A 72,089-nucleotide genomic window follows, 5' to 3' on the forward strand; every position below is an offset into this window, starting at 1 on the left:
TCCCCCATAACCACAGATTTTCAAAGGCATTATTAATGGTTCTTGAAATAGAACCTTTCCATCACCTGAGGGCCCGCCCTCCCCACTCATCACCCTTATGGAGCTGTAACCATAGTTTAAAAAGCTATGAGAAGGCTCTGTAATCTCAACAAGATTAGAAAGCACCATTCCTGGACTCCAAGAAAAATTTCAGATGAAATGTAGTCAATCTGGATTCGAACTGGCACTTAGATTCACTAACTTGAATGTTTTCTCAAATTTGGGATCATGGAGATGTCTGTGTGTTCCCGTGTTTTATATCTGTAGCAGTTTACTCTATGGCTTTAGTGTTCCCTTTAAAATGAAAGTAAAATCATTCTGATGGTATATAGTATCGTACCCATCTACTTTTCTTTATTTATATGTCACAATTACATAAATGTACACACAATCTTCTCTGCCAACAGCATTTGAACAGTGTGCAGAAATCCTGAAAACAGCTTTTCTGCCAGGGTTACCACAATGTCCCATTTATTTTCCACTCAGGCCTGGGAAAGTCTACAAAGGAACACACTAGAAATTTGTGCCAAAACAGCTTAACTTGATTTAAGTCAGCCTCCTTTTCATGATCATTTTTAAAGACTAAATGTCAGTTCCTCCTCAACCTACTAAAGCGAACTACCTTTTTGTGTAGGACCATGGTCTTCAGGTGAAAATAGTCTATGGTAGGCAGTTCATGTTTGAGGTCATTTTTGAAGTAAAATGTCCCTAAAGAGGACTAAATTTACTGCAGAAGAATTGTAGAATTTTCATATGAAGGGAGATTTCAATACACAAGAAACAATATTTTCTTGTTCCACAACGATGAAGTAATTTGCCAAGTTCAAAAATGAAATTATTTAGAAAGAGTTTAGAAATATTTTCTGACCATCCATTGTCAAGGACTTCAGCAAAATTCTCAGGAATAACATTTTTTTTTTCCTACTCATGAAAGCTTAAGTAATTTTAGGAATCTTTGAGGAACTCCTTCAACCTCAAATTTAAACAATTAAGAAGTAACATGTCTATTTTAAATGTAATATCAAATATGTTCCAAACTCATTCACTTGATCAGTTTAGTCTAGAAGTATTCACAGTATTCACTTGAGTTTTTAAATTTGCTTTACTTTCATGGTTTATGTCTTATCACTGTTCTAGTCTCTAACTACTTTTCAAACATTTTTTAATTTACAAAACTAAGGCCAAGTCTATAACAGCAAATTGAAGTTGAAAAGTAAGGCTCTTTGGGGGATAATTTCAAAGGAAAAATATTTTTCTAGTTACTAGCTTTTACATATTATAGATAAATAATCTCTGATTTTCTAAGTTCTCAACTTGATGTTCAAGTTTTGATCCAGACTTCACTAGGGAGACCTGCCCTAAATCCTAGTATAATATGACAAGCTCTGTCTCACTTAAAATTATTTATGCTAACTAAGATTCTCTTGTATTTTCAGTAGATGTGTTTCAAGTCTAATTATAACTGCAATATTTACACAAAGGTATTTTCGTAGGGCCCTGACTTTTTTCAGGAACTTTATTGAAAACAAAACAAAACAAAACAAAACATGCCAACTTAATAAATCACCATAGGTTAAAAACGTAATAACAATACAAAAATGTGAATATGCAAAATCATTCTAAGCATTTCCTAAAAAATTAGATAATGATTACTTTTTAAAATGTTTAAGTTAGATATATCTCAAGATAACTAGCTTCTCTAGTTTATTCCACCTCCTTTTCACTTTTAAATTTATATTCCCTTTATATGCCTTTGAAAAATGAGAATAAAGATGCATGTTTATTTTAACCTTTAAATTATCAACCAAAATTCTATCATTTTGCCTTTACTTCAGTGAATTCTGGCTTCCAAGTGAAAAAGAAAAAATGGTCCCTGAAATTTTCGATTTGGCCTGGCATTTGCAGCTAAGCCTTGCCTTTCTCCTGTTGTACATAAACAGTATCAAAAATACCAACATCCTGTAAGATACACTGTGTCTATAGTGAATAAATACAAAAACGAGACCACTCCTTGGTCTTGTCTGAACACAGAAAAAAGACATGAATAGTTTCAAACCTCAAAAGTGACAAAGTATCCCCCTATCTGTACCACATGAGTGGATACTGCTTCTTCGCCAGTTATACCCTTGCCGTCTCTAGTCTTCCCCGCACTAGATCAAACTTACTAAGATGCTTAACTATAGGATTATACCAACTTTCTGACATTATTCATCCAATTCAAAGCAAAGTCCTGCCTCTAAGAACTCTTCTCCAAGTCACCTAACACAAGCCCAAATACTCTGGTAATGTCTAACACCTTCTTGCTCAGAGGCCCACCATTTCCTTGGTGTATGCTCTTCCTCACTGGAACAAGTCAAAAAACAGCCTATGCAACTCCAGTGGTGTGCCTGGTGGCCTTAGGCTGGAGGACATTAACACAAGCAAGACCTCAGCTCCAGAATATGCTTTAAAACAGCTTCACTTTAGGCAGAAATAACTTTCAGCAGTTACACTGTGTGGAAAAAGTCCAAATCCCGTGTTGGAATCCTTCTAATCAATTCATGATAGTTTAATGAAAAACTTGTATTTCTTATAACTCTTTATGAAAAAGAGAACCAGGACCTCATACTAGCTAGGCCTTTTTACCCTTGTTTAGATCTCTGTGAGAAGTGCCCCACAGATATGTGGGCAAAGATGAGGTGAACCTACATGGACTATTTGAAAGTCCAAAAGAATGCCTCCAACCATCTTCAGGAGAGGAGGGATTGACCTGGTTGTACAAGCATCCATGGTCCTAATGTAGACGTTTGCATAGCAGGGTGGGGCAGGAGGATTTCATTTTTCCTAACTTTGGTACATAGTAAAAATTATTTTCCCCCCTCCCTCCCTCCCTCCTTCCCTCTCTTCCTTTTTTGTTTCTTCCTCCATCTTTTATCTTTATCTCTCTCCCTTCCTCTCTCCTTCTCCAACTTCCTTCCCCTTTCCCCTTTCCTTTATAATATGCCTTTACAGTCCAGGGAATGAATGCTATGAAACACTGTCAATTTTTGTCTTTAAAAATGCCCATTTCTGCATGCTTGTATTCCCAGCTCTCTGGGAGGCTGAGGCAGGAGAATGGCTTGTACCAGGGAGGCAGAGGTTGCAGTGAGCTGAGATCATGCCATTGCACACCAGCCTGGACAATAGAGCAAGACTCCGTCTCAAAAAAAAAAAAAAAAAAAAAAAGCCCATTTTATAAAATCCATATACAAATAACGTACAAAAAGTCAAAAAAATATACAAATGTGATTTGGTAGCAGAGTAGCTGAATGATTTCTCATCATTTAAAAAATGTATGTTGAAAAACTTTCAATTATTTGGTTTTATAACTTCTAATAAAAAAATACTGGTTTACTAAAACTAGCCTCTCCTTTAGGCTCTTCCTTTCTTAAACAAACACACCTCTTTCAATTTACACCTTAGAGTGGTGTAAATTGTTGTAATATGCATATGGAGGTAATAGGATTCAAAGTCAAAGAAAAGTGAAGCTGTTCTGTTTCTTCTTTGCAGCCTGGGCTGCTGCATCTTCTTTAAGAACACCTCACCAATGCACTTTAGATAAGAGTGTTGAGTCCATTAGCAAGGCACAGAGCAGATTCTCCCTGTGTCTTTTCATAGGGCTCAGATTTCATTCTGTGCCAGGAGTTATACATCACTCTCAATGGTGTGTCTCCAGAGCTGATTGAGGAAAGTGCAGAAAAACTACCGTTAACAAGGGAGTAATTACATTCAGCCTAAATTAATTATTGGCTGCTCAGGACTGGTGAGCAAGGGCCACACAGATGGCCTCTGACTCAGTTCCCACCTTTGAGGAAAGAAATATTCCAATATGGTGCACATGACTGCATAAGATAACAAGAGGCATGCTATTTCTGGTCTACTGGTCTTGAAGTTACGATATCTGTTAATATGACATGGGGCTTATTTGCATTAACACTGTAGGTACATTGTATTTTTTAAGGAAAAAAATGAATGATAGTCACTTGGGACGGAGGTCATTTCACGGCAGTCAGCATTAGGACCAGCAAAGTCAAGCCAGGGACCTTTAAAATGCAATTCAGTCGAAAGAACAGGTCATGGTTCAGTGAACAGGTGATGGAAGGTGTTCATGAGGAATTTAGATTAGCAAAAAATACAAACAAACCACAAGAATCAGGGAAGAGAGAAATCAGGACAACCTGGAGAGCAGGAAGCCAAGGTTTTGGCAGGGTGGCAAGGATGACACTGATAGGACCTGGAGACTATGTGCCATGCAGGCAAGGACTATGATTCTCATTTACTCCGTGTCCTCAGAAGCCAGCACAGTTGGCACACACCACATGTCGGTAAACTTTTGTTGAATTAATCAGTCAGTTTCATCTATTAATCATTTATGAAAGATCATGCTCTTGCTAGAGATCTACATAGAATTAGTTCAACTTAATAAATATTTTAGAGTTCCTACTCTGTACTAGGCACTGTGATAGATACTAGAAAATAATATATAAGGCAGGCTCCTGTCCTCAAGGTGTTTGCAATATAGTGTCTGAGGCTGAATGTAAAAAGTAACTATTAGTCATTATGATAACACTAATAATAGAAGTATGGAGATGATAAGCGGCTGAACAAAAAAACTACCTATTGGTGCTGTCAAGGAGGAGCTGCCCAGAAGCTGTTTTAAAGTATATACAGATAGGAGTTGATTGGATGGAAAGTGGGGGAAAAGCACAGTAGGAAAAAGAAACATTATGTATACAGGCAGAGGGACCCAAACAACATAGCAAGCTCATGGAAGAAGCAGTTCAATGTTGCTGGAGAGCAAACAATCTGAAAAAACATCAAGAAAGTAATCTCATTTACAACAGCTACAAATAAAATAAAATACTTAGGATTTAAGTTCTTATCCAAAAACAGTGAAAGATCTCTACAATTAAAACTATAAAATCCATCAACGGATAAATGGATAAAGAAAATGTGGTACTTACAGACAATGGAGTACTATTCAGTCATAAAAAAAGAAAGAGATTCTGTAATTTGCAATAACCTGGATAGAACTGGAGGTCATGATACTAAGTGAAATAAACCAGGCACAGAAAGACAAACATCACATGTTCTCACTTATTTGTGGGATCTAAAAGTCAAAACAATTGAATCTGTGGTGATAGAGAGTAGAAGGGTGGTTATTAGAGACTAGGAAGAATAGTGGGTGGGTGGTGGTGGAGAGGTGGGGGTGGTTAAAATGTATAAAAATATAGGAAGAATGAATAAGACCTTGTATTTGATACTACAACAGGGTTACTATAGTCAATAATAATTTAATTGTACATTTTAAAATACCTTAAAGTATAATGGGGTTGTTTGTCACACAAAGGATAAATGCTTGAGGGAACAGATACGCCATTTTACATGATATGATTATTACACATTTCATGTCTATATCAAAACATCTCATGTACCCCATAAATATATATATCTATACACCCACAAAATTAAAATTAAATATTAAAAAAAGAAAACTGTAAAACAGTGATGAAAGAAATGGAAGCGTACAAAAAAATGAAAAGACATTTCATGTTGATGGATTAGAAAAATCAATATTATTAAAATATTCATGCTACCCACAACAATCTATAGATTCAATGCAAGCCCTGTCAAAATACTAATGACATTCTTTATAGAAATAGAAAAAAATCCTAACATTTATATGGAACCACAAAAGATGCAGAATAGCCAAAACTAGCCTTAGCAAAAGAATTAAATTGGAAGAATCACATTACTTGACTTCAAATTATACTACAGAGTTATAGTAATCAAAATAACAAAATACTGGGTGTAAAGACAGACACATAGACAGTGAAACAGAATAGAGAACCTGGAAACAAGCTCATACATCTACACTGAGCTCCTTTTTGACAAAGGTGCCAAGAATATACACTGGGAAAAATTTCTTTCATAAATGTTACTGGGAAAACTTATATCCATATGCACGAGAATGAAACTAGACTCCTATGTCTGGCCATATACAAAAAACACCAAACAAGTAAAAATTGATTGGAGACATAAATGTAAGACCTCAAACTATGAAACTACTAAAAGAAAACATTGGGGAAACTCTCTGGGACACTGGACTGGACAAAGATTTCTTGAGTAATACTCCACAAGCACAGGCAACCAAAGTAAAAATGTACAAATGGGATCACATTAAGATAAAAAGCTTCTGCACAGTAAAGGAAACAATCAATAAAGTGAATAGAACCAGCAAAATGGAAGAAAATATTGCAAACTATCCATCTGACAAGGGTTAATAACTAGAATATATAGAAGCTCAAGCAGCTCAATAGGAAAGAAATCTAATATTATAATTTTAAAATGGGCAAAAGATATGAATAGATATTTCTCAAAAGAAGACATATAAATGGCAAAAAGTGTAGAAAAGATGCTCAATATCATTGATCATCAGAGAAATGCAACTCCAAACTACAATGAGATATCTCACCCCAGCTAAGATGGCTTTTATTCAAAAGGCAGGCAATAACAAATGCTGGCAAGGATGTGGAGGAAAGGGAACCCTCGTACACTGCTGGTAGGAATATAAATTAGTACAACCTTTATGGGGAACTGTCTGTGTTCCTCAAAAAACTAAAGATAGAGCTACCATATTGTATTAGTCCATTCTTGCACTGCTATAAAGAAATACCTGAGACTCTAGGTAATTTATAAAGAAAAGAGGTTTAATTGGCTCACACTTCTATAGGCTGTACAGGAAGCATGGCAGCATCTGCTTCTGGGGAGGCCTCAGGGAGCTTTTACTCATGGCAGAAGGCATAGTGGGAGAAAGCATCTTACATGACAGGAGCGGGACCAAGAGGTGGCAGGAAGGTGTACGCTACACATTTTTAAGCAACTGGATCTCATGATAACTCACTCATTATCACAAGAGTAGCACTGAGGGGATGATGCTAGACCATTCATGAAGGATCCACCCCCATGATCCAATCACTGCCCACGAGGCCCCACCTCCAACACTGAGGATTACAAGTGAATATGAGATTTGGGTGGGGACACAGATCCAAACCATATCACATATGATCCAGCAATCCCACTGCTAGATATATACCCAACAGACAGAAAATAAGTATATTGAAGAGATAGCTGCACTCCTATGTTTATTGCAGCACTATTCATGATAGCCAAGATTGGGAAGCAACTCAACAGATGAATGGATAAAGAAAATGTGGTACATACACACAATTCTATTCAGCTATAAAAAGGAATGAGATCCTGTCATTTGCAGCAACACAGATGGAACTGGAGGTCATTATGTTAAATGAAATAAGCCAGGCACAGAGAGACAAACTGCACTTATTCTCACTCATTTATGGGAGCTAAAAATTAAAGCATCTGAACTCATGGAGATAGATAGTAGAATGATGGTTATCAGAAGCTGGGAAGGAAGGATAGTTGGGTGGTGGAGGGGAGTGGGCATGTTTCATGGGCACAAAAATCTAGTTAGAATGAATAAGATTTCACATTTGATAGCACAACAGGGTGACTATAATCAACAATAATTTATTATACATTTTAAGATAACCAAAAGAGTATAATTGTATTATTTGTAACACAAAATATGATAAGTGCTTTAGGTGATTCATACCTCATTTACCCTGATGTGATTATCACACATTGTAAGGCTGTATCAAAATATGACATGTACTCCATAAATATATACACCTGCTATGTACCCTCAAAAATTAAAAATTAAAAAAAAAACAGAGAAAAAATCAATACTGCTAGAGAGACACTCATGGCCAGATGAGGATGTAAGGAGCTTGAGCTTGGACATGGATAATGAGGAAACATAGTAGCACTGAAAGTAGAGAAGGATCAGATTTGCATTTTAATAAGACAATTCGCCTAACAGATAAGAAAAGATGGGAGTGGGAGAAGATTTTAACACCAAAGTCCATGCCAGAGATGGAAAGACACAGAAGTAGGACAGTGGCAATCAAAATGACCAGGAAGAGTTATATTTAAGAGATATCTGAGAGATGAGATAGATAAGATTTAATGTTTAATTGGATATGACCAGGGAGGGAGAAAATAGACTAGAAATATCTTTGCTTTCCAGGTTTGGGAGACTGGGTGGATGTTGAATTGCCAATTGTGTTAAAGAAAATCGGGTGAAGTCATTGGGGGAGAAGGGAATAGATAATGAGTTGTTTAGGACATGTCGAATTTGACAACTAATAGGACATTTAAGTGGAAATTTTTAGTAGGCAATTTGATTTCCAGGCAATGTCTATGTCAGAAACAGTTTGGAAAGCTATCATGATATAGGCAAAAGTTGAAGGCAAGAGGATGAATAGGATCATCTAGGAAGGGGTATAGATTGAGAAAATAAAAGTATTAAAGATAAACCCTGGTGAATACTTACATTTAGGTGATGGGTAAAGAAAGAAAAATTAGTAAAGAAAAGGAAGGAAGGAAGGAAGTTAGGAAGAGAGGGAGGGAGGGAAAGAAAGAGAGAGAAAGAAAGAAAAAGAAAGAAAGAGAAAGAAAGAAGCAAAAAGGAAGACAGAAAAAAGAAAGAAAGAAAAGAAAGAAAGAAAGAAAGTAAGAAAGAAAGAAAGAAAAGAAAAGAAAGAGACATGGTGCACGTCTGTAATCCCAGCTACTTGGGAGGCTGAGGCAGGAGAATCGCTTGAACCCAGGAGGCAGAGGTTGCAGTGAGCTGAGATCGCGCCACTGCACTCCAGCAGGGTGACAAAGCAATACTCCAGTCTCAAAAAAAAAAAAAAGAAAAAAGAAAAAAGAAAGAAAGAAAGAAAAAGAAAGAAAATAAAAATATGCTAGCATTTTAATAATTGTCATAGTCTTCAAATTATCCATAACCATTTTCATCTTTAGGAAGGTTGTCTTTTCCAAGAGGTCTCCTTAAATACAATACAGTGAAAATCCAAAGTTTTCATGCTCCCATCTTGCCATAAACAACCAGTATAATTATTGTATTGTATATGCTACAAGTAATTCACCAGTAAGTAAAAGGCAAACTAGTTGGAGCACCTGTGTTTCAGACTTTTGGAAATGCATCATTTCTAGCCCTGCTAGGATTTAATTTGCCAGTTTAGTAACTAGTGTGGGCTGTTGCACAACTAATTTGTTTATAGTAATTAGCCATTGATCATAAATTATGCTACAATTGTTGAATTAGCTCACTAGTCATTACCTGAGTAGCAAGATGTAAATCTAAACTCAGAGGTCATCATTTCTTGTTCAGCAAGAAAGCCCACCTCCTCAATAGTCATTCAAAATCTGTACAAACTGCCTTTCTAATGCCAGTAGATATCATAATCATATATTTAACTTTCAAAGTGAGAAGTCTACATTATTACTCATATGTTGAGATTTTGTTGAATCTGAAGATCAACTCTAGGAAAATTAATATATTTACATTATTAAGCATTCTATTTAATAAACATAGTATATTCTTCCATATTTATTTATCCATTTATTTACTCAACATCTTTTATGTTGTTAAATGTACTTAAATGTTGAAGGACAATTGGACTGCTTCAGCTTTGAACTATTATTAATAAAATTGAAATTAACATTGTATAAAACTCCTTGTGTGTATATCTGTTTTTATTTCTTTTGGGTAAACATCTAGATGCATAATTGTGTTATGATATGTTAAAACAAACAAACAACAACAACAAAAAACCTTTGCCTGCCCAAAATAAAAGTTTAAAAATTTTAGTTTTTATGTTTAGGTCTATGATTGCTTTCTTTTTTTTTTTTTCTTTTTATTATTATTATTATTATTATTATTATACTTTAGGCTCTATGGTACATGTGCGCAACGTGCAGGTAAGTTACATATGTATACATGTGCCATGCTGGTGCGCTGCACCCACCAACTCGTCATCTAGCATTAGGTATATCTCCCAATGCTATCCCTCCCCCCTCCCCCCACCCCACAACAGTCCCTGAAGTGTGATGTTCCCCTTCCTGTGTCCATGTGTTCTCATTGTTCAATTCCCACCTATGAGTGAGAATATGCGGTGTTTGGTTTTTTGTTCTTGCGATAGTTTACTGAGAATGATGATTTCCAATTTCATCCATGTCCCTACAAAGGACATGAACTCATCATTTTTTATGGCTGCATAGTATTCCATGGTGTATATGTGCCACATTTTCTTAATCCAGTCTATCATTGTTGGACATTTGGGTTGGTTCCAAGTCTTTGCTATTGTGAATAATGCCACAATAAACATACGTGTGCATGTGTCTTTATAGTAGCATGATTTATAGTCCTTTGGGTATATACCCAGTAATGGGATGGCTGGGTCAAATGGAATTTCTAGTTCTAGATCCCTGAGGAATCGCCACACTGTCTTCCACAAGGGTTGAACTAGTTTACAGTCCCACCAACAGTGTAAAAGTGTTCCTATTTCTCCACATCCTCTCCAGCACCTGTTGTTTCCTGACTTTTTAATGATTGCCATTCTAACTGGTGTGAGATGGTATCTCATTGTGGTTTTGATTTGCATTTCTCTGATGGCCAGTGATGGTGAGCATTTTTTCATGTGTTTTTTGGCTGCATAAATGTCTTCTTTTGAGAAGTGTCTGTTCATGTCCTTCGCCCAACTTACAAGGGATGTGAAGGACCTCTTCAAGGAGAACTACAAACCACTGCTCAAGGAAATAAAAGAGGATACAAATAAATGGAAGAACATTCCATGCTCATGGGTAGGAAGAATCAATATCATGAAAATGGCCATCCTTCCCAAGGTAATTTACAGATTCAATGCCATCCCCATCAAGTTACCAATGACTTTCTTCATAGAATTGGAAAAAACTACTTTAAAGTTCATATGAAACCAAAAAAGAGCCCGCATCGCCAAGTCAATCCTAAGCCAAAAGAACAAAGCTGGAGGCATCACGCTACCTGACTTCAAACTATACTACAAGGCTACAGTAACCAAAACAGCATGGTACTGGTACCAAAACAGAGATATAGATCAATGGAACAGAACAGAGCCGTCAGAAATAATGCCACATATCTACAACTGTCTGATACAACTATCTGATCTTTGACAAACCTGAGAAAAACAAGAAATGGGGAAAGGATTCCCTATTTAATAAATGGTGCTGGGAAAACTGGCTAGCCATATGTAGAAAGCTGAAACTGGATCCCTTCCTTACACCTTATACAAAAATTAATTCAAGATGGATTAAAGACTTAAACGTTAGACCTAAAACCATAAAAACCCTAGAAGAAAACCTAGGCATTACCATTCAGGACATAGGCATGGGCAAGGACTTCATGTCTAAAACACCAAAAGCAATGGCAACAAAAGCCAAAATTGACAAATGGGATCTAATTAAACTAAAGAGCTTCTGCACAGCAAAGGAAACTACCATCAGAGTGAACAGGCAACCTACAAAATGGGAGAAAATTTTCGCAACCTACTCATCTGACAAAGGGCTAATATCCAGAATCTACAATGAACTCCAACAAATTTACATGATTGCTTTCAAGTAAATTTTTCTACTTGGTATGAGATAAGGATTGAGACTTGTTTTAATTTTATTTCCATATGGAATTCTAGGTGTTCCGTCTTCATTTGTCGAAAATATTACATATTCCTCCTTTTTAAATTATCTTGGTAAAATATATGTGTGTATCTATTTCTTGACTCCATCTGTTCCGTTAAGTTTTATATGTATTCTTATATCCTCATCACTGTCTTCATTATAACAGCTTTATCAAATGTCTTCAAATCAGGTAGTGAAAAATCTTCCAACTTTGCTTTTTTTGATATTCTAGGTTATTGTCATCTCCAAATAAATTTTAAAATCAGCTTTATTTCTACAAAAAAAAAAAAACATGTATTTAGCTTTTTAATGGATTGTGATTGGAATTGACCCTAAAGATCAGTATGGGGAGAATCGATACTTTAACATATTGAGACTTTCAATCCATGAGCATGAGTATTGGTTATTTATTGCTGTGTAGATAACTGCCCCAAAATTTAGTGGTTTGAAATAATGAGGATTTATCACCTTATGTTTTCTGTGGCTTGAGAATTTGGGAGTGGTTTTGAGGGATGGTTCTGGCTCAGAGTTTCTCATGAGGTTGCAATCAAGATGGCAGCTGGGGATGAAGTCACCTAAAGGCTTGACTGGGACTGAAGAATTGTTACCATGCACATCGGTGGCTGTTGACAAGAGCCCTCCAATTCCTCGCTGGCTCTTGGCAGGAGACATTAGTTCTTCACCATGTAGACCTCTCAATCTCTCGATAGGGCTACTTCAGTGTCCTCATGGTCATCGCATGATTCTCACAAATATAGCCCACATCCAAAGGAAGAGGAAATAGAATTCAACTCTGGAAGGGAGGAATATCAACAAATTTGTAGACATATTTTAAAACCACCAAGGTATATTTCTCCATTTATTTAGGTATTTAGTTTCTCTTAGTAATGTTCTGTAACTTTCAGTGCACAGACTTTCATATAGTTTGGTAAATGTATGCCTGAGTATTTTGGGTTTTTTGATGCTGCTACACATGAATTTTTCCTTCCATTTTTTTCAGTACTAGTATATAAAAATAAAATAATTTTTATATTTTGACCTGATAGCTTGTGACTGTGCTAAATTCATTTAAAAATAATAGCAGCTTTTCTATTGATTGCTCAGATTTTTCTACGTACACAATCATTTTGTCTGCAAATCCATAAATGTGCCATATTAGAGTAGAGTCAGGAAACAGAACCCATACCAATTGTTTTAATAAAAGTATACATACACTATGAATGGAAGATCTGAAAGACAAAAAATAGAGCACTAATGCATGGTAAAGATAACAATAGCGGGAATGTAAAACAAGTGAACTCATAGACACAGAGGATAGAATGGTAGTTGCAAAGGTTTGAGGAAGGAAAGAATGGGGAGATGTTGGTCAAAGGGTGCAAAATCTCAACTAGATGGGAGAAATATATTTTATTTTTAGATCCATTGCACAGCATAGTGAATATAGTTAATAATATTTATTGTGTATTTTAAAATTAGTAAGAATGTAAATTTCAAAAGCTCCCACCACAAAAATGTTTAGTATTTGAGGTGATGGTTGTGTTAACTAGTTTATTTAATGTTTCCACATTGTGTTCATAAATTATAACATTATTTTGTACCCCATATATTTATACAATTATAAGTTGCCAACTTATAATAATTTTTTTTAAAAAATAGCACCTACTACACCCAAGACTTGGGGGTACTAAACAGAAGAGATTAGAATTTATAAGATGTAAAAGCTTAGAGGAGTGACCCCAGGACATCAAAATTCGGACCTCTGAGAAAGGAATGCTGCTCAGTTGGTGCTAATGTCTCTGAGTTTGAAGGAAGGTACCCTTGAGCCTGTAACCCCAATTTCAGAGAAAAGGGTGGCAGCTGGCTGGTTCTGGTGTCTCTGAGGGGGCACAAGCAGGCTAGTTCTTCCAAGAATTAAAAAACTGCAAGCTGGATTCAACTATTGTGACTGAAATGAATTGCCATAGTTGGTGTCAAGAAGTGAACCTGAGATGTTATAAGCAGGAATGAGAAGCAAACAGGAAGTTCACATAAAGCAAACAGGAATAAACAAATTCCTTATCCTCCCCCAGTATTGCCCACTCCCTCTAGATGTATAACATACTCTTCTCTTGATTTGTTCATAGCACTTGCTTCCCTAGATTTATAGCACCCTCTGTTGGCTCCATTAGAAGAATTAGCAGGTTGCCAATTGACAAAAGAGAAATGTGAAGAGACCTCAAAATTACAAGCAGAATCCATAAGAATGCTATGCTTACTAAGTAGCAATACTACCTTAATACATGGCATATTGACAAGGAACCCAGAAGGAATTTGGGAGGTTTCAAACTCAAATACAATTGCTCTCTTCAGTACATTTGTCAAAGTGAAAAGCATCTGCAAAGCAGAGCAGAGATTTCAAAAGTCTTGCAAGCTAATAATTATGGTTTAGGATCCATCCAGCTCTGAGTTGAAAACTGAATAACCAGGAACATTCAGTTTTCTGATTAGTTAAGGGTAGACTGATTAGTACCACATCTTCAATTCAGCCTTGACTTACACAATCCCTGATTTATAGAGGGAATCAGACACCAGTAGATATGCCAGGATTGAACGGGTGAATCTATTAGCTAAGATGTCTACAATTTTGCAGATATACCACTGGCATTCAAAAAGAATAAAGAAACTTGTTACAAACACAGGACCTCATAACCAAAAAAAAAAAAAAAAAATAGAGAGAGGAGAAAACAAACAGTAATAACTGAACTAAAGATGATCCAAGAATTGGAGTTATCTGACAAGGACTTCAAAATAACTATTATTATCATGTTCAAGAAAAGAAGGAAAAATGGACAAAAAAATGAATGGAAAGATAAAAGTAACTAAAGAACAAAAATATAGATATACAAAAATTAAATGGACATTCTAGAATTGGAAAATGCAATATCTAAATTAAGAGAAAATTAGATGGAAAAGAGCTTAATTTAAGGAAAAATTAAACTGGAAAAGAGCTTAATAAAAATTATCCAAATTGAAGTACACAGGGAAAATAATAAACCACAGAAAAGAACAGTGCAATAAGACAACATGGTCTAACATATATAAAATTGGAGTTCCAAAAGGAAATGATAGGAAGGACAGGGAGGAAGTAAGATTTGAAGAGATAATGGCCATTAATTTTCTAAAACCAATGAAGTCTCTCAACTCACAGATTCTAGAAACTCAGTGAACCCCAAACAAGATAAATCAAGCATGAGTATATAAAATTATATTAGATCAACTGTAATAATACTGCTAAAAACAAAAGTTACAGAGAAAATATTTTTAAAGCAACCAGAAAAAAAAAAGACACATAATCTTCTGGACTAGCCAGAGTGGTGTTTTTTTTTTCCCCACCAGAACTGATAAGATAGATAGATAGATAGATAGATAGATAGATAGATAGATAGATAGATAGATAGATGATAGATAGATAGATAGATAGATAGATATAGATAGGTAAGTAGATTTATTATGAGGGATTGGCTCATATGTTTATGGAGACTGAAAAATTCCACAATCTGCTGTCCACAAGCTGGAAGTCAAGGGGAGCCAGTGGTATAGCTTCAGTCCAAGACCAAAGGCCAGAGAACCAGGAGTGCCAATGTTTGAGGCAAAAGAAGAGGATGTCCCAGCTCAAGCAGAGGGAGCAAATTTACCCTCCCCCCCCACCTTTTGTTCTATTTGGGCCCTCAATGAATTGGATGATGCCCAGTGACACTGAAGGGCGATTTTTTCCTGGTCTACTGATTTACCTCCAAAGGAGCAATAATAAACTGAGAACTGACCTCATAGAAAAGAATAAAGATAAAAGACACTGACATACTTAAAATATTGAAAGAAAATAACCTTTAATTTAGAATTCTATATTCACAAGTATCATTCAATAATGAAAGTGAAATAAATATATTCAAATGAACAAAAATAATTTGTCACTAGTAAACATACACTAAAATAGACAATAAAGGGAATTTTTAAAGAACAGGAAGGTTATCTGAGAGTAAAACAGAAAACTTCAAAAAGAGTAAAGAGCAATAAAAATTTTAAATAAATATTGACTAAATATTGGCTCCACCAATAATAATAATGGCCTGTGGGGCCTGAGGTGTACGCTGAACTAAAATGCATAGCAATAAGAATGCAAGAGGCGAGGATGAAAATAAATGGAATTCAATTATTCTGAAATTCTCACATTATCAGGGAAGTGGTAGAAATAATAATTTATAATAGACCACAGTAAGTCAAAATGCATGTTGTAACTTCTATGGAAATCACTAAAACAAGACTAAAAAACATATAACTATAAGGTTGAGAAAAGACAAATGGTATAATAAAAACATATTATTCATTCAAATAATGCAAGAACTGAGAAGAAAAATAACATGAAAAGTAATGTATGAGGCAATGGATATGCTAAATACTCTGACTTGAATTTTAGATAATGTATACATGTATCAAAACATCACACTGCATCCCATAAATATCTACAATTATTATGTGCCTATGCATACATATGTATAAGGTAGATGAATAAATGATAAAGGAAAAGCCTACAATAAATAAAAATATATAATTACATTAAATATAAATTGAGTTGAAATAATAATAGAGATTATTATATTGAATTATCAAAAGCTGTATGATGCTTATGAGCTAGTACAGTTGAAAGTAAATGAATGAATGAAAACATGTATATCATAAACATACTAATAAAAAATTAGGTAAAATTATGTTGATCTTGGATACAGTATGCTTTAAGGCAAGAACATTTACTTAACATAAAAGGGATGTTTATATTATATAATGATAAGGAAATCATTCCACTTGAGAATTTTAAACCTCTATGAATAAATAATATAGACGTAAAAGAAAGACATGAAAAAATAAAGAAAACCGAAAAGAAAAATTTTTAAATACATATTCCTTGCTAAGACTTTGACATACTTCCTTCAATAGCTAATAAAACAAGCAGATAAAAAGTCAGTAGAGATATATAAGATTTGAATAAATAAGAAACTTGATCTAATTGATATACATACAACACTACACTCAACAATAAAATATATATATTATTTTCAGTACACATGGAACATTTGTCAAAATAGATTCAATATTTGGTTATAAAGCAAACCTCAACAAATTCAAAGGACTAAAATCATTCAGAGTATGTTCTCTGAACATAATGGAATCAAGCTATACATAGATAATTTTTAAAAACTAGGAAATTCCTGCTATCTTGGGTATTAAATAATGTATTTCTAAATAACACATGGATCTGAAAATAAATGACAGTGCAAATTTAAAATGTTTTGAAATCAAAGATGATTCATATGTGTAATATTGAAAGTGGGAGAATGGTATCAAATGAGTTGTATAAGAAAAATATATAGGCTTAAGTGCATATAGTAGAAGATTCTAAAAGATCAAAATTAATAATTTATGCTTTATTTCAAGAAGTTAGAAAAAGAACAGAAAAGTTAAATAACAAGAGAAGGAAATAATAGATAAGAATATAAATCAATAAGACAGAAAGAATTTAGAAGAGAAAATCATTGAAGACAATAGTTGGTTCATTGAAGAGATAAATACAATTGATAAACCTCTAGCAAGACTAATAAAAGAAAAAGAGAGGAAAAACAAATTACCATCAACAGGAAGAGGAAGGGAACATTAGTATGGACTGTATAGACATTAAAAAGATAATAATAAATGTTTTTCTATCAATATATTTTGAACTCTAAGCCAAAATAGAAGTTTCCACTAGAAAACAAAACTTACTAAAACTCTAAGAATAGAGTCAAAATTGTAAAATTATTTGCTTGATATCTTGTGATGTAGACATTTTTTAAAAAAATTATGTGTGTATATATATTTATTTATAAGTAGAAGAATCTGATTAGCCTTATGTAGTGCGTTAAATGCTGGCCTCTTCCAAAAGATATGTTTACTTAGAATCTGTGAGTGTGACCTTATTTGGAAATAGGTTCTTTATAGATATAGTTAAATTAAGGCTTTCAAGATGAAATCATCTTGGATTATCTGAGTAAGCCCAAAATCCAGTGACAAAGACTGACGCCTGAAGTCTTCGGAGGAAGTGTGACCATGAAGACACATTGATTTTGAAAACTTCTGGTATCTAGAACTATGAAAGAATAAATTTTCTGTTGTTTAAAGTCACCAAATTTGTGGTAATTTGTTGTGGCAGCGACAGAAATTTATTATACCTTATATGTTTCCAATTGATTAAAGCTGTTAACAAAAATCTTCTTACAAAGAAAACTCCAGGATTAGATTGCTTCACTAATAAGCTCTTCCAGATATTTCAGGAAGAAATAATGTTAGTCTGATCCAAATTCTTTTAGATAATAGAAAGAAAGCAGAATTGTTTCCCAATTAATTTTATAAGTACAGCATGACCATGATACCAAGCCTTCCTATGCCTCTTACGTGATGCCCAAACTTCAGAAGGACAATAAAATATAGGGAAACTAGAAACCAGTCTTTGTCATGAACATAAATTCAAAAGTAATAAAAAATTAGGAGATCAAACGAGTGTTTATTCTAGGACTATAAAGGTGATTTTAAAATGTGCATACTTGTATTCACAATAGCAAAGACATGGAATTAACCTAGGTGCCCCTCAACAGTTGACTGTATAAAGAAAATGTGGTACATGTACATGATGGAATACCACACAGCCACAAAAAAATGAAATCGTGTCCTTTGCAGCAAAATGAATACAACTGGAGGCTATTATCCTAAGCGAATTAACGCAGAAACAGAAAACCAAATATCACATGATCTCACTTATAAGTGGAAGCTAAATTGTAGGTACACATGGACATAATGATGGGAACCATAGACACTGGGAACTCCAAAAGGGAGGATGGAGGCAGGAGGTGCAAGGGCTGAAAAATTTCCTAGTAGGTACTATGTTCATTATGTGGGTGATGGGACCAGTAGAAGCCAATCCTCAGCCATACGTTATATGCCCTTGTAACAAACCTGCACATGTACCCCTGAATCTAAAATAAAAATGAAAATTTAAAAATAATCGTATACTTAATTTATAAAGAGTTTAAAAATAGGTAAAACTAGCCTATAGGTGTAAAAGTCAAGATAGTTTTTATTTTGGAATGTTTTATTGGCTAAAGCAGGGCACGAGTGGCTTCTGGTGTTTTGATAATGTCCTGTTTATTGACCTGGGTATTGATTACAAGAGTGTGTTTGTTTTGTGAAAGTTCATCAAAATGATTGCTTATAATTTGTGTACCTGTTGTGTATGTATTATAAAACTGTTACATTAAAAACTTTCTTCACTAGTTGTCAGAGTTGAATCACTAAAGGAGTTTAGGATTTGAGAAACCATGTATCATTTAAATAAAATATAGATAAAAAAAGGTAGGGCTGTGCATTGGACTGGCTACTTATGACTGCACTGCAGATGCAAAATAAAAAGACAAGCTTGGTGATTGAATTTACAGTTTAAACCACAAACAGAAAAACTGGACAACTTCTATAAATGATATGAGAGAATCCTTATTTCCTGGAGCTGTATGGCTGAAATTTCTAAAAAGGAAGGCCTTCTACCATAGGTGACCAAATCACAACACTGAATGAATTTACAACCTTCCTATGCCTCTTATGTTAAAGTTATGGCATTGATTCAGATAGAGTGAAACTCTGAGGATTGATTTTGGGACATTTGAGTAGATATTGGTGAAGCTGTGTAACTTGAATCACTGAATCACATATCCCACTGGCATCCCTTGTTACTATGAGCTGTGTTTGCTCCCCTGAGGGCCACTAACCTACTCTTATCTAAAGAGTATCAACAACACCCACTAGACTAATTTTCCTGCAAGGGAAAGTGGATTATCCTCAAGAACTCATATCACCTTACCCTGTTTTCAGACCTAGTATCTAACAGATGGGTTGATTGGCTATATTAAATGATTGCCTATATTAAATAAATAAAGAGCGAGATACTACAACTTCCTTAACAAACTATAAAGAAAGAAAACCATAGATAGCATAAAGAGGCAAAACAGCTCTCTATAACATTTCTGTTGCAGAGCGCTAGAAATAATGTGGATATATTGGATGTAACAAGGTCGCCCCCGCTTAATTGTTTTCTAGTGGGTCCAGTAGGCATTCCTTTCACCTAAACTTTGAAAAGTACATTAGGAAAAAGAGCACCAGCATCCTTGAAAGGCCCTGTAGTGACACTTCTGTGCAGGTTATGGATGACAGTAACAGGTGTTGACATTGAAAAAGTCTCCCTGAATTGTTTGGGGATAACTGGATCTTTTCTTCAATGATGTCAGCAGCAATTAACCACCAGAAACAAAGTGTGTGTGGTTACTCTAATCGGTACTAGGGCTGGAGAAACAATTAGAATAGTTTGACTCACACAGAGCTTTCCTGTGGTTAATTGGTCATGGTGTCCCTTTGATTGAAATAGATAGGCAGCCTGTACAAGTCTTACAGGATGTTAATAAGTGGCAAAGACTCTTAAGTCTGGTAAATAGAAACCTGTTCTGTATCACCGTAGTGGAAAACCATGATCTCACTTAATTCTCAGGCCTGAGCCAGACCCTTTTGGATGAAGAAAGGGCAGGGTCTTCTTGAGGAAAAATTCAGTTAAATTTCCGAAAATTTATACCATGACTGTTCCTCCTAGCCTTTCTCAAAGTTAGCTGTAGCTGTTTACCAAGGTAACTTGTCTTTGAAAAAATGTACATTTTCAGACTTTCAGTGAATACTGGATACTGGCTCTGAACTGTTGCTAATTCCCAGGGGTCACAAATCACATGGTGGTCCAATAGTCAAAAGGTGACATAACAAATGAATTTTTGGCCTGGGTCTGTCCAGGCGTCCCAAATCCAGACCAAGGTTGTTTTCTCAATGCCTGAATGCATAACTGGAGTAGACATATCCAGCTACCTGTAGAATGCCCATATTAGTTGCTAGATCTGCAGAGAAATGGCTATTCTGGTAGAAGGTCCAAGTAGAAGCCTCTAAAGCTGCCATTCTCTATCAAAGTAACAAAAAATAAATAAATCAACACCACATGTCTGAGGAAGTTAATGCACTATCAAAAATTTTAAAAATGCAGAGTTTGCAATTCTTATTACATCTTCATTAAGCTAGCCTATTTGGCTGTGTAGGAAACAGGAGGACCTTGGAGCATGACATGGGTTATCATGGGTTAATCAAGATGTAATTCCAATTACAGCTGCTGTTCCAGATGCAGTCTTCTTCTGCTGAATAGAATCAACCCTTGCTGTGGTACTTGGTTTGCAGAAATTGATTTAGAGAAATTTTTTTCTCTTTATTTATTAAAAAATTCTACCAGACACCCTTTACTTTCAACTACCAGGGACAGCAGCACCCTCCGCAGTTTCATCTAAGAGCCATGCCAGTTTTTTACTGTTTTTCATAATCTGTCCATCTCTATGGCATCATCTATCATGCAGGACATTATGCTGATCATCTATACTGATGACATCATGCTGATTGAACCCAGTGATGGGGAATTAGCAAATATTCTAGATATCTTGATGTGACATATGTGTGCTACAAAGCAAAAAATATTAAAATTTCTACGTCTATGAATTTTTCAACATCTCCTTATGATTCTCTGTTTTGTTTTATAGAGCTCAATGGTATATATAGGGTACATAATTTTAACATATTCCTGGTGAAGCATTCCTTGTTATTATGTGTTTCCCTTTTTCCCTACTAATATTTCTCCACCTCCATTGACCTCTCCAGAGACCTGTCCAGAATCAGATCTTGTGGTGGCATGTCCAGGCTTTTGGCCCATGGTAACATTGGAGATATGTCTGAGTCACCAAGCTAGTAGGCCATTTGTTTCAATTCCTGTTTATAGGATGATGTCTAATATGTGTTGACCTTTCACTGCCTGGGACTGTTCTAAGCCATAGATAGCCCCAAACAGTAATTGGCTTTTTTTGTTTCTATGTCCTTTCATGAAACAGAGTTGGGGAAGGGGCCGTGGCTTATGCTCTGTGCTTCCAGGCCCTGGCTTCAATCAGTGGACCTGGCTCTGTCCTTCTCTTACTTGGAGCAGTTTTGGTTCCTTTTAGCCAACATTGGTTAAACTCCCCTAGTCAACACTGGTTAAAATTTCTTGGCTTATCTGCTCTATACTTGGTACGTTGTTCCATTTCTGATCCACAGTGATATTGGTTTTATATTTGAGTCAACCTATGTATTTTTTAATTTTTCTTTTTTTTGTTTTTTGAGACGTAGTCTTGCTCTTTCGCTCAGGCCGGACTGCAGTGGCACCATCTCGGCTCACTGCAAGCTCCGCCTCCCGGGTTCACGCCATTCTCCTGCCTCAGCCTCCCTAGTAGCTGGGACTACGGGCGCCCGGCTAATTTTTTGTATTTTTAGTAGAGACGGGGTTTCACCGTGTTAGCCAGGATGGTCTCGATCTCCTGACCTCGTGATCTGCCCGCCTGGCCTCCCAGAGTGCTGGGATTACAGGTGTGAGCCACCGCGCCCAGCCTTAATTTTCTTTTTCAAAGTTTTACTTATCATTGTCATGAATTTGGAAAATCAATGCTTGAATTTATTGGGCCCTCTTAACATGACATTACCAACTATTAGGTTTATAACAAAATCATTATTCCTGGAAAATAATCTACTAATTTGCAAATTGTCTTGAGTAGTAGCCAGGCATAATTGTTATAATACAGTCATGTTCCACATGACAATGTTTTGATCAATGATGGACCATGTATATGATGGTAGTCCCATGATATTTTTAATCCTGTATTTTTACTGTACATTTTCTATGTTTCAGTACACAAATGCTTACCATTGTGTTACAATTGCCCACAGTATTCAATAGAGTAAATGCTGTACAGGTTTGTGGTTTAGAAGCGATAGGCTATACTGTGTAGCCTAGGAGCAGTAGGCTGTACCATGTAGCCTAGGTGTGTAGTAGGCTATACCATCTAGCTTTGTGTAAGTACAGTATGATTTTCATGTAATCAAATTGCCTAACACAGTTCTCAGAATGTATCCCTATCATGAAGTTATTTATAACTGTAGTTCTTTCAGAGGATGTTGCCAACTTATTCTATAATACTTTTGTGTTTTCAGCATATAGCAATAAATGCAGAATAATTTTTGTCTTTAAAATTATACTGGAAAGAATATATTTTGAAACATAAAGCACAAATAACTTTTAAATAGAAAAATAGCCCAAGTGAATGGATTCTTGAAAGTTGTAGGAGTTGTTTATTGCAATGTGTTTTGGCAATATGGAAATTCTTATGAGAAAACTAGAAACAATGTTTTTTCCCAGTGAGAATTTTTAAGTTTTGTTCTACTGCTTATTTTGAATGTTCCTGGACATAATTTGGTCAACTAACTTGCTTAAAATTATGTTTCCAAAGTTAATGCTAAGTTATCCCAAATTTGAACTGGAAATTTAAGTATTTTCAATGCCAGTCAACACTATGGAATAATGGGTAATTTGGGACTACAAATGGGGCTTTTTAGTTTTGATCCTCTAGTTCTGAGGTTTTCTGAAACTAAGCCTCTCAAGAATAAGGACTACTTTTCTTGCTTTCTCACGTTGACCATTACTGGATTTAATACCCAGTAATTACACGTGAAATGCTTTTTCAGTGAGTGAATAAATAAACATTTAACTATATGTAAAATTTTTTTGAATATAAGTCAGACAGAAAATAGAATTGGGTTTGACTTATTCAGACTATTAATTTGGTTTAGAAATAATTTATGAAAATGTATGCCAAAATAAAACATGTGCTTAATTGCATACAGTAAGTGCTTACTACATGTTTATTACTATAACTATTGAAAGGTCAAGAAAAACTTTCCATGGCTTAAAATAACCAACAAATAAGTACATCATTCATGAGATAAATAGCATTATTGAAAAAATAATAAATGATTAATTCTGTACATGTAACTAAATTGTTTCCCCCTTTTTAAAAACAAAAAATACCCAACAGCTTCCATTTCAAAGAAATAGTTTCTATCGGAGTGAAATAGTTGAATCAATCCTAAATGATTTATTAGAAAAATATCTCCAAAATGTGTACTGGAATTTAAGACATTCTTTACTTTCTCTATCCTATGATTACTGAACACAAAGTGCAAAGATAATACAGCAATTGTCTGTTTAATTTAGGTGATAGAGATAACTCAAGAGGATATTTCAGGGGGGTCCACAACCCAAATTATCCAGTTTGGCCATGTGTCTTTCTAAATACCTGCATTAACTAATAACTGCCAAGCCTCCCCTTCACTTGTTGCTGTGTTAACATGACTGATATGTTTTGGCTCTGTGTCCCTACCCAAATCTCACCTTGAATTGTAATAATCCCCTTGTGTTAAGGGCAGGGCCAGGTGGAGATAATTGAATCATGGGGGACAGTTTCCCCCATAGTGTACTTGTGCTAAAGAGTGATTTCTTATGAGATATGATAGTTTTATAAGCATCTGGCATTTCTGCTGCTGGTACATTCTCTTTTTGCCTGCCGCCATCCATGTAAGATGTGACTTGCTCTTCCTTGCCTTCCATCATTATTGTGAGGCCTCCCCAGCTATGTGGAACTGTAAGTCCATTTAAACCTCTTTTTTATTCCCAGTCTTGGGCATGTCTTTATCAATAGTGTGAAAACAAACTAATACAATGGCCAATACTTTTAAAAACTTTAAAACCCCAAGATAAGCAGATGAAATTTACTGCTGGCATTCTTGTTCAGTTACATACATTGTTGTGGAAATATCTACTTTCACCCAAATCACAATCAGTATTTTATATGAAAATAATACATTTATATCATGGCTTTGTTTTGGGAAAACAAATTAACTTGTAAAGTATGGCAGACACAACGCTACAAGTACAGCAAACCATTTCTTTGTTCCTCCTGGATACATGGGTAGCTCATTTCCTGACCATGTGGTCAACTGGCCAATGAAGGGAAAGCAGGGGGTGGTGCATGTCCTTCTAGACTTGGCTTTCAAAACCTCTACCACAATCTCTTTTTCATCCACCATGATCTTGGATGTGCATGACCCTGACAACTTAGCTACAGGTGAAACCACCTGGGTTCTAAATATGACTTGGAGGAAAGCTCTCCCCACTCCACCTCCCAGCTCCAGAGAACTGCTCACTATGTCAGTAAATATGAATTATTTGTTGTTGTTGTTTAAGCCACAGAGGTTTTGGAAGAATAATGTTTCTCAATAGCAGCTAGCTGGCTAATATATATTTTACAACTATATAGCCTGTTCTACCTTTTGGGAAGGACAAAGGGGTTTGTGCTTTAAAGTAGAACTGTAATTTCCATGGAGGAGATTTACAAAATACTTATTTTTCTTTGAGGGAGAGTGAAACCATCAGCATTCAGTTTTAAGTTAGTTCAAGCTATATTAAATGTCAAATGTGAAGTGTTCTTAGTTTTCTTTAGGAGGTTTTGTGCACTAAAAAACAGCAAAACCAAAACATACCTTTGTGAAATTTTCTTTTGTTTTAAAATTATTGTTTGAGTTATTAAAATTACAAATCCAAAACCTAGCTCTTTCCTAAGTTTCTAAGTTTAGGTTGCAATCTTATTATTTAGAAATCCAGTAAATATTCAGCAGTCACTTTTAAGAGAGTTTATGTTTACTGTTTAAAGAAATTTGGTTAATAGAATTTTTAAAAATCTGTTAAATGGCATATATACACTTAATATATTTGAATTCAGAGAATAGCTCAATTAGTTGACTTACACAAAACTTTCCCAAATGCTGACAGGACTCATATATGTAATAATTTAAACTTATAAATATACTGAGACTTTCTCCTAAATGTTCTAACATTGTACATAAATTTAATAAGATTTCAACCTAAAATCACAAGTCTAAAGTAATTACCCAACTATTCATTCTAAATGTAAATTTTTTAAAAACTGACCTGTTTAATAGGTAAAATTATATTATGTATTTTAATATGTAAGTTATTAAATATGTGCATATTATTTAGCAGAAAATGTTAATACTGTGGATTTGATTCTTTTAAGAATTTTTATACTTTACAAAGATGCCAGCCTGCTAATAAAACATTATATTTTACCAAGCAAATTTTAGGGAGTTCCTTCTTATCCAGTTGGAGTTGTATGATGACCAGAAATGCTACTAGATTCTTGATGGTGACACTGATGGGTTTGTAGCAGGAACTGCTTCATAACTAAACTCCTTAAATTCGTCTTATAGGCCTCACTAGGGATGTAGTCTTCATCTCTACTGAACTCAGAGAAGGTTGTTTATTTGATTTTTAAATTTAAATAAGCTTTTCAGGTTTTTTAAAATTTTATTTAATTTTTTTTAACTGTTAATAGGACCATACAAGTGACCTCTAGTTGAATTGTGGATATCTCTCATGGCTTAGAGATCACAGCACAACTTCCAAGGCCTTTCTTAGCAGTAGCATCAGACCAATGGTGCCCCATAGCCAGGCCCTCTCTTGAAGAATTGGTAGATGCTGATTAAGCATATTCACTACATGCTCAAACTGAGAACTCTGTCCCCCTGAGAGACACGTTTGGAATCACATGAAGCATTGCATCTGTAGCAGTATAGTGATCTGTCAACAGAGCCCACACCACTGGGCCTCCCCACACGTTTGTCTTCAACTAGAACCTGAAGGTTTGTTCAAAGTAGTTTTGTAATCATCTAGTCTAATTCAGCTTTTTACATGAAATACAAATGAAACTAACAGAAGAAAGTATCTTTTACACATCACTAGTTATAGACAATGCCAATACTTTCTCCATAAACTCTTGAGACTAGGTCATTGTTCTTGCCTAATGAAACTTTGGACAAACTTAAGATGAGTAGAGAGTCAGAAGCCACAAAACAGAGCAAGGCAAGCATATAATCCTTCTGCATCAGAAAGAGGACACTGTCTCACCACTTCCAGATCACTTGACTCTCAACCACGAAGGCTGATGGAATGCCCTTCTCCCCACAACTTAATCTCTGCTGAGCTCTAGCTCTAATGAACTTATTTATCTGAAATGAGACCCTCAGAGCTGTTCAATAACAGTAGAAACTTCAATGACAAAAATTTCTGATGTCCAAGTTTATTTACTGCTGAACAGATATTGTAACAGGGAGTACACAAAGTTCAATTTCAAGCAGAAACTTCTAGGATGAAAGTTAGGGGTTAAAAGAAAGAAATAAAAAGAAACAAAGTTCTTTCGCTTTCCCAGATGACTGACACCACCAGAGATTACTTCAGGAAAAAAAAAAATCTTAAATGGTAATGACTTCAGTTCTCAAACCCAAAGTTGAGAGAAATCCCACAGTTATTAAAGTTAATAAATCAGTGAGAGAGAGAGAGAGATCCTGCATGCAAATTGTCCAGCTTTTGCATTTTTCTGCACACAGAATTCAAAGGATTTCTGTATCTACTCCCTCCCTTTTCGTTTACCTCATTCACCATGGGTATCTTAAAAACAGCAAAGAGACTCAAGGGACGCACAGTTCTATAAGATGTAATTATGGTACCTTATTTTTAAGAGTTTAAAAGTGCATCTTTATGGCCTTATGCAGCCACAGTAACTTTTATATGTTTGATTGACATAAAGCATGCATTGGCATGAAACATTTCCTCAAACTGTAGAAATGTGGAGATTGTAGTCACCCTGCTCACCCCTCCTCCAAGTGACATCCTCTCTAAGCTTCCTGTCCCTCTTCATTTGATTAGTACTGTTGATCAGCTGTAGTTTGCAGAAAGCAGTTAGTGACCCCAGAACAGCTCTTCTGGTTGTTGTAAAAGCTAAAAAGAACTGAAATAAAGTGCATATGATTCATGGGTTACACATGCATGTGGAACTCAGAAGGCCCGCCATTTTCAAATCATTTTTAAGGTGATCTTTCATACATGAAGGTTTACATTGTCTCAGTTTGACTTTTGATTTTTTTTCTCTCTAAGATAGAAGAGATGTTTTCATATAGCAGATACACAGAGTTCTGAAGTTTTATAGGGTGACTAATACCCTATAGGGATAAATCAGGCTGTCAGCTTTTCTGAGAGCTTTGGCTAGAACCCCAAATGTTGGCTAAAGGCATCAGGGCAAGAGCCTCATCTTAGGAAAAGACTTTCTATCCAGAAACTATAAATACACGTGTATTTATAGTGTATTTCTAATGTGTATTGATAATGTATATATTTATATACATTTATATATAATATATAAATATATAGTATATATATTTATAGTATAAATACACTATACTATACACTATAGAAATATGTATTTCTATAGTGTATTTATAATGTATATTCTATAGTAACAAAAATTCTAGGCTCTAAGAGAAATCGAAGTAACCTTATGTTTAGCTATATTTTTATTTTTACTAGAGATAGCTTTATTAGCATTGTCAAACAAACAAAAAATAAGCATTGACCATTGTTCCTTGAATATTGCTTTAAAGTTCTATAAAATAAGATTGGCTACCTCATGGGGTAGCCTCCTGTTCATTTGTTAAGGAAGAAAAGAGAAAGTTCTCTGGCATCCCATTGTAAACTAATAATTTAGATTTCAGTGACCTCTCTGTTGGTAATAAGGACTTTTTCTGATAATTCAAAAAAAAACTTATCCAAACACTCTCTTCACATATCTTGTGAAGTATCTTGTGTAACTGTTTACCAAAAGCAGCCCCGATAGTCTCTTTCTCTTCAGATTTTCCCGACCAGATGTCTACTTTTAGTCACTGTTATGTAGCCACCAATAACTCTTCCCTTGGGTGACTAAGGAAGCATGGAGGCCTAGCTAATTTATTTTACCTCTCCATTTTCCCACCAGTAGACCAGGAATTGTAGTCAATTAGTTAATAAGTATTTGCTAAGTGCCCACAGAGCAAAAGTGTGTACTACACTGAACCTTTTGGTCAATTCATCCTGAGAAAATATGTAGCGGTTTAACACAGAAAACCTCAACTTCCCAGCGGCTAGATACCCAGGATCTCTGGCTTCTAAAAAAACGTGAACAAACACCTATTTTGATGGCATCTCGAATTTTCAGTAATTGATAAGTGACAGGAAAGAAAAAGCCAAAGTCTGGATACACTGTGATGAGTCAGTTATTTGCTTATAATTAAATGATCATTATGATTGGCTTGCAAGGGTGATAAAAGACCATTTTGCACTTCTATCAGTTTTTTTGTTAGCTAACAAGCAGGCAACAGAAGAAGCAAAAAATAGAAAATGCAAAGAGGAGAAAGAAAGGAGGAGAAATCTTATGAAATCCCCATTTGGCTAGATAATATTTTGAGATTATTAATTAGATGTGTTCTCCTTGTATTTGTTCCTCTGTCTTTTTACTCACTCACTGTCTTAGTCCACTTTGTGTTGCTATAAAAGAATACCCAAGCTGGGCAATTTATAAAGAAAAAAGGTTTATTTAGTTCATAATTATGATATCTGAAAAAGTACAAAATTGGGCCTCTGTTAAGAGCCTCAGGATGCTTCCACACATAGAGAAGGTGAAGGGGACCTGGCTGTGTTAAATAGCAAGAGAGGAAGCAAGAGAGAGAGGGGAAGTCCCTAGCTCTTTTTAACAACCAGCTTTCATGGAAACTAACACACTGAGAACTCACTCCCTCCACCTCCCAGGGAAAGCATTAATTTATTCATGAGGGATCCATCCCTGTGACCCAAACACCTCTATTAGGTCCCTCCTCCAAAATCATCACACTGGGAATTAATTTTTAAAATGATGTTTTTCTCCAGCTTTGTTCTTTTGGCTTAGGATTCACTTGGCAATGCGGGCTCTTTTTTGGTTCCATATGAACTTTAAAGTAGCTTTTTCCAATTCTGTGAAGAAAGTCATTGGTAGCTTGATGGGGATGGCATTGAATCTATAAATTACCTTGGGCAGTATGGCCATTTTCATGATATTGATTCTTCCTACCCAGGAGCATGCAATGTTCTTCCATTTGTTTGTATCCTCTTTTATTTCCTTGAGCAGTGGTTTGTAGCTCTCCTTGAAGAGGTCCTTCACATCCCTTGTAAGTTGGATTCCTAAGTATTTTATTCTCTTTGAAGCAATTGTGAATGGGAGTTCACTCATGATTTGGCTCTCTGTTTGTCTGTTATTGGTGTATAAGAATGCTTGTGATTTTTGCACATTGATTTTGTATCCTGAGACTTTGTTGAAGTTGCTTATCAGCTTAAGGAGATTTTGGGCTGAGACAATGGGGTTTTCTGGATATACAATCATGTCATCTGCAAACAGGGACAATTTGACTTCCTCTTTTCCTAATTGAATGCCATTTATTTCCTTCTCCTGCCTGATTGCCCTGGCCAGAACTTCCCTAAAACTATACCACAAGGCTACAGTAACCAAAACAGCATGGTACTGGTACCAAAACAGAGATATAGAACAATGGAACAGAACAGAGGCCTCAGAAATAATGCTGCTTATCTACAACTATCTGATCTTTGACAAACCTGACAAAAACAAGCAATGGGGAAAGGATTCCCTATTTAATAAATGGTGCTGGGAAAACTGGCTAGCCATATGTAGAAAGCTGAAACTGGATCCCTTCCTTACACTTTATACAAAAATTAATTCAAGATGGATTAAAGACTTAAATGTTAGACCTAAAACCATAAAAGCCCTAGAAGAAAACCTAGGCAATACCATTCAGGACATAGGCATGGGCAAGGACTTCATGTCTAAAACACCAAAAGCAATGGCAACAAAAGCCAAAATTGACAAATGGGATCTCATTAAACTAAAGAGCTTCTGCACAGCAAAAGAAACCACCATCAGAGTGAACAGGCAACCTACAGAATGGGAGAAAATTTTTGCAACCTACTCATCTGACAAAGGGCTAATATCCAGAATCGACAATGAACTCAAACAAATTTATAAGAAAAAAACAACCCCATCAAAAAGTGGGTGAAGGATATGAACAGACACTTCTCAAAAGAAGACATTTATGCAGCCAAAAAACACATGAAAAAATGCTCATCATCACTGGCCATCAGAGAAATGCAAATCAAAACCACAATGAGATACCATCTCACGCCAGTTAGAAAGGCGATCATTAAAAAGTCAGGAAACAACAGGCGCTGGAGAGGATGTGGAGAAATAGGAACACTTTTACACTGTTGGTGGGACTGTAAACTAGTTCAACCATTGTGGAAGTCAGTGTGGCGATTCCTCAGGGATCTTGAACTAGAAATACCATTTGACCCAGCAATCCCATTACTGGGTATATACCTAAAGGATTATAAATCATGCTGCTATAAAGACACATGCACACGTATGTTTATTGTGGCACTATTCACAAAAGCAAAGACTTGGAACCAACCCAAATGTCCAACAATGATAGACTGGATTAAGAAAATGTGGCACATAAACACCATGGAATACTATGCAGCCATAAACAAGGATGAGTTCATGTCCTTTGTAGGGACATGGATGAAGCTGGAAACCATCATTCTCAGCAAACTACCGCAAGGACAAAAAACCAAACACCACATGTTCTCACTCATAGGTGGGAATTGAGCAATAAGAACACATGGACATAGGAAGGGGAACATCACACACCAGGGACTGTTGTGGGGTGGGGGAAGTGGGGAGGGATAGCATTAGGAGGTATACCTAATGCTAAATGACGAGTTAATGGGTGCAGCGCAGGAACATGGCAGATGTATACATATGTAACAAACCTGCACATTGTGCACATGTACCCTAAAACTTAAAGTATAATAATAATAAAATTTAAAAAAAAAAGGTCAAGTCAAAAAAAAAAAGTGAAGTTTGGAGGGAACAAACAGCCAAACTATAGCCCTCACTCATAAATTTAGCAAATTCTGTCTGTCATTTCTTCAGGGAACAGTAGTAAGGAAAGAAAGCCAACAAGACTCGAGATTTGTTTCTAAAAAGCTAAACCCATTTTAAAAAATAGTCTTTAAGCTATGATTTCAAAAAGATTCAGGAGTAAAAATCTTCTTGCAGACATAATAGGAATTCAACATTCTAAACATACACATGTGTTCCCTGGATTAGACAGTAGAGAGGGGTCAGTGGCTCCCAAGCAAGGGGACCAAGGTGAGAGGTGACAACGTGCTGGCAGCCCTCACAGCCCTCCCTCACTCTCAGCGCCTCCTCGGCCTTGGCGCCCACTCTGGCCATGCTTGAGGAGCCCTTCAGCCCACCGCTGCACTGTGAGAGCCCCTTTCTGGGCTGGCCAAGGCTGGAGCCAGCTCCCTCAGCTTGTGGGGAGGTGTGGAGGGAGAGGCGTGGGCGGAACCGGGGCTGCGTGTGGTGCTTGTGGGCCAGCGCGAGTTCCGGGTGCGAGTGGACTCGGCGGGCCCTGCGCTGGGAGCGGCCAGCCGACCCTGCAAGCCCAGGCAGTGAGGGGCTTAGCACCTGGGTCAGCAGCTGCTGTGCTCAATTTCTCGCCAGGCCTTAGTTGCCTTCCTGCAGGGCAGGGCTTGAGACGTGCAGCCCGCCATGCCTGAGCCTCCCTCACCTCGGTGGGCTCCTGTGTGGCCGAGCCTCCCTGATGAGCACCGCCCCTTGCTCTACGGAGCCCAGTGCTGAGCCATTGACCACCCAAGGGCTGAGGAGTGTGGGCGCACAGGACGGGACTGGCAGGCAGCTCCACCTGCAGCCCCCATGGGGGATCCTCTGGGTGAAGCCAGCTGGGCTCCTGAGTTTGCTGGGGACCTGGAAAACCTTTGTGTCTAGCTAAGGGATTGTAAATACACCAATCGGCACTCTGTATCTAGCTCAAGATTTGTAAACACACCAATCAGCACCCTATGTCTAGCTCAGGGTTTGTGAATGCACCAATCAACACCCTGTATCTAGCTACTCTGGTGGGGACTTGGAGAACCTTTGTGTCCACACTCTGTATCTAGCTAATCTGGTGGGGAGGTGGAGAACCTTTGTGTCTAGCTCAGGGATTGTAAATACACCAATCGGCACTCTGTATCTAGCTCAAGATTTGTAAACACACCAATCAGCACCCTGTGTCTAGCTCAGGGTTTGTGAATGCACCAATCGACACTCTGTATCTAGCTACTCTGGTGGGGACGTGGAGAACCTTTGTGTCTAGCTCAGGGATTGTAAATGCACTGATCAGTGCCCTGTCAAAACAGACCACTCAGCTCTACCAATCAGCAGGATGTGGTTGGGGCCAGACAAGAGAATAAAAGCAGGCTGCCCGAGCCAGCAGTGGCAACCCGCTTGGGTCCCCTTCCACACTGTGGAAGCTTTGTTCTTTTGCTCTTTGCAATAAATCTTGCTGCTGCTCACTCTTTGGGTCCACACTGCCTTTATGAGCTGTAACACTCACCGTGAAGGTCTGCAGCTTCACTCCTGAAGCCAGTGAGACCACGAACCCACCAGGAGGAAGGAACAACTCCAGACGCACCGCCTTAAGAGCTGTAACACTCAGCGCGAAGGTCTGCAGCTTCACTCCTGAGCCAGCGAGACCACGAACCCACCAGAAGGAAAAAACTCCGAACACATCCGAACATCAGAAGGAACAAACTCCAGACGCTCCACCTTAAGAGCTGTAACACTCACCGTGAGGGTTTGCGGCTCCATTCTTGAAGTCAGTGAGACCAAGAACCCACCAATGCCAGACACAAAGGGACCTTGTCCAGGTCAGAAGCCACAAGGAGGAGAAATAGCTCTGGGTTGCGTCTAAGATGACTGCAGGTACTGGGTCCCTAGCTTGCCAAAGATTACTGGATCATAAGCTTGGCATGAAACTAGAGGGCTGCTGTGTTCCAGGCATCAGTGTTGGTTTATACATAGAGGATATCAGACATACCGATGAAATCTTGAAGACTTTAGTGGTCTATTCTGCCTTCCCCATTTTCCAGACAATATGGAAGCCTTTGCAGTTCTGGCCTGAGTGGGTCCAATAATAACTGGGTTGAGATTCACTACCAGCCAGGCAGTGAGGCTTAGAGTGAGAAATTAATATGATTTATAGAAAATAGAGTTAAATTCTTGCATGAATTTAGAGAATAAGATGCAGAACTTCTCCACTCACAACAACTCTATGTAATAGATAACATAATTTCTATTTTATAGATTGGGAAACCTAAATGAAAAACTTAACCTTGCATAGATTATGCCATTAGTAAATGATGGATCTGGGGTTGGAATACATGGAAAGGAGTAGCAGAGGCCAGCTGTCTACTAATTAAAAAAAAAAAAAAGGAAAGGAATAGCAAGCATTTCTTCAAGAAAGGGCAGAAAGTGGAGATAAAGAAATCTAGTGTCCTAAGGGAAAAGAAATAAACTCTAAAGATTAGGAGAAAAAGTCCCAATTAGTGATCAGAAGCTGCTAATGGCATCTATTAGCCCTTCTAAAAGCAACAACCAAGTAGCAGTAGCTCTGTTATGACACAATGACAGTACCATACTGAGAAATTCAGTTAGAATCTGGCTCAATCAGCAAACTAAGGTCAACAGACAGAACCCTGGGTATATGCTTACAGAAAACTGCCTGCAGACCAGTAGACTCACTTAGTAAACATAGATTATATTTTTAATGGCACTGCAATTCAAAGCACATTGATAACAACAATAATGAAAAAAGCTGATTTTCTAAAGGGTGGACTTTTAAATGGAGGTTACTTCAGCTTTGACTGACAGATTTCGTAGCAAGACATTTCTTTAATAGATTAATCACATCTCATTCACCTCAATAAGGAAAAGAGAAATTACAATCCTTTATTGCCACAAAAAAGAAAAGAAGAGAAAAGGAAAAAAAAAGAAAGAAGGAAAAAGGAAGGAAGGAATGGTAAAAAACATTTCTCTATCATTAAGTTCCAGAATTTTTTCAGAGGTTCTTGACCTTTTAACCCTTTGTTCCCAGAGATTACTGATAATCGTGGTGATCAGAAAGAGTAAACTATACTTAATGAACACTGTTAATATGGTGATAATTCTTAAACATTACTGTGACTAAGTTGGTAAAATTAAACTTTTGTAAAGAAAATTGACAATATGTGTCAAGAGTTTTAAGAGATGCTCACATTTTTCTGACTCAATTTTATTTCTTAAAAATCTATCACAGATTTGTACAAAAGGTACATTCATGAACATAACCACATCACCATTTATAAATTGAAAGTTGGCATTTAAATACTATATATTAAAACCAGAGGAGAATTTTTAAGAAATTCACGGCAATATTTTGTTATTAATTAAAATTACAGATACAAAGCCCAAGTAAAACATGAAAAATTGCTCTTCTTAGGAGATTCAGTGAAGACAATATAAAATTTCAATTTACTCTTTGATTGTAGCTATGTTTTTATATATATGCATATGAGAAAAACTAGAAGAACACAAACTGGTACTGCAAAATGCTAACTGATTTTTTTTTTTTTTTAGTGAGGATATTATACATAATTTTCTTCTTTATTTTTTTCTGTTTTCAACTCAATTATATGTTTTAAGGTGTTCTATCTCCTATAAGATATTTTAATTTTGAATGGGGAATAATGCTTAAATCAAACTAAAATTTTAATTTAAAGCTAAACTTAATACTAAAGTAAGTTCAGGTAAATATATTTTAAGATGATTTTTGCTTTCAAATATGTTATGTTTGCAGAATTTAAGCATTCAATCTCAAACTATTTAAGAAAGCTAGATTATCTATGACTTTCACTTGTTCAACCTAATCAAATTTGTAATGAAAGGCAAAAAAAATCTTTACTAAAAGTAATTGCTATGAACTTTAATTGCTGTAAACACAGGAATGCATCTTGCATGTGTGTGCAACTCTAGGACTAACCACATTCGTGTGTATTTTTTTAGTATTTCCAGTATTTGCCTCATTAACAAATAATATAAAGGAATATTGAAGCCAGATTAGAACATGTAAATATTATCTGAGTTCTCGATACATAAAATAAAACCCTAAAAAGAATTTTCAGCAAGATTTCTTTTAAATAATGAAGTTATTGAGTACATAGGATACCTAAGTTTTAAAGACCTTAAAATTGATCATTTCTATAAGTATAATATTGCCACACTTCAGAGATATCACAGGTTCAGTTCCAAATCACTGCAATAAAGTTAATATCACAATAAAGCAAGTCACAAGAATTTTTTGGTTTCTCAATCCATATAAAAGTTAGGTTTACACCATACTGTACTCTAGTAAGTTGGCAATAGCATTATGTCTAACAAAACCAATGTACATACCTTAATTTAAAAATACTTTATTGCTAAAAAATACTAATGATCATCTAAGCCTTCAGTGAATCGTAATCTTGCTGATGGAGAATCTTGCCTCAATGTTGATTGCTGCTGACTAATCAGAATGGAAGTTGCTGAAGGTTGGAGTGGCTATGGCAATTTCTTAAAACAAGACAACAATGAAGTTTTCTGCATTGATTGACACTTCCTTTCATGAAAGATTTATCTGTAGCATACGATATTGTTTGAGAGCATTTCACCCACAATAAAGCTTTTCAAAATTGGAGGCAATCCTCTCAAATTCTGCTGCTGCTTTATCAATTAAGCTTATGCAATATTCCAAATTCTTTGTCATCATTTCCACAATGTTCACAGCATTTTCACCAGGAGGAGATTCCATATCAATAAACAACTCCTCATCCATTTGAATTTTATCACGAAATTGCAGCATTTCAGTTACATCTTCGTGCTCTATTTCTAATGCTAGTTCTCTTGCTATTTCCACTCCATCTGCAGTTACTTTCTCCACTAAAGTCTTGAACCTTTCAAAGTCATCCATGAGGTTTGGAATCAACTTCTTCCAAACTCCTATTAATCTTGATATTTTGAACTCCTATCAAGAACCATGGATGTTCTTAATAGCATCTAGAATGATGAATTCTTTCCAGAAGGTTTTTGTTGCATTTTGCCCAGATTCATCACAGTAATCACTATGTATGGGAGCTACAGACTTACAAAATTATTTCTTAAATAATAAGACTTGGAAATTAAAATTACTCCTTGATCCATGGGCTGCAGTCTGAACGTTGTGTTACCAGTGATGAAAACAACATTAATCTCCTTGTACATCTCCATCAGAGCTATTGGGTGACCCAGAACATTGTCAATGAGCAGTAATATTTTGAAAGAAACCTTTTTTTTCTGAGCAGCAGGTCTCAAAAGTGGACTTAAAATACTCATTAAACTATGCTCTAAACTGATGTGCTGTCATCCAGGCTTTGTTTTTCTGTGTATAGAGCACAGGCAGAGTAGATTTAGTATAATTCAGGCAGAGTAGATTTAGTATAATTCTTAAGGGCCCTAGGATTCTTGGAATGGTTTTTGGAATGGAATGCGCTTTGGCTTCAAATAAAGTCACCAGCTGCATTAACCCCTAACAAGAAAGTCAGCTTTCAGGCCAAGCACGGGGTTCTCCTCTGTAGCTATAGAAGTCCTACATGATATCTTCTTCCATAGAATGTTGTTTTGTTTACATTAAAAAATCTCTTGTTTGGTGTAGCCACCTTCATTAACTACTATAGCTAGATCTTCTATATAACTTACTGCAGCTTCTCCATCAATACTTGCCGCTTCACTTTGTACTTTCATATTTTGGGGATGGTGTCTTTCCTTAAACCTCATGAACCAATCTTTGCTAGTGTCCAGTGTTTCTTCTGCAGCTTCTTCAACTCTCCCAGGCTTCACAGGATTGAAGAGTTAGGGTCTTGCTGTGCGTTAGGCTTTGGCTTAAGAGAGTATTGTAGCTGGTGTGATCTTCTATCCATACTGATGCAGGACGGGTAAGCCCCAAACTGTCACTTAGCCTGGGAGGGTTCTTAGCGTCACCCAGAAAAGAATGCAAGGGTGAGCCCTGCTGGTGTTAGCAACTTTCATTGACGCAGCAGTGTACAACAGTAGCAGAGGTACTGCTCCTTGCAGAGAAGGGCTACCCCATAGGCAGTGTGCCTAAAGTAGAAGCTCAAAGGTTGTTCTGCAGTCATATTTATGCCCACTTTTAATTATATGCAAATTAAGGGGGAGGTTATACAGAAATTTCTAGAGAAATGGTGGTGATTTTTGGGTCATTGTGTTGTTGCCATGGAAAGTGGTGGTAACTTCCAGGTGTCTCCCCAGCAATGGTAAACTGACAAGGCATACTGGGGCATGTGTCTTATAGAAAGCTTCTTTTACCTTGTCCTGTTTTAGCTAGTCCTCAGTTTGGTCCAGTGTCCAAGCCCTACCTCCAGAGTTGAGACCTGCTTCCTACCTCAAGACCACTAAAACTTCATCCATATCAGCAATAAGGCTGTTTTGCTTTCTTATCATTCATGTGTTCTCTGGAATAGCACTTTTAATTTTCTTCAAGAACTTTTCATTTGTATTCATAGCCTGGTTGTTTGGTCAAGAGGGTTAGCTTTTGCCTGTCTCAGTTTTTGACTTGCTCCCCTCCCTAAGTTTAACCATTTATAGGTTTTGATTTAAGGAAGTATATGCAACTCTTCCTTGCACTTGAACTTTAGAGGTCATTGTAGAATTATTAATTGGCTTAATTTCAATATTCTTGTGTGTCAGGGAATAGAGAGGCACGAAGAGAGGGCAAGAGATGGGGAAATGGCCAGTTAGTGGAGTAGTTAGAACACACAACATTTATTGATTAATTTCACTGTTTTCTTATGAGTGTGCTTTGTGGTACCCCAAAACAACTACAATAGTAACATCAAAGATCATTGATCAAAGTTAACCATAACACATATAATAATGTCTGACATATTGCAAGAATTACGAAAATGTGACATAGAGACAGAGTATGCATGTGCTGTTAGAAAAATTGTGCCAATAGTCTTGCTCCACCCAGGGTTGCCACAAACCTTCAATTTGTGAAAAATGCAATATCTGCAAAGTGCAATAAAGTAAAGCACAATCAAATAAGGTATGCCTGTATAGAGCTGGTCCTGCACTCTCATTCCTATTAAGATTTAAATAACTGATGATGCTTAATGAATTCACTTCCTGAAGACTTTTTGCATTTTGGCAGTGAAGGAACTCAAACCACAAAATGAATCTTTAATAGTACAATCTCAGCAATCAGATATTCCAGTAATGGGAGAGTTTGATGGATGAATGGAGGTTTTTCAGAGTCTTGAAACCACTTGTTGAAAATAACTTTTTGTTTAACTTCCACATAATGCTGGTTCTAGCTATTTGCACTTAGACAGCTATAGTTCACAGATTCACTACACTTTAGGACTAACATGTCCAACATTTGAGTTTGGAGCTTAGGGAAAACTTCTCCTATCTGATGTTACCAAGACTATAAACCCATCTGCATAGCATTCAAAAGACTATTTGTTTTGTAGGTTAGTAACTTGTAGACATGACCTCATAATCATCTTTCTGCATGTTCACCTTCCTTACCAATTTGGGTAATATTATTAATAAAATAACCAATTATTCACTTTGAAAGTTTTCAGGAAGATGCATCTGATAGAGACTACAAAGGGAAGGAAAGAGTTGAGACAGTTTTTTTGACTGGAGAATTGAGAATTCATGCCATTATGTGAACAATAACTCCATCCTACTCCATCACCCTAGAGTGGTTCTCTAATTGGGCAAAGACTACTGGTCATTTAAAATTCTCCCCTATAGAATCTTATAACCTGCCTCCCAACCAGGCAAATGCTCTTGAGTGTTATTTCCATATGTAATCCCCTTGTTGGTACGTATTTAGCTAAACCCAGCCATTCATTCTTTGAGTCCATTATGAAGGAGAAATTGTTTTTACCCCACTTGAATTATACTGAATCATCACCCATTAAGAATAACTATATTTATAAAAATTTCTTAATGAATACACAATATAAAATGGATTATACTCTAACTACAATAAAACAACATGTGAAGGGGCATTAAAAGTATAGTTTTATATGCAATTGAAGTCAAGTTGTTGTCAACTTAAAGTAGATGATTATAACTACTAAATATTTTATGCAAGCCTACGGAAACTACAAAGAAAAAGCCTATAATAGATACTAAAAACATAAAAAGCAAAAAATGAAATAAAATCATTACAAAAAATTATCAAATAACGAAGGAAGGCAGCAAGAAAGTTAGTGGAAAACGAAACAATAGCAAAACAGAAAATTATTTTTAACTTATAGTAGTAAGTCCTCACCTTTCAATAATTCTTTAAATGTAAATTGATTCAACTCCTTAGGCAAAAGACTTAGAGTGGTAGAATAGATTTTTAAAAATTAGACCTGACAATTTGCTGTCCACAAGTCTCACTTTAGATTTCACACACATAGACTGAAAATGAAGGGATGGAAAAATATGTTTGACACATATGGTAGCCAAAAGAAAGCAAAGTGGCAGTAGTCATAGTAGACAAAATAGACTTTAATCTGTCTCTAGGGATGAAGATCATTATATAATGATAAAAGTATTGATTCAACAGGAAGATGTTACCAAGTAAAGATATATATGCATCCGGCCGGGCGTGGTGGCTCACGCCTGTAATCCCAGCACTTTGGGAGGCCGAGAAGGGCAGATCATGAGGTCAGGAGATCGAGTCCATCCTGGCTAAGACGGTGAAACCCCCTCTCTACTAAAGATACAAAAAATTAGCCGGGCGTGGTGGCGGGCGTCTGTAGTCCCAGCTACTAGGGAGGCTGAGGCAGGAGAATGGCGTGAACCTGGGAGGGGGAGCTTGCAGTGAGCCAAGATCGCACCACTGCACTCCAGCCTGGGCCACAGAGCAAGACTCCGTCTCAAAAAAAAAAAAAAAGAAAGAAAGATAAATATGCATCCAAACCCAGATCATCTAAATATATAAAACAAATATTGACTTATCTGAATGGAGAAAATAAAACTAATACCAAATAGTAGGAGACTTTAATACTCCACTTTTTTAAAAAAACTGGGATCTCACTTTGTCACCCAGGCTGGAGTGCAGTGGTGTAAACATGACCCACTGCAGCCTCAACCTCTGAGGCTCAAGTGATCTTCCCATTTCAGCCTCTCAAGTAGCTGAGATTACAGTTGTGTGCCTCCATGACTGGCTGAATTTTTTGTTTGTTTGTTTTTTGCTTTTTTTTAGATGGAGTCTTGCTCTGTCACCCAGTCTAGAGTGCAGTGGTGCGATCTCGGCTCACTGCAACCTCTGCCTCCCGATTTCAAGCGATTCTCCTGCCTCAGCCTCCAGAGTAGGGAGATTACAGGCACCCGCCAGCAAGCCCAGCTAATTTTTGTATTTTTAGTACAGACGGGTTTTCACCATCTTGGCCAGGCTGGTTTCAAACTCCTGACCTCATGATCTGCCCGCCTCAGCCTCCCAAGGGTTTCACAGTGTTGCTCAGACTGGTCTCAAACTCCTGAGCTCAAATGATCGAGGCACCTCAGTCTTCCAAAGTGCTGGGATTACAGGCATAAGCCACCACGCCCGGTCAATAACCTACTTTCAATAATGGATAGGACATTAAGACAGAAAATTAATAAACAACTGCCTTGGAAACAAATATAAACCAAATGGAACTGCAGATATACACATAACATTCCATTTAACAGCAGAACACACATTCTTCTCAGGTGCACACAGAACATTCTCTGGGATTGATCACATGATAGGCCACAAATAAGTCTTAACAAATTTAAGAAAAAAACAATTTCAAGTGTATTTTCAGATCACAATGAAATGAAACTTGTAATGAATAAGAGTGAGAAAATGGGGAAATTCACAAGTAGGTGGAAACTAAATAGTTAAACTAAATAATTCTTGAAGAATTATTGGGCAAAAAACAAAACTTAAAGAGGAATTTTTTAAATACTGAGACAACTGGAAATGAAAATACAACATAAAATCTTATGGGATACAGTAAAAACAGCACTATGTAATTCTTACCTTTTGTATTTTTTATATTATTTACCATTTTTGGAGCTATGATTCTCCTGGTTGTAACATCTTATGACTCTCCCTCATGGTAGAGTATTGTCATTTGTTTGTTAGTTTTATTATTCGTAGCAGTCTGGTTACATCCATGGGGCCCTAGGAATGTTGCTGGTTCCAAACAAGTTTCTGATTTAAATTATCTTCATGGGCTTCCTGTATCACAGGAGTAGTATGAATACCAATCTTGAATATACTCAAGAGTCACAATTGGGTTTCTGATATTTTATGTATATATTATTTCTACTTAGGGCTCTAGTAGAAGTTTCCTGTAGATCCTGAACTATGAGTGGAGTTTTTTAGTCCCTGTTTTTCAGAGAAGAAATCCTTTGAGGCCCTGTCTTTATAGATGAAGCTCCTTTACAGCTTTAAAAAACTGCCCCCAGCCTGCACCCAATGTCTAAGTCATACAACCTCATGGGCGACCACTGACTCAGCACTACTTATCACTCAGGCTTTGAGTTCTGGTTCCTGAGTATTTCCAGTTTTGTTCTATAAGATTGTCTTTGGTTATATTTTATTCAGTATGTGTAGGTCATTGATAAAATATGTCAACTCAGTCTTCTATATTCCATTCTTTTTATTTTATAAATGAGGAAACTGAAACTAAGAGAAAATATGTGACTTGCTTAAGCTTCCAGACTCTGTCACCTGATGTGGGCTTCCTCACTCCCAGCCCAGAGTTTGTACTTTCTTTCTCCATTGTATTACACAGCTTCTCAACATTTTCACTGGTGGCCTTCTTCTTCCAAGCTCTTTTTCTACTTAAGCTTCCCAACATGGCATTTCTGATATAAGCAGACTACAAAACACAAATCAGAGCAGTCCAGCAAAGGGATGTATAGATGTAATCTAGTTTATAGAACTATAATGAAACATCTTATTAAGTAAAAGATTCAGTGAAATAATATTCTGCAGTTAAGAGAAGAAATTGAGTGAAAGGACATCAAATGCTCCATGCTGGATCTAAAGAAATCCTTTTTAGCATTTTAGGCCCAATGAAAAAGAATTTTTAAGAATCTCAATAAACGAGTCTTACAATATATAGAAAGATGGAGAGCTTTATCTCGATAGATATATATAGATAGATGATTGATAGATAGATAGGTAGATAGATAGATAGATAGATAGATATCTGTCAAGTGAAGAGGTTAGTGTTTCAGAAATAAACTGATGAATTTCATGCATTTCAGAGGCAATGGGTCATGGTCAAGATGCATGTTTAATTAAAAAATTATTATACTTACTTTTTATGAAAATAATTGAGCTTTATAAAGCAAAATACTTAATAGACTTAATAAAGAATATTATAATGCACTCCTCTCCCAACTACTAGGATGATATAACACTATTACAATGTACAGACCTGCATCAAGCACCCAGAAGATGACGTAACTCACAATATTTTCTTCAAGACAATACAGCTTGAAAATTTTTTTCCAGCTATTTCTAGAAAAATGTACATAATATTGCTATATAATTTTCTGATGAAAAGTTCATAATTAGGCATTTTATGTGCTGATGAGAACACTAGATTTTTGAGAATGAAAATTTAGCACTTATGCTAGTTTCAGTCCTAAGACCTTTGTCATTAGGTTCATTTTTTTGTTCTTCTCCTGCTGTCCTCTGTATTGTGGGATTTGGAAGGGGAGAGAAGATGGAGTAGGTGAAGTAGAGTGCCGGCTCTTTCAGGGAATATTTCTAGCTCCCATATAAGCTGGTTTCTAAAGGGGTTTGACAAATAGGAAGCGGAATCAGAGATTGGAAGGCAAAGAAGGGAGAATCCAGACTATTTCTCCTTTTGTGCCTCTGATGGTGACTCCATAGTGGCTATCAACTCCAGCTCCTGCTCCTTGTTATGATTCCATCTTTCACCAGGTGTCCCTGGTCCTGAGCAACGTTAATTGCCCTTCCTTCCTTTATGTCTTTGGCCTACACATGGTAATGCCTTCTTGCTACTGTCCAACTTTGATTACCTTGCCATCACCTGTTTAATTTCTCAGATATCCCATCACCCATGGAATCAATCTCTACATTAAAGCCCCTGTGTTGTAAATACTCAAAATTCTTTGTTTCCCTGATTACTCTGTGATTGATACAAAGATTAAGTTACAGCATTCAAATTCCAGGATGTTTTAGTATTTTTCATTGAGGCCTTTCTTGAATATTTATCTGAAATCCTATTGCATTTATAAGCTAGAAAACAATATTTAGTTTGGCTCCTATTATTTTAGCTCTTAAAATATGCCATTTTGGGTTATTTGTTAATTCATGGAATCCTACAGTCCCTCATTTGAATTATAATTGAGATTCAAAGAAATTAGGTTGCATACCTAGTCAAATAACACCAAAATTTTTGAAGTTAAATAATATATATTTAACTACAGAGTCTACAACTAATGTTGTATATGTAGCACAACACATTTTTAGTGCTAAATAGTGATTATATTAGTGTGAAATATTATTTAATTAATTTTAGTATCAATTAACTTAAATCAATCTGAAAATAAAACACTATATACATTCTTACCCCTTCTTATCTGCCATGCGCCACTTTATAAATGACAGAGTACCATAGAGCTAGCTCTATCATATATTTATGATGCAGGGTTAGAACATATACTGAATTCCACAATAATCCATCATTTTTCATTTTAAATTTTCTCTTCTTACATTTTTTTGTAAACCAGGGTTGCTAAAATAGTAAAATTAATGGTTTTTAATTTTTTCTTTTCTTCATGTCTCCTACAAAATCTTTTATGGATATACTAATAAAAATATAAACTCCCAAAGCCTAATCTTGAGAGCAGTAGAAAGAACAGAAAGAATATAACCCATTGGCTTTTAAATTATGAGGCATGGCCTCTGCATACATGCACACTGAGCTGCTCTGTGTTGATCTCTTGAAAGAAGGTTTAAGGAGAGTTTCTGAGGATTGGAGAATTAGTGTTCATACTTAAGATGTAAACACTGTGTTTTTTAAGAACTCTGGGACAAGCTAAAAATCTCACCATATTTATATACCCAGGAGAAACAATACCTACACAAGAAAAATGAACACCCAATGATATCTTGGCCATTCAAAACATTTCATCCTTTAAAAATGGAAATACTTGATAAAAGAAACAACTACAGTGTACTGGTCATTAGGAAAAGTGTGGTTAGTTTTGGATGTCTCCCTAGATAACAGTATAATGAGGACACCCAACCTTTGACTCACTGAAGCAGAGAATATTCCCTATGGGAAAGCACATTTTTAAAGTCATGAGATAACAAAATGGAGAAAGCAATTAGTTCTTTGCTCTTCTGCCATCTACAAATAGCTGGCTGAGAAGCCAATGAGGTAGAGTCAGTCTGTAAACCACAAAATTGTATATATATATAAATATTTAAAGATTGGAAAGATATATGTATTATTTATTTATATATAATATTTATATATAGTTAATATATATTCTTTTTTACATATAAAGAAATTATGTAAGAATATATAAATAACATATATAAGAATATTTATACTATATATAATATATAGAGGAATATCTATATAGAGACTATATATAAAAGAATATACATACATAAATATTTATATATTTATATATTCTTTCCAATCTTCATTTTAGGTCCAGGGGATATATGTTTAGGTTTGTTACATGGGTAAATTGTGTGCTGTAGGGGTTTGACGTACAGATAGTTTTGTCATCCAGGTAGTCAGCATAGTACTCGATAGGTAGTTCTGCAATCCTCACCCTCCTCCCATACTCCACTCTCTAGTAGGTTTTGGTGTCTATTGTTTCCTTCTCTGTGTCCTGATATAAATATTGATTATGTAACCATGTAATTACCAAGAAGATAGGTGATCTGAATTAATCAGAGTGCAAGCAGAATATTTGCCTATCTGCGAACCTGGGTTTTCTGACCCAGCTACTTTACCACACCCCAATATATCTAGACAATGGCCAAGTCTCCATCTCACTCCAAAGCATGTTGACATAACTGTGGATGAAGTCTTCCATCCCATAAGTCAGGCTTAGCAATGCCTAAAGGAGTGATCTCAGCAGATCTTCAAAACTCCTGAACCTGACAACACTCAGTCAACTTAACTGAGTATCTCTAAGGTTTTCTTAAAAAAAAAAAAAAAAAAAAAACTTTATTTAGAATAAAGACTATATTGAGAAGAGATGTGATGTATAATAGAGCCAAAATTAAAGCCCAATGTTATGTGCTGCCTTGACATCTGGTACAATCAGAAAGGCCTTTTCTGGCCTAATTGCAAGTCCTCTCTGTACTCTCTTTCCACAGATGAGGACTCCTAGCCAAACAATCCTCCTTATCAAGGAGAATAGGCACCGTTCCTGCTTTTTCCTGAGTAGTGGGTTTCAATTCCTTGCCAGTCTAAGGAATTACTCAAACAAGTCAATCACATCCTCCTGCACAAACCAGAGGGCATCTCACCCTCCTGATACTACAAAACAGCCTTTGGCTGTTCATCCTGTTCCTGAGTGCAACCGCCATGTGGCTCTGCAGGAAGTGTGGTGTCTTCCTCCCCTTGGCAGTGAGTATATGTGACTAACAAACTGCTGTTGATCTCATCTCTCCAATGTTGGGTGTTGTGTTTGGGCATTCCCATTTATCTAAAGTGGGAATCCCTCCCTCACTGATAGTGATAAGAGGAAGTGATTAGAACAAAAGAGTCAAAGTTAATTGTTCTTCCAAATTGGTGAAAAATATCCTAGAGTTGAGATTATATTCTGGTTGTTAAACTAAGTTTTTATCTGATCTAATAAAAAATTTGCTTTCATAACTCTCAGAAGATCTGTCTTTATAGTTTATAATAATTATTACTAGTACTATTACTACTAATAATGTTATTTATTTATTTGTATGTCACACATATACGTAATTCTATTTTATCTATACCCCAGTTCATAGCTAAGGAAACTGAGACATAGAGAGGTTAAAATAATTGGTACATGGTCATAGGTTAGTAAGTTAGTCACTCTGTCAGTCATCATTAAATCTAAGGAATTTTTGTTTGTTTATTTATTTTTTTTTTAATCTTCAGAGCTCCTGTGCTTAACCACAAAATTATACCACTATCATCATTTGCCTTACTCATCATAATTGACAGGAAAGTTCTTTACGGCCTCTAAATCATGATTAAAACTCACTAACTCTTGTTTAAAAATCACTGATAAATGATACATTTCTTGACACATACACCCCTCCAAAGACTAAACCAGGAAGAAGTTGAATCTCTTAATAGACCAATAACAGGCTCTAAAATTGAGGCAATAATTAATAGCTTACCAACCAAAAAAAGTCCAGGACCAGACGGATTCACAGCCGAATTCTACCAGAGGTACAAGGAGGAGCTGGTACCATTCCTTCTGAAACTATTCCAATCAATAGAAAAAGAGGGAATCCTCCCTAACTCATTTTATGAGACCAGCATCATCCTGATAACAAAGCCTGGCAGAGACACAACAAAAAAAGAGAATTTTAGACCAATATCCCTGATGATCATCCATGCAAAAATCCTCAATAAAATACTGGCAAACCGAATCCAGCAGCACATCAAAAAGCTTACCCACCATGATCAAGTGGGCTTCATCCCTGGGATGCAAGGCTGGTTCAACATACGAAAATCAATAAACGTAATCCATCATATAAACATAACCAAAGACAAAAACCACATGATTATTTCAATAGATGCAGAAAAGGCCTTTGACAAAATTCAACAACCCTTCATGCTAAAAACTCTCAATAAATTAGGTATTGATGGGATATATCTCAAAATAATAAGAGTTATCTATGATGAACCCACAGCCAATATCATACTGAATGGGCAAAAACTGGAAGCATTCCCTTTGAAAACTGGCACAAGACAGGGATGCCCTCTCTCACACTCCTATTCAACATAGTGTTGGAAGTTCTGGCCAGGGCAATCAGGCAGGAGAAGGAAATAAAGGCTATTCAATTAGGAAAAGAGGAAGTAAAATTGTCCCTGTTTGCAGATGACATGATTGTATATCTAGAAAACCCCATCGTCTCAGCCCAAAATCTCCTTAAGCCGATAGGCAACTTCAGCAAAGTCTTAGGATACAAAATCAATATGCAAAAATCACAAGCATTCTTATACACCAAAAACAGACAAATAGAGAGCCAAATCATGAGTGAACTCCCATTCACAATTGCTTCAAAGAGAACAAAATACCTAGGAATCCAACTTACAAGGGATGTGAAGTACCTCTTCAAGGAGAACTACAAACCACTGGTCAATGAAATAAAAGAGGATACAAACAAATGGAAGAACATTCCATGCTCATGGGTAGGAAGAATCAGTATCGTGAAAATGGCCATACTGTCCAAGGTAATTTATAGATTCAATGCCATCCCCATCAAGCTACCAATGACTTTCCTCACAGAATTGGAAAAAACTGCTTTAAAGTTCATATGGAACCAAAAAAGAGCCCGCATTGCCAAGTCAATCCTAAGCCAAGAGAACAAGGCTGGAGGCATCACGCTACCTGACTTCAAACTATACAACAAGGCTACAGTAACCAAAACAGCATGGTACTGGTACCAAAACAGAGATATAGACCAAGGGAACAGAACAGAGGCCTCAGAAATAATGCTGCATATCTACAACTATCTAATCTTTGACAAACCTGACAAAAACAAGCAATGGGGAAAGGATTCCCTATTTAATAAATGGTGCTGGGAAAACTGGCTAGCCATATGTAGAAAGCTGAAACTGGATCCCTTCCTTACACCTTATACAAAAATTAATTCAAGATGGATTAAAGACTTAAACGTTAGACCTAAAACCATAAAAACCCTATAAGAAAACCTAGGCAATACCATTCAGGACATAGGCATAGGCAAGGACTTCATGTCTAAAACACCAAAAGCAATGGCAACAAAAGCCAAAATTGACAAACGGGATCTAATTAAACTAGAGAGCTTCTGCACAGCAAAAGAAACTACCATCAGAGTGAACAGGCAACCTACAGAATGGGAGAAAATTTTTGCAACCTATTCATCTGACAAAGGGCTAATATCCAGAATCTACAAAGAACTTAAATAAATTTACAAGAAAAAATCAAACAACTCCATCAACAAGTGGGCAAAGGATATGAACAGACACTTCTCAAAAGAAGACATTTATGCAGCCAACAGACACATGAGAAAATGCTCATCATCACTGGCCATCAGAGAACTGCAAATCAAAACCACAATGAGATACCATCTCACACCAGTTAGAATGGTGATCATTAAAAAGTCAGGAAACAACAGGTGCTGGAGAGGACGTGATGTGGAGAAATAGGAACACTTTTACACTGTTGGTGGGACTGTAAACGAGTTCAACCATTGTGGAAGTCAGTGTGGTGATTCCTCAGGGATCTTGAACTAGAAATACCATTTGACCCAGCCATCCCATTACGGGGTATATACCCAAAGGACTGTAAATCATGCTGCTATAAAGACACATGCACACGTATGTTTATTGCCACACTACTCACAATAGCAAAGACTTGGAACCAACCCAAATGTCCAACAATGATAGACTGGATTAAGAAAATGTGACACATATATACCATGGAATACTATGCAGCCATAAAAAAATGATGAGTTCATGTCCTTTGTAGGGACATGGATGAAGCTGGAAACCATCATTCTCAGCAAACTATCGCAAGGACAAAAAACCAAACACTGCATGTTCTCACTCATAGTTGGGAATTGAACAATGAGAACACTTGGACACAGGAAGGGGAACATCACACACCTGGGCCTGTTTTGGGGTGGGGGGATGGGGGAGGGATAGTATTAGGAGATATACCTAATGTAAATGACGAGTTAATGGGTGCAGCACATGAACATGGCACATGTATACATATATAATAAACCTGCACGTTGCGCACATGTACCCTAGAACTTAAAGTATTTTATATATATATATATATATATATAATCCTTAGACAAAAAAAATCACTGATAAATGACAAACCACTTAATTCAATTGAATTACTGACTACTTACTATGTGACAAAAGACTGGGCACAATATATGGTTGTTCAATGTAATTACTGATTCCTTATTAAATGCACTTGTCTCTAAAGTTGGAAGACTATTTTAACAAGCCAAGTAAAACTCCAAAGCAGAATCAATAAATATATGTAGAATGAAAGAGTGAATGAATATTATTAGTATTCTTGTTTAATAATGTATAAACTATGATTTAAATTGGAAAAAGTATGCTAAAATTTACAATGAAAATATTGACAAATCAGAAAATAAAAACACAAAAGTTAAAGATAAAAAGAAAACAATTACTGTCATATTTTGTGTCTAACATATTTCTAAGATGATTCTAATTTTAAAACATTTCCTCTGGAGACTCCTGAATTCCCCATCCCTGGACTTTGTTTGGAATTTGAACTTTGTAACAAAGAGAAATTTTTTGCCTAGAGTCAGCAGTCTAGAAAACAAAGTAAATGTTATTGCTTAGATGGCCTGGTTTATTTCACATAGAACTTGGCAAATGTAGAATGAAAACTATTTTTTTTTCATTTTTATAGATGGAAGATGCACCATGGCAAAGTGTGCCTGCTGTATTTTTTGTCCCACATTAACTTCATGCTGAAAGTCACTTTTTCCAACAGTTTTGGAAGTAGAATCTACCTGAATTTCTTAGATGCAGTCTACAGTACCTTTACCTTATTTCTTTAGGAGGAAAATGTCCAGGCATTTTGTAGAACATTTATTAATAACCAAAATTATGTAGGTTTGCTTTTTGCCTACTTGCTGCTGGTTGGCTAGTTTTATAGCCTTCTTGACCATGTAGCTTCAACACTACGAAGTATTGCTGTTTGGATTATAGAGCTTCCTTAAACATGTCATGTACAGGGACCCAAAACATATGTGCAGAAGTGATTTTCAAAATATATAATAAGTAGTACAACACAGGCACCCACTGTACAGAAGGACAATGGAGAAGGATCCCAGGCTCTTAACCATTTAGTTGTTTTACTATAGGGAGGTCCAAGGGGGTCCCAAGAAAAGAGATAGAATTACACGAGAGACTTGGTGCAGTGGGTATTTTCCATTTAGTTCAGAATTATATCAGTATTTTAATACGAAATGTCGGCCGGGCACGGTGGCTTATGGCTGTAATCTGAGCACTTTGGGAGGCCAAGGCGGGTGGCTTACTTGAGGTCAGGAGTTCGAGACCAGCCTGCCCAAGGTGGCGAAACCGCATCTCTACTAAAAATGCAAAAAATTAGCTGGGCATGGTGCCAGGCACCTGTAATCCCAGCTACTTGGGAGGCTGAGGCAGGAGATTCGCTTGAACCCTGGAGGCGGAGGTTGCAGTGAGCCGAGATCGTGCCGCTGCACTACAGCCTGGGCGACAAGAGCGAAACTCCGTCTTGAAAAAATAAAATAAAATGAAAAAGAAAAGAAAAGGAATGTAGCTATACTTTCGTAATCTTAGTGCATATCATTCCTAAATGTGTGTGTTTGTACATATATATAATATATGTGTGTATATACATATATAATACATGTGTGTATATACATATATAATATATGCACAAAATATTTGAAGTGGATACTTAAGTATCTGGATTTTTTTTGCAACAGTAGCATTTATAAAGGAAAAAATCTCCTGTTACTACAGGATCTTATCTTAACTAATTGTAAACCAGAACTCCCATACAGCTAAATGAGGACTTATAAGAAAGTTTTATTCAAGATGATTTGAAAAGTTAATCAAAAGAAATTTTAAAATGTTTTGATGTAGCTCTTTTTGGTGGGAGGATGAGATCTTTTGGGGTAAGAAAAATGAATTTTAAAAAACTATCCACGTTCTTTTCATCTTCATCATAATTGATTCTCCCTGTGCATCATTTTGGGTCTAGTTTCCTACCCATATTTGTAATGTGGGTTTCATTTACATAAAATGGGAACATAATAAATATAAGGCTTACTAACAATTGTTTTATGTGGCTGCCAATCTGCCAAGTAGCATTCTTAATTATTGCCAGGAAACTAGGCATTTTCCAAGCATGTGTTTTAGATTTAAGACTAATATGTCATGTCAGCCCTCTCTACTGGACTGATGGGAACCTAGTGGGACTTCAGAGTATCTGCTTTGGTGGATGACTTTTTGGGGTTAGACAAAAGCACTAATAGAAGAAGATAGGGCAAAGCACCAAAAGTTTCTGAAAGCAAATCCTACAAAGAAATACATCAAAGGGTTATGTTTTCATTATAAACTGATATTTTTACTAGGCAAGGATAGAGATCGATCTTCCTCTAGTAGCCATGAAGTAAAGGAAACCAGACCCTAACCTACATTAATGAACCTAACTGCAAGCCTCTTGTCTTCTTGGAACAACATAACCAGGAGTTTTGCCTCAAATTTTTGTTAAGTGTATGTGGCTTTTTCATTAGCCTGTGCAAACCTGGTATGTTCCATCAAAGAATTTATCCCATGACTTGGAAAAAAGGAAACTGAAAATCAAAAAGATCTGGTTTAAATGAGGTGTATTTCTGAATGTTCCCTCAAAAATGTTTTCAAGTCCATGGAAATACTTTTGGTGGTTTTAGTTTGCTCACCCAACACACACTTTGCTCATGACCCACAGTTCCCTGGTCTTGGCCAAAGAGTTAAGATAACTGTTAAGCATATATGTAAGTGTGAAACAATTTATTATTGATATGAAAGCATATCTTGCCACTCTGAATTCTTAATTTTTAAGAAAAATGTATTTAAAATGGAATGCCACCAACCTTTGGATGTTCAAGTGCTCTTTTAATAGACTTAGAAGAGGTGGTACTTTTGTTAAAATGGGAAGTATTTGAGTGCCATCTTACCAATGCCTTCATGTGGAAAGGTGACTTCCATAATGGCAAAGTCAAATGCTAAAACGAATCCAGGATATTTGCTGGGAATCAGTTCCTCTTCCACACTTAAGGCTGTCTTCTTGAGAAATGGAGAGTGGCACATGCAGTGTTTACTTTTACCCCCAAATGTGTTACATCTAAAGTCAATACTTTAGAAATGATATTTGCCTACATTCATGGCACAATGACTTTAAAATGGAAGGAAACACAAGCATTTATATCAACAGCTATAGATGGCTATCCATATTCTGAAGAGAAAAAAAGAGAAAAACTGTAATTGTAGATATTGTAAGTCTTAATATCAAATAAAAGCCCTGGAATTCAGCAATGTCTTTGTATCCTATATACTATTGTCAATGTATTGAGCCAAGAACTAAGATTCATGAGTCTGATGAATTACGTTTAATATCTAATGCTTAAATTTAATAAATTTTTCCAAGATCACTTAATAGTTTATGAGATAACTGATGATTATATAAGTAAGATACTGTGCTTCACTCTTCTGGAGATAAGAATTATGTTGAAAATGTCAGGGGAAAGTTAATATTTTATTTCAAATTTCCTTCTTAATGACTGAGACATTACAAGAGGAGAAAGAATTGAAAGGGAAATATTTACTTATAAAACCAAAGAATTTAAAAATTAATCAGAAAACACTACAAATATGATTTCATTTATTCTTCTGCCCCTCTTCTTCCTCTTTCTTCTCCATTTTAGAATTCTTCCACAGTTAATAGAAAAAGATTAGAAAATAACCTTCCTTAAATTAAGATATCTGTACATAAAAACCTAGCTTACCTGACAAACTTCATGAAGAATTTGGCAAAGCTCTTGGGGTAGATGTGGATGTTTTCTCCTGGTATTCCTCAAATACCAGCAGAGAAGGTACACTAGTTCCTCACCTAATCCATTATTTCAGGTCTTGCCTTATGACAGCATTTCTCAAGTGTGTTTTTGTTAATAGAGTCAATACCTTTCCATACCTTACTCAAGAAAAGAGATTCCTTGATGAAAGAATTTCAGGAAAAGAAAATCAGGAAAATTAAGTTGTTGTGCTTTGTACATGTTTGTTTGCTTAGCAGTTAAGACTTCCCATGATCAAGTGTGAATAACTTTCTCAAATAATATACTATTTAGAACTGTCACAATCCCAAATGAAAAGAACGCAGGCTTTATGCATTGAAATCTAAGTTTCAATCTGTCAAGACTCTGGGAAGGTGCGCTAATCTTTCTCTTTCTTCGTTTCTTAATTTGTAAAATGGGAATGGAAGTAGGTTCATAGCATCACTACAAAGAGCAAATATGATTGTTCATGTAAAGTGTCTACTCAGCACAGTGTCTGGCACATGAGCAGCCTCCAATAAATGGCAGTGATAATCCTAATGGAACACACCCCTTGCAATGACAATCGATCTTTGTGCATAGGGCAGCAGTATTGTTCCCGTGGGATTAGTGTTCAACAACCTTGGAAGAGGAGCATTCTCATTGCAAAAGAAAATTGTCAGGAATGACACAGATCTTCTCTCACCAAACATATCTTCCTCAGGGTTCATGAACTTTTAACCAGTATGGGTCATGAATATGAGCTAAATTATTTTGTGATAAAATGTCCAGAATCAAATATTCCTTCAACCCCACAACAACCTAGAGATAGCAACCATTTTCAGGGAGACTTGGCTAAATTTCAGAAAATTTTTTTTTTTGCATTCATTTTGAAACTCTCTTCTTATCCAAAGACCACAAGCAGTTGAGCCTTGAATTGATCATCTGGATTCCATCATGTTACATTTGTTTCTATTTGTGCATTTTGTAATACGCACTCTTTTCATCATGGTTGCCATAGATTCCATTGAAATTTTAAAATTTAAATTACAGTAGGAACATTAAATTCTCCCCTAGAATTTACATTAAATTCATCTTAATATAAAAAGTTAAAAAATTACTCATTTTGTTATTCATTCAGTCATTCATTTCTATGCAGAAAATTCTGGTTTTTGCCTGGGCTGTTTAGTTATCTCTGCCTACCAAGCTCTTACGCATTCTCAGATCTCTTTCCTTCTAAAAGTCTATAATAACCTCTTCAGCCAGAAACGATTTCCCCCCTCACCTAGAAACCTACATATATTTCAAATGGCATGTGTTACCCACCACCTTGGAGGGGAGTTTTACATATTGCATGCTCTCCATCTCCCCAAAAAGACCATAACTGCTTAAAGAGATAGCCTCATCATCTCTGTACTCTCCATAGTATAATACCTTGTATATAATTTGTTGTCAATAAATACTCATGCACTTCTGTGGTTACCGAAAGGTTAGATTGTTTCTGGTAGCACAGTGGTTTTTTAAAAACCATATTAATTTTTCCATGTTCTGAAAGTAAAGATAAAGGAAAAAAATTTATCTGAGAAATGCAGAAATCAAGATGGATTTTGCTGGAGGAGTGGAAGGACAGAGGTGAAAATTTGTAGTCCAGCTCTTCCTTTTCTTTCATCATAGTGTTTTGACTCATGTGACATGACCTTAACATGTCCATATATCAAAGAATCCCTGAATGGAGATACATCATAAAATAAAGGCAAAAAGGGTATTTCTTCTTTTCCCTTACTTTTGAAAAACATTCCTAAATTTAAAAATAGTCCCTGTTCTGCATTCATTATTCAGATTTTTTTTCATAGCCAAATGGTTACGTAGAATGCGGATCCTGTGGGTTAATGGCTCCAAGAACTATAAAAAATAACAAAACTAAAGTAAAAGATGTTGATATAGAGGAGATTTTTGAAGACTAAAAAACACAACAAAATTTAAAAATCCACTAAACTCTACAAACAACTCTAAAGCTCACAGTCCTATTCAATATTGTCACCTTGAAATCTGATTTCCGAGCTCAACCCCAGCAAAATGGCTACTGAAAAGTGACGACAAGAAGCAGTAAAGTATTCCCTGTACTGTCACCAACTGAGATCGTAGTAAAGGACACACTATTCTATGGCTTCACTTAGATGAGGGCATAGGATCAGAAAAGAAAACAAGGGCACAAATGGGTGACTTTGAATTCATCAGAGCACAAAACACAAAGTAGCAAATAATTAGACTGAGACAGAAAGTATTAGTAGAAAGGTGAGTCTAAGAATCCTGTCTAAGCTTCAACTAAATGTGATCAAAACCACTAACGGGGTTAAATTGAACACTCAGCAACCTGGATAGACTTAGGACAACCATCTAAACTACAAAAGAAACATTTGCCTGTCAGGAAAATGAAACACTGGAATCCACCCTTGAAGAAAAGTATGGCACCAGCATTCCTGAAAATCTTTCAAAGAGAATACACCAACCTCTGTGAGTATGGCCAGGTTCATGACTGATGGTGCAACTTATTCCTAAGATAGGTTGGGTTGGAAGAGTGGGACAACCTTCCAAAAAAGCATACTGACTCAATGACTTCCCTTAAAATAAACATATATCCTTCAAGAGAATATATCTACAAAGAATATAAAAATGAATGTAATATTTATAGGTAGTTTTAAGGTTAATAAACAAAATAACCTAGAGCAAATGGTAGGCAGCAATATGAGGCATTAAGAAAGGGAAGACAACCCTTAATGAGTCCTAAAGGAAGGACATCTCTTAAAATACTAAAGGAAAATCTAATAAAACACAAAGGAATTAAAATACTATAAATAATCAACTTTGTCCTTTTTTAAATTTATGTTACTCATTAAGATCAAATAGTGCCAATTTTTGTTGAGAAATATTGTTTGTTTGGCATATTAATGAAAGAATGAATGAATGAATGTGCATTTATTGAGCATCTGCTTTTTCCCAAGCCCTAGGCACTTTCTCAATTATCTCATTTAATTCTCACAACAACCCTGTCAGTTAGGAATTATTATCCTAATTATATTATTAAGAAAATAGACTCATAAAGGTTAAAGAGCCCAAAGACACACAACTATTGTAATAAAGAGCAGAGCCAGATTTCCAACCCAGGTCTTTTGATTTCATGCTGCATTTTCTGTTCAGAAGGAAACTCATTGCTTCTCTTTCTAAAAATAAATCATCATTGCTGGCAAAATTTTGCTTGGCCAAAGGACTTCTGGATCCACCTGGAGACTTTTGGAATCAGTACCAAAATGGGAACCGTTTAATGAGAGTCTGGGCAATTACCCCATCATGCCCAACAAACGGGAAAATGAGCCTTTGGCTTGACTCATGAATTTAACTGTTGTTTCAGGAGAGGCCCAAAAGGAAAAGTGGTTATGTTAATTGTATTTTAAAAGAGTGACTAAGTTGTGAGCATTTCCAAAAACATATTTTTCTTCAGAGTTTAGTTTTACTATCTTTGGAGACAATGACTCAGGCATCTCTTTGTTGCCTGCTCTCTAATTAGCAAGTTCTAAAGACATCGCACTCAGAAAGGGAGGAAAAGTAGCCTTGATTTTGTTCAAAACTTCACTCATATCGTTCCCTAAATGAACTTCTAAAAATGCTATCAAGCTACTACAGAAGCTGATGAAAGGAGAAAGTACACCGCCTGTTACAACAAGCTTCCCCTAGAAGCACAAGCCCAGCCCTCTGACACAAGCTTTCAAAGGTTGCCAAGGTCTTCAGACACACGTTTTATCAGACACCTATTTACTCTGTGACCCTCTAGAGTGCCAGTCAAGTGCTGGTGGGTTGTAAGATACACAGTTTTATCACCACTTCCTAACGTGAAGAGAACCAGAACCAGAACACACGAGGGGAAGAGAAGGAAGAAGACGGGAAGGGTGAAGAGCAATTTTTCCAAATCAGCCTAAGGGAGAAATGGGCCATAGCATTTTTTTTTTTCACGTGAAAACATGATGAAAAAGAAGAAAAAAGAAAAAAGGCCCACACGATTTGTTTTATGGACTTTCAGAAGAAACTACCTCAATGCTCTGCATCCCAGGAGCTGTTAAATTCTCTCTTACTTCCAGGCCTCCCGGTGACTCTCTGCAGAGAAGGGCATTACTGAGATTGCAGCTGAGTGCGGCTGAGCTGCTGCAGTCAGGCTGCACTCAGTTTGATAGTCCCAAGAGAAATGGAGCGTAGGACATTTAGGTTTCAGCATCACCAAGGCGTTTTCAAGAGGCGAGTTCCTGATTATGAGAGAATGTGGCAGGTTTGTTTTACACGGTTATCAAAACCCCAAACATTTTAAGAGACCGAGCACTGAATATGTTATACACTGGCAGAGTGTGGGGTGATTCTAGGATCATTAATTAGCAAACAATTTTGAGTCACCTATTTAGAACAATGAATGAAATGCCATAAGAAAATTCTGAAACAGAGTAAGTCAAATCACTCCAGTAGACTTTTCTAGGGGGGCTGTGAGGGTTTAAAAAAATATTTAGTTACAAAATTTTTAAAATCAGATAATTCACCCGAAAATACAGATATTTGACTTCTCTTTAATAGTTGAGACATCTGGCAACGTTGAGGAGATCCACATTTCAGCCTGATATCAGCAAGCAGCCAACACTGAGAATTCCTGACCCTTTTATTCTCATTATTTAATTGACAAAAATAATTGTATATATTACATATTTATGGAGTATAATGTGATAATTTGATACATGTTTACATGGTAGAATACTAAATCAAGTTTTATCAAATGTATCACCTCACATAGTCATCATTTTTTTGCAGTGAAAATATTTAAAATCTACTATTTTAGTAATTTTGAAATATACAAGCATTATTATGTATTATAGTCGCCATTTGGTGCAATAGGTCGCTAAAGCTTACTCTTCCTGTCTGACTGAAATTTTGTACCCTTTCATCAACATCTCCTCTTCCCCATCCATATCCTTTTCCCAACTCATGGTAACTGCCATTCCACTATCTATGTGTTCGAGTATTTTGTATTCCACAAATAAGTGGGAGCATGCTGTCCTTGTCTTTTTTTTTAAGTTTAATTTTATTTTTAGTTGACACATAATAATTATACACATTATGGGGTACAATGTGATGTTTTGATATATGTGTACACTGCGTAACCATCAAGTCAAAGTAATTAGCAGGTCCATCACCTCAAATATTTATTATTTTTTGTGGTTGAAACATTCAAAATCCTCTCTTCTAGCTATTTTGAAATATGCATTTTTGTTAGCTATGGTTATCTTGCTGTGCAATAGAACATCAGAATGTATTCCTCTATCCTTACTGTAACTTTTACCTGTTGACCGACCTGTCCCCATCCCCTCCCCCATCACTACCTTCTCCAGCTTCTGATAATCACTATTCTACTCTCCACTTCTTTTCTCTTTTTTTTCCAACTTTTTTTTTAAATTCAGGGGGTACATAGGCAGGTTTGGTATCTGGACATATTGCATGATGCTGAAGTTTGGGGTATGAATGATCCTATCACCCAGGTACTGAGCATACTACCCAATAGGTAATTTTTCAACCCCTGACCCCCCTTCCTCCCTCCCACCTCTAGTGATCCCAAGTGTCTATTGTTGCCATTTTTATGTCCATGTCTACTCTCTACTTCCATTAAGATAAACTTTTTTAGAGTTCACATATAAGTAAGACCATGCAGCATTTTTCTGTCTATATTTAGCTTATTTAATTTACTGTCTTCCATGTTCATCTATGTTGTTGCAAATGACAGGATTTCATGCTCTTTTATGGCTGAATAGTATTCCATTATGTGTATATGCGACATTTTCTTTATCCATTCATCCATTGATGAACACTTAGGTTGATTCTATATCTTGGCTATTATGAAGAGTGCTGCAATAAACACTGAGTGCAAGTGTCTCTTTGAAATACTGATTTCATTTCTTTTGTATATATGACCAGGAATCGGATTGCTGGATTACACAGTAGTTCCGTTTTTAATACTTTGAAGAACCTCTGTACTGTTTTTTGTAATGACTAATTTACATTCCCACCAACAGTGAGTGTTTCCCTTTCTTCACATCCTTGCCAATACTTGTTATCTTTTGTCTTTTTCATAATAGCCATTCTAACTGGAATGAGGTTCTTCTTATGATTTTGATTTGGATTTCCCTGATGATTAGTGATACTGAACAGTGTTTATAAACCTATTGATCATTTGTACGCCTTCTTTTGAGAAATGTCTATTCAAGTCTGTCACCCATTTTAAAATCAGATTTTTAAAGCTATTGAGTTGTTTGAGTTCCTTATACGTTCTGAATATTAACCCTATGTCAGATGTATGGTTCGCAAATAATTTCTCGCATCCTGTGGATTGTCTGTTCACTACATTGATTATTTCCTTTGCTGTGCAAGGAGGTGAAAGATCTATCCACTGAAAACTATAAAACATTGATAAAAGAAATTGAAGAAGACACAAATGAAAAGATATCCTGTGCTCATTGATAGAAATAATGAATATTGTTAAAATAACCATACTACCTAACATGATCATACATTTAATGTAATCCCCACCAAAATGCCAATGACATTCTTCACAGAAATAGAAAAAACAATCCTAAAATTCATATGAAACCACAAATAACCCCCAAAACCAAAGCAATCTTGAGCAAAAAGAACAAATCCAGATGCATCAAACTATCTGACTTCAAAATATACTACAAACTTATAGTAACTAAAGCAGTACGGTACTGGGATAAAAACAGACACACAGACCAATGGAATAGAATAGGGAGTCTAGAACTAAATCCACACATCTACAGCCAACTGATTTTTGACAAAGTTGCCAAAAAACACAAATTGAGGAAAGGAAAGTATCTTCAATAAATGGTGTTGTGAAAATTGGATATGAACATGCCACAAAGAATGAAAATAGACCCTTCTCCCTCATCATATACAAAATTTAATTCTAAGTGGATTAAAGAATTAAATGCAAGAACCCAAATTATGAAACTACTATAAAAAGAAACAGGGGCTGGGCACGGTGGCTCATGCCTGTAATCCCAGTACTTTGGGAGGCCGAGGTGGGCAGATCAAGAGGTCAGGAGATCGAGACCATGCTGGCTAACATGATGAAACCCCGTCTCCAACATATTCTCCATTCCAATAAATAATAACACCACCCCTCAGACTCTTGTGAAGAAGGCTAGGCCACCTTGGAGCCTCCCTTTTCCTCTCTGTCCACATCCAGTCAATCTCTGAATCTTGTTCTTTGTCTGTAGAAATAACCTCTTCACTTCTCTTCCTGCTTCATATCTTGCCATGGTCTCTAATCTCTTCAACAACCAACACAATTTCTATGAACCATTAGGCCAACTCCAATTAAAACACATTATAGCTTCCATTGCTTCTAGGAATTATCTAAAATTCTTAATATGGTCCTCAAGGCCTCACCTTGAGTCATTCTCTCCACGACTCACCATATGCCAGCCACATGGCCTTCTTGTTGTAATTTCTAACTTCCGTACCTTCACAGTGCTATTCTTTATCTTGAAATACTTTTCTCTCCTCCTCCCCATCCCTGCTCTGTGCCCTTCATCCCACAAACTCCTCATTCTCCTTCAGGGCTCAATTGAACGGCACTTCTTCAGTAAAACTTTCCCAACCTCCGTGAGTATAAACCTCTTAACACCTGGACTTTTCCATGAGAGCACATATCTACATTACAATTATCCAATTGCTTATAAAATATTGATAAGTCTGACTTCCCCTTTAACTGTAAGATGCAAATGGGCAAGGAATGTCTATGTCTGTCTTAATCACCGACATATTACCATATTCCCATATGCCTGGCATGCAGTGGGTACTCCAATACTGACAGACTGACTGAATGAATGAATTAATGAATGTTACCTGTTTATTAGCTATAAATCTTAAATGGAGAAGATTACCATGATTTAAAGCATACTGTTTTTGTAGGTCCAAAACAGCAATAGGAACATGCAAGGCAAATCGTAATTCCAGGCACCAAACCATAATGACTAGTAATTTTGTTTGCATGAATAACTAGTAAGATAATTGTGATCATATAAGATATCCCTTTAATTAAAATAAGCGTATTTGCAGCCTACAAAATCTTGACAGGGAAGTTGTGTCTGCACGTGAAAACATTGATGTCTCTATATTTCCTTAACCTATTTATTTTTGGCCCAGTGATGTCAGATTTCAGTTTTACTTTGATTATTAGTATTTCATATATATCTGTCATATGTTGGTATTCCATGTGTCATTTGTTGCAGGAAAGAGCTGAATGATTCCAAATAAACTTGGTTCACTCTTAAAAGCTATTTATATATTAAGTCAAATGTAGGGGCCATAGTAACAAAATATTGGCAGTTCAACATTTTTAATCACTCTACGATTGTGTAAGGGAGGCTAGCATTGCTCACAGAAGTACAGGTCATTGTTCTTCAATTATTTCCTAAGAACCTTTTATTTTTATCAGTAGATGAGTAGATCGCTAATTTATCTGGTTATTCAGAGATGGACATAGTCACATCTTTTCATATTTTTTCATATATATTTCACATATTTGACGTCTACACTGTGCCAGGTACTGTTATAAGTCCTTTAAATGTACTTGTCATTTAATCGAGCAATTCTATGAGGTAGCTAATATTGCTAAAATATTTCCCATTTTGCCATACGCAAAAACAGGCACAGGATGATGGCAACTTGTCCAAAGTCACACAACTAGTAAGTCATGAAGCTGAGAGTTGTACCCAGGCATTATCTCCTCAGGGCCTTCTTTACTGCTAACCTCTGAGCTATGACAATAACTATTTAAATGAATATCTTCCTTTTTGCCTTTAATTTTTGTTCCTATTTACTATAACAATGCTTTTAATTTTCAGGGATATGCTTGGAAATTATGTAATAGAACATTCTATCATTTTTATGTTGTATTAACTTCATGGTATATGACTTCATGCTGTACTAACTTCATTGCATTAATTTCATGTTGTATGAACTTCATTCTTCATGTTATATGACCTTTTATACTAGATAATTATCCTTTATAATATTGCTTTATGTTGAAAATCTATGTTATGAGTAGGTCCCCAGTTCATTGTTATCTGATCATTTATTCCAGTTCCTTACAATTAAAAAACAAAAAAATGATCATCTTTGTTGTGTCTTTTCTGACTTCAATACTAGAAGATTCATATGGGCCATTCTGTAAGACCTGTGACACCTCACTCTCAAAAATGAGTCAAATGATTTTTTCCCCAACAATTTTGAGATTTCCTGAGAAATCACATGACAGTGAATTCCAGGCTTGTAACTCACATCAGACTCTGTGGTTACCTTGTAACTTATCAAATTCTTGTCACCCCAATCAACAGAACCTATGGAGAGAAAACTTTCTCCCTGAGTTGTTTTTCTGGTAACTTGAAAACTGAAAAAAAAAAAAAGAAGGCAAGGTCAAAATGTGCTTAAAGCAACATTTGCTTCACATTTAATTCCAGAGTACTAAATAAATTCCCAAGGATTGTACTAGCCCACGTGAGGTCAAGCCTGTTGTGAAAGGAAGGGATGACAATTGACCCTTTCTTAGAGCAAAACCTCCTGCCTTCCATCCCACCAGTCAACTACAGAGTCAAGATCGTGAGAGCTGACAGCTTCCACTGCAGATAAATTCCAGCCTGCCCCAAATGAGCCATGTACTTGTGAAACCAAAGAACCAGCAGAGACCTCTGGGACCATCTAGTACAGCAGTTCCCAAATGCTCCTCCAGCCAAGATTCCATTTATCTCCTCCCCTTCATCTCAGCCATGGACTATGGGTTGGAAAAAAATTTTAGCTGAACTAAATGTATTAAATACAACAATCTATATTTCCCAGTGTTGTTCATAAATATAAATAAATATATGTAGTCTGAGCTTCTGATCCAAGGTCCCCACACCACAATGAATTGAAATCATTTTCAACCCAATGCAAGGAAACTTGAGATTATGGATACAATCTTATGAGATAATTCAGAATTGCTCTTAGAACCTCATTATTGTTTTCAAGAAAATTTAAGTGTATAGATCTGGACAATAATGATATATCTAGTTTTATGTTTTACTGAGGGCCATAAGACATAGTGACCTGCCCCAAATTAGACTTCAAGGTGGACCAGAAACTATACATACCATAGACCCCAAGTCTAGCAAACTAAATGAGGTACAAGCCGATCCACTAGAGAGAATATTTGTTCAAAGCTGAGATCAACTGCTCAGCCTAATGCCACAGTGATTCCATACCAGAAAATAAGAAACAGTATCTAAAACTAATTTGCAGGAGATCGATTTGGCAAGTATCATATGACTTTGCAAGAGGACTGAAAATTTAGAAGTATGAGAAAAGCCTGGACTTGCTATAAGCTTTCATGAAAAGTGTGTTAGATTGGGATTCAGCTGACAAAGACTAATGCAAAAAGTGAGAAATATTCACAGTGAGTGTTCATGTCTTTACAGAGGAGGAGGAACCACAAGGAAAACAAATTACATCAGTTAAGGCCAACAGGATAGAGATAAGAAAAGCAAAAGAGCCAAGGGAGATGGGGTAAGCCCAAAGGGTTAAAGAGTATTAGAAGGACAAATCTATCAGAAGGGAGAGGATGATGAAAGAGAAATAAGAGCTTCTAATAAATGAGAAAGGGCATAGAATTAATCACAATTCTGAAATTTGCTGAGGTGCTGAACTCATTTTTTAAGTCAGTCCTGTTGGTGAAAAAAAAATATCAGAAAGGTAAGAAAGAGAAAGAAATATGATGAATTTGAAAGGAATGAAGGTCTTAGGAAAAATGTCACTGAGAAAAAACAGAACAGGGTTATGCATGTGAGTGAGAATGCATGAAATCAGCCCATCCCATTTCTCTGTAATGGTGGTGATAACAACAAGAGAATATAAACCAATTATAAGACACACACTAGATTTAGCCAAGCAACTAGTTTCTACCAGTTTCCAAATTAAACTATATAATTGAATTAAATCTTTTAAAAATAGATTCTAGACCTAGAACAAACCTCCAAAGTCCTTTTGGTCCAGTGCTTTAAATTTTAGCCAAATAAATAATGACTTCAACTTCAGAGATGAAGTAACAGCAGTCACAGAGAGAGTAGGTGCTAAAATTTAGACGAAACCCAAGAGCTCTGTACTCTCAAGCAGGGCTTTCTGGATTTCAAACTGACTGCTGTTAACAAGAACTATCACTTATCAGACCTCTACCATAGGCCAGATACTGACTTCCTTATAGCATATAGAATTCTCTAAACAATCTTGAGACATACTTCTTTACAGATGAGAAAATTGAAAATGAAGGAGAATAAACTTTATAGTTATTATGTGATGAATGTATTAGTAAATATGTTGTCTGGAAGTATAATACATATACATCCTATTTTAAGAAATCTAAGTAAAAAATGAGCTTTTAAAAAATTAGAAGTTACTCACCTTATGAAGGGTTCACATGAAAGCAATTATCATAGCATTCCTTGACTCTATATCCTGAACTAATTTAAATAACCTTTCAATTTTATTATTTAAAATGTTAAGAAACAAATGGACACGGTGCATCATCATACTACATTTCAAATATGACTTGCTTAAATGTGATTATGTTCAAATTTTCAGGAATACATTTACTTCACACAAAGTAGGGCCCTCCCATGGAAACTAGAATAAAAGAGAATATGGAACTCTGGTTCTGCAGGCTCCAGTTCTACCTGTGCTTCCCAAGCAGTCAGGGACCCAGCTGGGGAAGGAGACAGAGCCATTGTCTCTATCCCACATAGAGCAGTAAGCTTGCCAAAGGATTCTCTGCCATTGGCACAGTTATGCAGGGGTCACCTTAAAGTGTAGCAGCCACTACATCCCATTGATTAATCCACTGGTCACCTGTCAATCTGCCAACCACTATTCCTCTTTCTGGCTCAGAGAAACAAGAAATTATACTTCTTGGAACTATAAAGAAAGAATCTAAGTGTGGGCCAAAAAGAAATGTTTGCTTATTGTTCACTTTCCAATTGCAAAAAGAAGAAAAAATCTGACAATTTCTCTAAATAAGATATTCTCCCCATTGGTAAATTTCCAAACTCATCTTGGCCAAAAAGCACATACATTTAATTATTCATATATATTGCTTAATATCTCCTGAGTACTTTGTTCTGAAGCAGCCAACCTAGGGTGTAAGAGGCAGGCTCTGGAGTTGAACAGGACCCGGTTCAAAGGCCAGCTCTGCCATTTACTCCACTAGGCTTTCTCTCAAGTCCTAGTATTCTCACATGCAAAATGAAAATAGTGATGCTACCCAGCTCATCATCATCATAAAAATGAAATGGCATAAAATACATAAAGTCCTTAGACAATAAGGACACAAAGTCCTTAAGCATACTTAACAAAGAGTAAATGTTTACTATAAAATAGGAATTATTTTTATAATTAGCTATTTTAACATTAATTCAGTAGTCCACACAATCCATAGTCAAAGCATGCTATCGCCTCTTGAGAATAATTTAGGCCAGGTGCAGTGGCGGACGCCTGTAATCCCAACACTTTGGGAGGCTGAGGCTAGTGGATCACTTGAGTTCAGGAGTTCAAGACCAGCCTGGCCAACATAGTAAAAGCCCGTCTCTGCTAAAAATACAAAAAATTAGCTGGGCGTAGTGGCGGACACCTGTAATCCCAGCTACTCAGGAGGCTGAAGCAGGAGAATCATTTGACTGAGGGAGGCGGAGATTGCAGTGAGCTGAGATGGCACCATTGCACTACAGCCTGGGCAAAAAGAGTGAAACTGCACTTCAAAAAACAAAAACCAAGCAACAACAACAACAAAAAGAAAACAGCAGGCTCACTGGGGAACATTTGAAAGAAGATGGAAGGGAATGTGTGGCATTTGGGGAGTCCCAACTCAGTTTTATGTTTTGTCACTATGGTATCATTGGAGGATAAGACTTAGTATTACTAAGAAAGATAATAAATATGCAACCCTGAAGGGTGTAACATTGTTAAACCTGAGTTTTCACCATTAAGGTATTTGTGACACCACGAGATTAGAATCTGCTGCATCTCTGAGGCCTTTTTCAAAGCCTGCACTGTGGTCCCAGTGGACCAGTATAAAATCCTCTGGGTCCATGTTCCATGTCTTACTCAACTACCAGTCTGTGCTTCTCCTTCTTGCCACTTGCTGTGGTTTGAATGTATTTACCAAAATTCACATATTGGAAGACACATTCCCCAATGCTACAGTGTTGGGTGGTGAGGTCTAATAAGAGATGTTTGGGTCCTGAGAGTGGAGCCCTCATGAATGGATTAAGTCACCTTGGGAATGGGTCAGTTATTGACAGAGTGGGTTGTTATAAAAGCAAGCCCAGTCCCTCATGCTTTCACTTTTATACTCACTTACCCTTCTTTTCTTCTGCTGTGGGATAATGAAGCATAAAGGCCCACACCAGATGCCTGTGCCGTACTGTTGAACTTCATAGCCTCCAGAATGGTAAGAAATAAATTCCTTTTATTTACAATTACCCAGTATATGGTTTTCTGTTACAGCAACAGAAAACGGACTAAGACACTGTTGTTTGTGTAGACAGTGCTATTGTATCTCTTTCTGCTGGCCTAATAGGTTTATAACTTCTCTTTTAAAATTCTTCTGGAGATGACAAATGAAGTTATAATTTAGAAACATTCTACAAATAGCATACTTAATGTCTTGTTAGTACAACAACCCACACTGTCTTCTGTCTTGGTATTCCCTCCCATATAGATTTGGTGGTTTAACCTAACCCAAAAAGGAAAATATAAATCAGTTTTTTGGGTCTAATTAAGGATTGGTTACTGTGGATTGTTCTATGGTTTTCAATTACTACAGACAGAAACACAACTGCATGTGGAAAGTCAACATAGCATAGAAATAGTCTTCTGAGAAAGCTTAGCATAATATATAATTTTTCCTTTTGGTTATCCAATGGGAATTTTAGCATAGAGGTCTGATTTTCAAGAAGCAACTGTTTTCAGCTACTTTCCATAAATCAGGCTCTCTGTTCCAGCTGTCTATCACTGACACAAAAAATTCCTCAGCAAATATTAGTGATATGCTAGGCCAGAGATCAAACATATTTCTTCCTTCTCTTTGCCACTCCTATTTAAAATGTGAGCATGTCCATACTAGGTCTCCCTTCAGAAAATGTTCCTGTAACCTCTGTCCTCCTACAAGCACCCTGGCAGCACCATGGTTTGTCCAGAACCTCTATTCTCGTTTGCAGGCCTGGCTCTCTTTTCTCAGCCATTTGCTTTTCTGGAATGTCCTCTCTGACTCAGCGTCACCACCAAGATTGTAGTTATCAGCACTCAAATACCAGTCACTCCCCTATGAAGTAAGAGGAGATACCCCCGGCAGTCCCCACAAGGCAGGAAAATGCTGGCATCTCATCAGTTTTCCAGGTTAGAATTTCACTGTCAAGCTCACTATCCTCCCAGCTCTCCCAGATAAACAGTGGATGGGGGCTCACAGCACATTCCTTTCACTCTCACTAATTTCAGAAGAACCCTCTGCAGTGGAACACCAGTGAATCTTTGAAGTCCTGCTGCTCAAGGGGTGGCTCTGGCTTCCTGGCAGCAATTAGAAAAATATTCTTCTCTTCATCTCAGCTGTGACACTGGCAAATATACAGCCTTGTCAGTTGATATTCAGGGCTAGGCATTTCTCACATTAACCCTGGCTGGAATTTAAAAACCTTATATATAATTCAAGTTACTTAAAAATAGGATATATATTGGAGATTTGCATACATTGCATACATATGATTCCGACTGCTGGAATTTTTAGTCTAAAACAAAAAATGTACCCAACCTTCTTGATAATTTAAGATGTCATTTTAAGGTAAATAAATTTAAGGAGTTAAAATCTCCCACTTTGCCCATATTGGCATCAAACAACTTGCCATGGTATTTTTAGTATTCTACATGGGCTTTCCCCCATTTTGTTCAGCTAAATTCTATTCTTAGAATGTTTCCCCAACAACAACAAAAATTATTCCTTAACTCGGTCTTACATCTTGACTCTACTCCTCCCCCAAGGGCTTCTGCCAATGACAAGGTGAGTTATAATTACCGAATAGAAGTAGATATTGGATCTCAATGTCTGCTCTTCTCTTCAGGGGCTTCCCAACATTAGTCAAGGTTTTTTTCTTAAATCTTCCCATGCCATTATGTCTACTGTGAATCTCTTCCATCTTCTTTGGCCATCGGTTTGTTCTCATCTTTAACTATGGACATCCTTCTTCTTGACCCTTGTCTCATCCTTGCTGGGACTTTCTCTTATGTTAGCATTTCCACTTGAATTTTCTGCCCACTTTTCAGACTTAACAGATAAAAACCAACCTCACCATCTCTGTCCCTCCACCCCAATCTTCTTCTCTACCTGGCTTCACTCTTTATTTTTTATTTTTTATTGTGTGGTGTATATATATATATACATATATATATATATTTATACTTTAAGTTCTAGGGTACATGTGCACAACGTGCAGGTTAGTTACATATGTATACATGTGCCATGTTGGTGTGCTGCACCCATTAACTCGTCATTTAACATTAGGTATATCTCCTAAAGCTATCCCTCCCCACTCCCCCCACCCCACAACAGGTCCCGGTGTGTGATGCTCCCCTTCCTGTGTCCATGTGTTCTCATGGTTCAGTTCCCACCTATGTGTGAGAACATGCAGTGTTTGGTTTTTTGTCCTTGCAATAGTTTGCTGATGGTTTCCAGCTTCATCCATGTCCCTACAAAGGAATGAACTCATCCTTTTTATGGCTGCATAGTATTCCATGGTGTCTATGTGCCACATTTTCTTAATCCAGTCTATCATTGTCGGGCATTTGGGTTGGTTCCAAGTCTTTGCTATTGTGAATAGTGCTGCAATAAACATACGTGTGCATGTGTCTTTATAGCAGCATGATTTATAATCCTTTGGGTATATATCCAGTAATGGGATGGCTGGGTCAAATGGTATTTCTAGTTCTAGATCCCTGAGGAATTGCCACACTGACTTCCACAATGGTTGAACTAGTTTACAGTCCTACCAACAGTGTAAAAGTGTTCCTATTTCTCCACATCCTCTCCAGCACCTGTTGTTTCCTGACTTTTAGTGATGGCCATTCTAACTGGTGTGAGATGGTATCTCACTGTGGTTTTGATTTGCATTTCTCTGATGGCCGTGATGGTGAGCATTTTTTCATGTGTCTTTTGGCTGCATAAATGTCTTCTTTTGAGAAGTGTCTGTTCATATCCTTCGCCCACTTTTTGATGGGGTTGTTTGTTTTTTTCTTATAAATTTGTTTGAGTTCATTGTAGATTCTGGATATTAGCCCTTTGTCAGATGAGTAGATTGCTCTTTCTATTCATGGTACCTATGCTCTTCTAGAGCCTCCTGCCAAGGCTCTAAACCTTATAACTCATATTTTTCTCACTGTTTCACATCTAATCCCTGTCACATTCCTTTAGGTTCTATGTCCTCAGTGCCCCTCTCATTTCCCCTTTACTTACATTCATACCATCTCTGCTTTAGTTAGCATGTGATTTATTATCTCTATTCTATTACCAGCACTTTCTGGTGGCTCTCCTCACTTCCAAACTTACTCCTCTCTATTTCACCTGTTATGGGCACAAATCACTTTGACGTATGACACTGATCTTACCTTCCTCTGTTCAGATGCATTTGATGTCTTCCCATTCTCTCTAGAAAAAAAGTCCAAAGTCCTCTTTCTGAAAAATGTGACGCTTTGTGGTATTTTTTTTTTGATCTGTATAACACTTCATTTTTTATCCAAATAAACCTTTTTACCTATGCTTTACTTCAGTCTGAAAGAATTCCAAGTACTTAAAGATACACACTCATCTCCCAGCTCTGAATTTTATTTAGCCATCCCTTACTCTAAATAAGTGCCTCTTCCCTTCTCTGCCTGTTTTCTTACCTGCTCCTCAGTACTCAAATGCCATGAATTAATCTCTGGTTTCTCAGATGAAAGATAGTCCCTCTGTCCTTTATTCTTCCCAGTATTTTGTACTCTCATTATGGTAGCACATCGTAGGAAGGGTTTTCTTGTATTATAGTAATTTGTCTGCCCAATTAATCTCATCTAGCACATCGGAAATTTGAGAGGAAGGCTCTTCTTTGTTTATTTCCAAAATGAACAGTACAAAATCATGAATTTAGCAGAAAATATCATTTGCAATGAACAAATGCAACACCTCAACGTGTAAAACGTCTCATATGCAAAGGCATTCTGCCTGGTCCTTATGCCTCAATATTTATAGCATTTCTTGCAATATGTACTTCTGTTTTTTTTTTCTCCTTTAAATATGATATAGTGTATGAATGGGAAAAGGAAACAAAGTTAAGAAACATGCCTTCAGCAATCCTGAATGAGAGAAGTGTCTAACATCTAATCTAAACTTTTAAATGTAGTGCTTCATTCCTCTCTGTAGAAGACAGAATAATGGCCCCCCTCAAAAATGGCCACACCCTAAGCCTCAGAACTTGTGACTACATGAGGTTAAAGGGACTGAGCAGATGCTAGTAAGATTACTAATCAGATGACCTTAAAATAGAAAGATTATCCTGAACTATCTGGACACATCCAGTGCAATCACATGAATCCTTAAATGTGGAAAAATCAGTCAGTGAGAGAGGTGTGGTGGATGCAGAGGCAGGAGAGACTCAAAGAGTGAGAAGGACAACCTGACATTGCTAGCTTTGAAGTTGACAAAAGGGAGCCATGAGCCAAGGAATGTGATGGCCTCTAGAAGCTAGGAACAGCCCTCAGCTGACATCCAGGTTGTAGAAACTAACTCAGTCCTACAAAGGGACTAAATTCAGCCAATAATTTGAATGAACAAGGAGTCTCCAGAAAGGAATGCAGCCTCACCAACAACACCTAGTTTTTAGTCCCATGAGATCCATGTTGGACTCCTGATCTACAGAATTCTGGGATAATACTTTTGTAATATTTTAATCCACAAAGTTTGTCACAATTTGTTATGATAGCAATAGAAAATAACATATTCTCCAAGTGGCTATTCAGATACACTTGACCTATGGTGGTTTGAATTAGCTAGAACTAAGAATAAAGTGTGCAACCTCATTGAATTAAAAGCCCAAAGGCATATTTTTGTTATTTTTCATATGGAATCATTTCAAAATATTATAAGTAATATGATCTCTTCATTTATTCTTTTATTCAATTCTACAAGCATTTCCCAAATGCCCATTGTCTATGCTCATACTATAAATTTTCTTGAAGTTTGTAAATCTTCTTCACTCTATTTCTTCAGTGGCTATAACATAACCTGGACATGGAAGGCATGCAATACATATTTAATAAATAAGTTCAAGTGTAACTTTGTCATCTAAGTCTTCTCTACCTGAAGCTCTTTGTCTTCAGTAAGATGTGGATGATAATTTATCTAATTTACAGGATGACCTTAAAGACATACATATGCAATTTTTAGAAAATCGGTTGTAATTAGTCCCATATCATTTCTATATTCCAAACTTTAATCCCTTTGTGCCTTGACTTCTGTATCCAACTTTTCACTTTCCTCAAGCGTCTCTCATTTTACACAACAGCATTCTTACAGGACTACTATTATCTGGGTACTTTCCTGTTCAAAA

The sequence above is a fragment of the Pongo pygmaeus genome, chromosome 5, assembly GCF_028885625.2.
Source record: "Pongo pygmaeus isolate AG05252 chromosome 5, NHGRI_mPonPyg2-v2.0_pri, whole genome shotgun sequence".
NCBI classification, from domain to species: domain Eukaryota; kingdom Metazoa; phylum Chordata; class Mammalia; order Primates; family Hominidae; genus Pongo; species Pongo pygmaeus.